The sequence below is a fragment of the Eretmochelys imbricata genome, chromosome 27 (assembly GCF_965152235.1).
Source record: "Eretmochelys imbricata isolate rEreImb1 chromosome 27, rEreImb1.hap1, whole genome shotgun sequence".
NCBI classification, from domain to species: domain Eukaryota; kingdom Metazoa; phylum Chordata; order Testudines; family Cheloniidae; genus Eretmochelys; species Eretmochelys imbricata.
Window position 1 is genome coordinate 14,218,489 of NC_135598.1, and position 70,050 is coordinate 14,288,538.

Below are 70,050 nucleotides of genomic sequence, written 5' to 3' on the forward strand. Positions count from 1 at the left end.
CCCAAAACAAAAAATTTCCTTTCATTTTTGAGCTTTTAAAAACATTTAATGTTTTTTAAAATAAAATTGAACCTATATTTCTGAATGAAAAGTAGCTGCAAATTGATAGATTGAAACATTTTGCTTTGGGGTCAATTATTTAGATTTGGGGTCAATTGTTTTTACTTTTTATTTTTAACCAAATCAGTTCAGTGAAATCAACATGAATTAACAAAATGTTTCCCTCTCTCAGAATCGACGTGTTTTGACAAAATGAAGATATGGCCAAAAAAGGTTACTCAGCTCTACTCAGGTTTGAGAGTGATAGCCGCATTAGTCTGTATCAGCAAAAAGAACGAGGAGTACTTGTGGCACCTAACAAATTTATTTGAGCATAAGCTTTCGTGGGCTAAAGCCCACTTCATCAGATGCATGCTGTGGAAAATACAGTGGGAAGATATATATATACAGAGAACATGAAAAAATGGGGGTTGCCATACCAACTCTAACGAGAGTAATCGATTAAGATGAGCTACTATCAGCAGAAGAAAAAAAAACTTTTGTAGTGATAATCAGGAGTCTGATTATTATTTCACACCTTCTTGTCAACTGTTTGAAATGGGCCATCCTGATTATTTACCAGCTAAAGGTGGCCGTTACCAAGGTCTCAGGATCTGAGTAGCTTCCCAGGACTCATACACACACGCACACGCAAACACACTTGCTTTTAGGTCTGTGTGTCTGCTGAGTTGGCATCTGTGTATGTAAAATTCACTTCCACATGGCATGGTCTCATACTTATTCATTCACTGTATTGTGTCTTTATTAGGGCTATCCATTAATCGCAGTTAACTAACGCGATTAACTCAAAAAAATTAATCACGATTAAAAAAATTAATCGCAGTTTTAATCGCACTGTTAAATAGAATACCAATTGAAATTTATTAAATATTTTGGATATTTTTCTACCTTTTCATATATATTGTATTCTGTGTTGTAATTGAAATCAAAGTGTATATTATTTTTATTACAAATATTTGCACTGTAAAAATGATAAACAAAAGAAATTGTATTTTTCAATTCACTTCATTCAAGTACTGCAGTGCAATCTCTTTACAAAGTGCAACTTACAATTTTAGATTTTTTTTGTTATATAACTGCACTCAAAAACAAAACAATGTAAAACTTCTGAGCCTACAAGTCCACTCAGTTCTATTCTTGTTCAGCCAATTGCTAAGACAAACAAGTTTGTTTACATTTACAGGAGATAATGCTGCCCTCTTCTTATTTACATTGCCACCAGAAAGGGAGAACAGGCATTTGCATGGCACTTTTGTAGCTGGCATTGCGTAGTATTTAGGTGCCAGATTCATATGCCCCTTCATGCTTCGGCCACCATTCCAGAGGACATGCTTCCATGTTGATGACGCTCGTTAAAAAATTAATGCGTTAATTAAATTTATGACTGAACTCCTTCGGGGAGAATTGTATGTCCACTGCTCTGTTTTACCCTCATTCTGCCATATATTTCATGTTACAGCAATCTTGGATGATGTTCATTTTAAGAACACTTTCACTGCAGATTTGAGAAAACGCAAAAAAGGTACCAATGTGAGATTTCTAAAAATAGCTACAGCACTCGACCCAAGGTTTAAGAATCTGAAGTGCCTTCCAAAATCTCAGAGGGACGAAGTGTGGAGCATGCTTTCAGAAGTCTTAAATGAGCAACACTCCGATGCGGAAACTACAGGACCCAAACTACCAAAAAAGAAAATCAACCTTCTGCTGGTGGCATCTGACTCAGATAATGAAAATAAACATGCATTGGTCTGCACTGCTTTGGATTGTTATTGAGCAGAACCCGTCATCAGCATAGATGCATGTCCTCTGGAATGGTGGTTGAAGCATCAAAGAACATCTGAATCTTTAGTGCATCTAGCGTGTAACTATCTTGTGATGCCGGCTACAACAGTGCCATGTGAACGCCTGTTCTCACTTTCAGGTGACACTGTAAACAAGAAGCGGGCAGCATTATCTCCTGAAACTGTAAGCAAACTTGTTTGTCTAAGTGATTGGCTGAACAAGAAGTAGGACTCAGTGGACTTACAGGCTCTAAAATTTTACATTATTTTATTTTTGACAGCTGTTTTTATTTTACATAATTTTACATTTGTGAGTTCGACTTTCATGATAAAGAGATTGCACTACAGTACTTGTATTAGGTGAACTGAAAAATACTATTTCTTTTGTTTATTTACAGTGCAAGTACTTGTAATCAAAAATAAATATAAAGTGAGCACTGTACACTTTGTATTCTGTGTTGTAATTGAAATCAATATATTTGAAAATGTAGAAAATATAATATTTAAATAAATATTTAAATAAATGGTATTCTCTTATTGTTTAACAACGCAATTAATCATGATTAATTTTTTAATCGCTTGACAGCCCTAGTCTTTACATATTACGCCATCTGTATGGTCACTGAAACATCTGTAGGGCCCTGCTCTAAAACAAAAGCCAGCAAAGTTCTTGCTCCTTTGGATGATATTTGTGACTGTTCCAGCAATATTTAAAATGGGAAGTATTTCTGGAACTAGGAATACTAAAATCAGAATTAATTTTAAGTGCATCCATTATTTGTAAAATATGTATTCAATGACAAAAATATTACATATAAAATGTTGCATTCTCTCTCTCTCAGCCTCTTTTCTCCCCATCTAATTTCTACTCAAAAAAAGAGCATTTTCAAGATGGCCACTGTCCCATTCTCACTTCTGGGCTGAAACTGTAGTTTCACAAAATCTTAGAATTTGAGAAAATGTGTCTGGTTTAAGTGAGTCCCCATGGGCACAAACACAGAAGATCAGGTTCTGACAGAAACTGTCACAAACCCATTGAGAACCAAACCCAGTGTCAGGTTTCAGAGTCGCAGGGTAATAGTAGCCGTGTTAGTTTGTATCCGCAAAACGAAGAGTATTTGTGGCACCTTAGAGACTAACAAATTTATCTGAGCATAAGTTTTCGTGGGCTACAGCTCACTTCATCAGACGCAGTGTGTGGCTCAGAGTGGGACTGGATTGTTTGGGGGTTGGTAACGGCTTACATAGCCTTTCACCTTTAGATTACTAAAATGAGTTCAGTTTAGGCTGGTAGTGACCAAAGGAATAGCCCAGTGACCTGTCTGAAGGGAATTGGTTACTTTAGTCCATTTCTTAAGGGGCAGCCTAGCAGTGACAAGGCCTGTCTTCCAGAATTATACTGAGGCATTCAGTCTCCACAACTGTCAGCCAGATTCTTTCAGCTGTGCTCAATTCACCTTTTTTTAAAAAAAAACCCTAAAATTTAGCATAGTGTTATGAAAGAAACCCACAAATTCACATAAACCTGCCCATACGGGCTGTACATATAGACTGTGAACAATCGCAGTTTATACAGTAACAGGCGGTGTCTGACATAGAAGTTAGGGCTGGAAAAGACGTGCTAAGTTAGCTACTGCATTCCCTCAGCCCCACTGGACAAAGCAGAATTGTTCTCCTTAATTTATTGTGAGGAGGCTTCCACCACTTCCCTTTGGGGATGATGGCACAGTCTAACAGACCTATCTGAGAGCATGGCTTCGTGGTAAACCTGGTACCAGAGACCACTGAAAAGTTGGATAGAGGAAACCATTTCCCAGACACAGGTTTCTTGATTGCATCAGGCAGAAGCAAAGGTTTATTGGAGACACTTTTTCAGCAGAAGGTAAATTACCAACCACGGTACAGATTAACTCAAGTAAGTAATTATTGTAATTAGACACAGAGAGCATCACAGATTGGAAGAAGCAAGTATCATGATAGGCAGGAAGGTGGACCAAAGCTCAGATGGGCCCCTTAGGACACTTGTGTTGGCATTAGCAGCGATGAGTAATTCTGAAGAGCTCTTCTCCATGCTCTTTGCAGAGGTGCACAGTGAATGTGCTGGCTGAGCTCTCGCTTTGTGTATGGGTGGGTCTTTGCTGGGTGGGTCTTGCACTGGAAGATGCCGGTTTCTCTTCTTAGTCACAGATCTTTCTGCCGTGCCCTGGAGAGGGATAAATAGAACCATTACTTTGCTTAGAAAGCAAGTAAAACCTTCCCTGCAGCATCAGGCTTTGAGATGTGCCTATTTAACATATACCCTGAGTGAGGGGGCTGCACACAGACACCCTGCTGACTATAAATTCAGATGAGCTCCAGAACTTCCCCAAAATTGTTTATGTGTTTAGAATACAAAAAAAGAATACAAACCCCGCAGGTCAGGCCAGCCGCTCTGCTGGGAATGCACAAGGGAAGCTCCTTGTGCCCTTCCCCTGGCCTAGTCCATCCCCTAGACACCCAGCTCACTCTGCCCCCAATGTGTTTTATTTTTCCTAGAAAGCAAATGTAAATCGTTGTGCTCTCCCCACGGCTGGATGCACCTCCTGGAGATACTGTTTGTGGCCTTGGATCCATTTTCCCATCCCCGACCAACACCTCGTTGGTTCTGTCTCTCTGTTTTAAGGACGTTTTACCACCTCCTTCATCCTAAAAAACACCCAGCCTCCATTTCCAGCCTCTTTCTCCAAGTTCTCTAGACTCTCTCCCTCCCTCTCACTGCTTCCACTTCAGGCTACCTTTCTTTTCCCTCTTTCCTCCTCCCTCTCTTTTAGCTCTCTTCTCCCTCACTTGCACCATTCATAATTCATAGAGAGTCACAACTGCATTTGATCCTGTTAACACTCCCCATACCATACCACTGTTGTGTCACCATGTCCTACCAGACTCTCCAGTTGCCTTACAACAGGGTCCTGAAAGGTGAGCTACAGCACCTCACAACCACCTAACAGAGAGTGGGTTTGACAGCTTCTCTCTTGCCCTATTGGTAAGAAGAGGACTAAAGAAACATTTTCCCTTATACGGTAAGTCAGTTCTTACCTTTTAGATCACCAGGGTGGCAAGACGTGACATGGGGCAGAGAGTGGGAAGATGAAGAGTAGGAGTGGGACGTTTTAGTGACTGTTCCTCCTCCTATTCCACCTCCTACGCAAATCCCTCCATCCGAGCCACTGTGACAAGGAAAGAATGTTTGGTGAATGAACGAGAAACCAACCTTACAATGGCATTGTAGGTTCAGTGAAGCCATGTGACTTTGCCTGTCCTCAATTGCTACCAGTCCAGCAAAGAGCCAGGACCTGTCCAGCACGCCTCCCCAGCACCCTCACTCCACTTTGTCCACGTAGAAAAGCAAAAGCACATCACTACAGGGCAAGTCATTCTCCCCACTAACTTTGCCCACAAAGGATGAATTAGTCATAGGCTGCCATTGCCAATGGGCTTTTTAAACAGGGTCTGCTGACCCCCTTGTTTCCAAATCAGGAAAATCTTTGCCTAATTATTTGTACCACTTGTTTCACAACAAAGTGGAGTTGGGGAGATGCCAGATGCTTGGGATAAAAGAAGGAATGAGCTGGACTTTTGGCAAAATCTCAGACTGGGTCTTTTATGCAGGTTTGAAATACTTAGGTTAATGTCTTGTTACAATTCTCTCTCATTTTCACAGCTGCCTCTGCACCCCCGGCTTCTGTCTGGAGCAGAAATGGCAAAATATTGCAGTTAATCCTCTCCTCATGGTAGTTGTTGCCCAGGACATACTAGGAAGTACACAACAATACGTAGATGATGCTATATCGTTAGACACAGTATTGGAAGGCACCTCGTCTCATTAGAAGTTCTCCATTCTGCAGACCCATGAGGCGGGAACGAGGTTTGGCTCAAGCTTTGGATACCTATCTAAACTGAATCCCCACACTCTCTGTGATTTTAGATCTCACACATTGCACAGATCACAGCATAGGTGTTTGCTTTATGCCCCGCTGTGTCTGCAGTCTACGTACACAATGTCACGCTGTCCTCCTTCCAGCAGGCAGCGGTAAGTGTGAATCTCCTGCTCCAGTCGACATTTGACATCCAGGAGGACCTTGTACTCGTGGTTCTGGGACTCAATTTCTGCTCGCAGGTCAGCCAGTTGCTGCTCCACACAGGTGATCTGTTGCTGTAACTGGCACAGGTGGCTGTTGTAGCGACTTTCAGTTTCAGCCAAAGAGGCTTCCAGGTTGTCTCTCTAAGAATTGAAGCAAAAGACCCACATGTACTTTAGCCATGCACTAAATTAAACCCATTTTCATGCAGGAAGTTGAGGATATCAACGCAAAAATAAAAGCAAATCGTTGCTAACAATGGGTGTGGCAGTGATATCATCACGGCTACATAGAGTGCCAGGCTAGGCTGGTCCCCGTCAGACCAGAAATCCAGACGTCAGTGTGTCACAGGTGAGATATCAATGGTGACAACATCACATACCTGGCTGAGATGGGCTTGCAGATCAATTTCCAGGCACTGCAACTGACGTCTAAGTTCAGAGACCTGGCTGTTGCAGGACTCAACCTCCTGACTGCTTGTGATGACCTCACGATTCACCTCCTCAATCTGAAAACCAGAAACCCAGAATAAAGAGCTTCAGAGGGATTTTTTTAATTGTCAGGTGGATCTAGTGAATGTATAAAGGAGTAACAAAAGATGTAAGATAGGCAGGAGCTGAGCAAGTTTTCTGCACACTGGAATCAATCTCATCTCTTGCTTGTAACTCCCCTTGCTATTCTAATGCTAAGACCCCTCACAATTTAACCAGTAATTCTCTTCTGTCCTAACTGCCAGGCTCGCCCACTGTTCCACCAACACACCTCAATAATGACATGTTGCAAACCCCATTCTTCCATGAGACACATTCACTGTGTATGCACAGGGCCTCCATCCCCTGTGCACCTGGTCACTATACATCTATGCTGATGACGTTTAGAACATATGATACAGGAATAAATTCTCCCCGTGGCGTGCATGTGTGATTCAGCTCCTGTATTTTTGCTTGAGAGAGTTACAGTTGTGATGAATTTACCTTGCATTCATACCAATCTTCAACCTCTTTGCGATTTTGTGCAATCATTGTTTCATACTGGCATCTCATCTCCTCTAGGATTTTCTTCAGATCTGGGCCAGGACAGGAATTAACCTCCACGCTGACATCACCAGTGGACTGGTTTCTCAGACAATTGATTTCCTGCAAAGATAACCCAGATCAGCTTGTTTGAAAAGAAAAAAAATCATGAGTTGAGTTCTCTGGCAAGTGAGAGCAGCATGCCACTGTCAGTGAGCCTCTACGTCCTGGGGCCCATTTCTGACAGTCACAAACTGTCTCTGATGCATCTTCTCCAGTATACACCCAGCTCTGATGGGGAAACCACAGCTGATTTCCAAGCAAAGCTCTACAGTGAGTACTCCTGAGGTAAAGAAACAGTGGGTGTTTATTGGTTTGTGTGATGGTTAATCACAGCAAATTAAGGAATTCCTGACTATTTTTGCAGCAAAAAAGGACATTTTTTATGCTTCATCTTCACCTGGGTCTTTTTGTCACTGGATCTTGCATAAGAGGTGATTTCCTGTGATAGTTTCTACATTATGCTTTTTAACAGTTTATGTTTTCACAAGAGCCATTTTTGTGTGTGGCTCTTCTACTCACCAAATCCAGTCAGCGCATTTCCACTGACATTTTTGTTGCATACATATTGTGACAGAATTAACTTTGATGAATGAAAGTCACTCATTTTCCTGAATGGGTTTGGACTAGTGTTACAGGTTCTCTTGGCCTCTTTTTGACAAAGAAGTCATTCTTTATCTTAGATTAGTCACAATAGGTTGGCTCTCTTCATATTTTTTCCTTTCATATTTACATTTCAAGAGAAGGGAGCTTGGTTCAGTGCTTAGAGTTCTTGACCTACTCTTCCTGGATCTGCTACTGAGTTTCCAAGTGATTTTGGGCAGGACACTTCTTTTAACCATTCCTTAAATATCCTGGCTTTGCAACAGAGAGAATACTAGCATCACAGGGATGTTGTTAATACTAATTAATTGTTTATGAAGTGTTTTGAGTTAAATTAAGTAATGGGCCCGTGACAAATCAGCTGGAAGATTTCTCCAGCTCACCTCTAGTCTCTAAGGTAGCTCTCTCCCCTTCCCCTTCTGCAGAGCCCAGGAGCTCCCAGAAGCTTGACATTCATTCCTAACACTCAGGTCCTACATTGTTCACAAACCTTAGATGGCTGGACCTGAGCTCTTGGGCTGCTTATGACAATTACTCCGGCTCAGGATCCGCCCTCTTTATATTTCAAATTAGAATGAATATGATAGGCAACGGGATTTGTGAAAGGAGTACTATCATAATAATGCAGATTATTATTAATATTCTCTTGGTCGTAGTTGCAGTCGTGCCCTGGTGTTTTAATCAGGGTCAGGTCCCCACTGCTGTAGTAAGTAATGTACAAAATTTAAAAAAAAATCCATTTAAGGGAATGAGCTCCTACCTCCTCATGGTTCTTCTTCAGACAACACAGCTCTTCCTTCAGGCACTCAAGCTGTGACTCCAGGTCAGACCTGCACAGGGTCAGTTCGTCCAGAACTTGGCGTAAGCCATTAATATCAGCCTCCACACTCTGGCGAAGGGCCAGCTCAGTCTCATACCTAAGCCATGGACAAAAGAGACAGAAAAGTCAGCCCCTGGCTGAGCCCACCATTAAGGAACTACTACAAAGATGTCACACACTAATTTTTCTGCATGTCCCCTGGGAAATAATCGAAACCCTTTTCTTTTTTAAAAATCCGTGGGCCAGACTCTCAGTTGGTAAAAATCTGCATAGCTCCATTGCCTTCAATGGACTCTTCCCAATGTACATCTGTTGTCCCTATATTTTAGCCCATTAAACCTGACAAGCAAACTCTTTGTTGCCTCAAACACTCTGTCCTGGAAATGCCCCTATTCTGGCACCTCTAGAGGCAAAGACCAAAGGCACATATCAATCGGAGATCGTCACTTATGTGTCATTGTTCTGTCTGTATCCATTGTTGTCTTTTGTCTTCTAGTGGGATTGTCAGCTCTTTGGGGGTGGTGAGCGTCATTTTGTTCTGTGTTTGTACAGTGCCTAGCACAATAGGGTCCTGGGCCATGACTGAGCTTCATAGCTGTACTCTAATACAGATAATTAATAATAATAATAATAACATCTCACAAAAATACAACCTGTCATGAATCAGGAATTCCAGTAATTCTTGGTTGGGGATTTCTTCATTTGTCAATTTGTAAATAGGATGTGAGGGAACAAGAGGAGAATGACAGGGTTTGTCTGGTACAGAGAGGTACTCACTTCAGTCTGAAGTCATCAGCTGCCATCTTGCTGTTATCAATGTTCAGAATGATCTTGTTGTTGTCTAGGGTAGTGCAAACAATCTGGAAAAGAATAGGGTCCAGGGGATTTTCAGCTCTGAAGTCTCTTCACTATGTCACGTTCAGTGCCACATTGCAAATTTCAGTCTTTTTACTCTCCCAGTATTCAAATTCAGACAGATAGGAAGCACAGAAAATTTCAGATCCAAGGAGAAATGTTTGAGAAATGTCCAAGTGTGTGAAGTGAAATAGGTGAAATGAATGAATGTGTAAAAACAAGCTGTTAAAATGCTAACAGTTTTGCAATTATAATTAGTGCTCCCTAGTGTCTGCTATAACAAACCTCACATTTTCAAACTTGGTCTATGGTTTGTAACTATGAGTTTATATTTTTTTCATCGCAAGACTTACTTTACAGCTCAGCATTTGGCAGGTATCTCTCTCCTGCACCCTGTGATTCTGTCTCCTTTGTTTTTCCTGTCTGGCTAACTCTTTTTCAGAATACACTTGGAAAATATTTTTAAAAAAAATTAAATTGCCCATTCAAAACCATTGGTGATCCTTTTTTTCTTATTGTTCTTTAGGAGAATATTCCCCTTCCCCACCCTCACTTCTGTATACGAGCTCAAAGTTGGTTGAAATAGAAATGAGATTTTAACTAGAATCCGGGAAAACTGATGACAGGATACAATTTAATAATGAAGATAACTCAGTGGATTAATGAATGAATTTCTCTTCTCACCTCCCTTTTGAATATAAATATTTTAAAACTCCTGTTACAAACTTCATTCATGAGGAGTACTGACCAGGGCCAGAATGTTCCCTGCATATGTAACCTTTTTCTCTATGTGCAAATCTGGTCAAGAAAAGGCAAATTGTAAATGGATTCATGAGTTTTCACACCCTCACTCGTAGTTCATAAAAGCAGTTGCCTTAATTTATGTCTGCAAAGAACATTTTACAAAAAGTGAAATATTGCCTCTCACAACTGCCCTAGGATCTGAACACAGACTCAGAGGGAAGCTCTTACAATGGAGAATGCAGCCAAAAAAAAGTCACCTGATTTTGAAGATCTTCTATTTCCTTATAGTAGCAGCTGTAGTCCTTTGGTACACCGGAGTGTCCATGCTGGGCATACCATTCCCTGATTTTGCACTCTAAGGCAGCATTTTCTTCCTCCAGGCATCGCACCTGGTTCAGGTAAGAAGCCAGGCGGTCATTCAGATTCTGCATGGTCAGCTTCTCATCACAGTTGAAAAATACGCCATCTCCACAAACACCACCACCACCAAAGCCACCACTGACTGCACCACCAAAGCCACCTGCATATCCACAGCGGGTGCTGCCACCACTGAACCCAGTGCTGGAACAACCTCCATAACTGTATCCTGGGAGACCTACTCCTAAGACCCCTCCATAGCTACCTCCAGAAAAGCTACCAGCACTCAGTCCCGCTCCACAACTCGCTCCACCACTGTAACTCCTGCCCGAAAAGCCTCTACCGCTGCCTATCCCATAGGAGCTATATCTTCCCGAAGAGATGGAAGAAGTCCTTCCTCCACCACCACTTCCAACCACACAGCTACCACCACTACTCCTCCCTTTGGAAGAGAGAGTAACAGTCTGCTTGGTGCTGCAGCTCATAGCGACAGCGATTGAGAGTCCAGCCCAAAGCCCAAAGCAAGAGGCACAGCTTGATATGAATTCAGACTGCAGATTTTCTATCCCCACAGATCTCTATTTATACCTTCCACAGTGGGTGTCACCAGTAGGGTGTTTCTCCTTCCCATGGGGCTGACTAGTCTTGCTGTTTATGCCAAGAATAATTTCCCAAAGGCAGTTTCCCTCCAGAAATCCCAGTACAACAAGGAAGTTAATTTACACTTTAGCAGCTAGTTCCAAGTGTACACTCGCAATGATGTTTCATGAATCATTGGCTTTTCTTTATGAAAAAATTTTACAAGAAGAAGCCAGGAAAAACACTGCCCTAAATTATATACAGGGAAGAAATAATGCAGTCTATTGCAACAGAAAGCTCTTTATATGTTGTTGTTTTATTTAAGTTTTTATTTTGTCTTCAATAAGCATGTTTTACATGTGAGATGCTGGGGCGTAGATATCGAAGATCAAAGTGAATGAATGAATAAACATGGAGTCATGCTTTAGTAAAGTGAAAATAGTGATGAACCTCTCAGTGGAAAGGTCTGAGACACCATGATATAAATATTCAGGTCTGCTCCTAATACTGTGACAGATGCTAGGTCCAATACACTCCTAACAAAGGGAATTGTTAGGCTGTGGAAGTAGAGCAGGGGTTCCCGAACTAGAGCCTGTAGATTGCTGCTGATCCACAAAGAGCTCTTGCTGGTAGTCTGTGGAGAGTTGGCTGGTTAACTGGTTCCCCTCCTCCTTGAGTTCAGCTGAAAACTGCATTGAAATAAGCCAAAAATACATTAAATACTTTCCTAATGTTACTTTTCCCATGTAAGTAATTGCTGTAGATGCCAGCTGGATGTTTTGTGACAATGAGTGAAAGGGGAAATGGTCCGTGCAGTGGTGAATGGGTGTGGGGTTGTCCATGGACAATTTATCTGTTAATATTTGTTGTGTATGTGAAAAACTCTGGGAACTCCTGAAACAGAGAATGTAAAACTGGACTGCTGATAGCACTGGAGGAACAACTGGCTGCAAAGGGGTCGACTAGGTGTGACCAAATAGACCTTTTCCATTGCTAATGTGTAAGAATCTATACTGAGCAGGGAAATTGAAGGGAGAAGAGCTGTTCTCATTTCTCAACTGCATAGTAATTCATTCGGATTTGCTCTGAGAGCTTGGACACCACTACTGCTATGATATACAGGTGGGAACAAGAAAAGGATTCACAGAACTGGCATACTACAGAAAAGGTCAGTAACGTTTTCCCAAGAGGACATCTTAATAATTGGACGCTTTTCTCTTCAAGTGCACAAAGGCACACGTTCCCTAATAGATCGCAATTAAAAGCAACCATTAGTAGTAACTGGGCTTTGTCTCACCTCCTCCCTCCTCCCAGGTAGCTCGTTAAGGGAGAAGTTGTGATGAACCCTCATTTATATAGACTGGTGCTGTCAGAGAAGACAGAGAGGGCATCAGCTGCCACTCCAGAAGAGAGGGGCTTCTTTGCAAAATGGTTAGAACTATTTACACCCAAACAGAACTTGTCAGCTGTGAACAGCTGAGATTTGCTGGCATGAGATATTGTGCTAGGGATCTGGAAGCCCTAAGACAGAGATTTAGGAGCAATCAGGAACTCTCTGTATAAGGAGAGGCTAAATTCCTATATCGTGTTGCCTGAATGAGACAGAGAAAGGGATTCCATATTAGAGGAAAAAGGGTTATTGAAAAACTACTTGCTGTTGTCAGCGCCTAATTCTCCAAGTCCTTCTCCTCTGGGATCTGAAAGACAATCCCTCCAAATCCATACCTCTCAAACCATCTCCTGTTTACTGGTAGGAATAGCTATCTATATTACGCACTTATATGGCTCCCATCCCATAATACCCAAGTGCCTCCCAAGTATGTATGGATTTATCATCATCCCATTCATGTAAGTTAGGGTACTATGATCCCCGTTTAAGTGATCATAATTAATTTATTTAGATTTCAAATGATAAAAAGCATGCCTATCACAAGGCTCTAGATGCCCTGCCACATTCATTAACTACTCGTTACATGGAAACCCCCAACAGCATTAAAATAATCCTTCCACAGAGAGAGAAAGTGACTTCCTCAAGGTCCCAGAATGAAACTGTGGCAGAGCCAAGAATTACATGCAGGGCTCCTGAATTAGGCTACAGTGCTTTAAACAGAAGCCAGTCCTCCCTTCAGAAATGTACCCCACTCGCTTCCCAAATGTAAGTCACCAAAGACACAATCATGAGGAAAGTTGTAAGGAAGAAAATCTGATTTTCATCATTTGTACTGTGGAGTATAATTGGAGTCAGGGTGAGGCTCTGAGGACAAACAGAAATTAATATAATGCTTTTATTGCTTGAAGCTTTCGTTATGCTGTGTCGGATCTCTGAAGAAATTAGCCAATAGCTGTCCTCACTAAGCAGCTTTTGTGGAGGGGGTAACTTCTGTTCTCTCTTTCAGAGGTATCGTTTTGGCACAGCAGAGTTCCGCTTTCTTGCCAGCACAGCAAAACTTGCCTGAATTACATGCAGCACAAACAGAAGTTCGTTGTCAATTCCACGGAAGATTTTTGTACATTTGTAGTTAGCTAAAGACTCCGCTGCTTGACGTACAGGCCCTGCCATGGATCAGAGAGGGAAATGCATTTATGTTTGCTACTCATCTCATTAACTCCGACTCTCTCCTGCTGTCTGTGACCTTTTGCTTCAAAACTTGCAGCATCATGTGTTACTGTTTTTCCCACCAAAATGGTTGATTTCCCACTGCACCTTCCCACCGATGGCTTTTTACAACAATGGGCAGAGTTAATTTTCAGGACATCTCTCTCTTTCTCTGTCTGGTTCTTTTGTTCATCAAAAGTCCACTATAGAATATTTTCTCTAAGAGCCCTGTGTGCTCCACGAGGAGGGTGTGTCCAAACCAGCAGAGCTTTCTTTCCTAAGCATTGCTTCGTGATGTTTCTGCTACCTTGTTATACATGATTTTATCTTGTCACTTGTCATAATTACCTTATGCAATTTGCATAATTAACTACCAGGCATCATCTATTAAATTTTTCCAGTTCTTTGATGTGCAAACAGAGAGTAAGTTGGAAATCAGTACTCTGCGGTAAATGTGGACTTTAATTTTTGCATGTGGGTGGGTGTGGGATACTGTGCTGATTGCAGTTTTAGTGTTGCAACCCTTCAAATTCAGACCATGCCTTTTTATCGGGCTAATGATTCGCTGGTCTGTAATGACGATGCCTGACAAAATTCCAAGCAGGTAAATTAAATCATTACCATGCTGAATTTGGCAACATTGATTGTGGTCCTAGGTCTTAAATATGCTTTCCAAGGTGCCAGTTTTGTACATTACTTCAGTTTCTCTCACACTGGTGGTTAGTTCGTAGCTTTGAGTTATCTCAGCACATTTGTCAGTGATGAATTGGAGGTGTGGTAGAGCGTGTACAACAAGAGCAGAATCATCTACTCTTAGAAGCTCATCCTTAACCTCCTCGATTTCTTTTCTGGAGGGTTTAATCTGCTTGCAGATTCTACCGATATTTCACGATGCAATAAAAATTCCTGGTGTTTACATCGCTGGGGGCGTCATCGTCGATCAATAATCATGGCAAAGAAGAATCCAAAGAGACATTAGGGAATACCAGGAAGAATGAAGTGAGAGTGAAGGCACAGCTGGTTCACCCTCCTTTTATATTTTCTTGCTGGGATCTGTGTGCAGTGATGGATTGGAACAGGAGACAATGCCCGAGCCTGCAGCAGAACACGGAAATGTATTGGCAGAGCACTGTGAGAAAGTGGGAAGTGAGCAACAGAGCTGGATTATTTAAAGTGCTTCAAACACCAGACATCAAGGTGGTCAGTCCAATGCAGGCAGATAGATAGATAGATAGATGTGTACCCAACTGGTATTTCTTCTGAAATGATTCTTCTATTTGTATTTAATTTTTTTTAAATATTGTACAATACATTTATGATTTGTCATTCATGTGACTACTTCCCAGCATACAGCTTTCACAGCCATTGATACTAACACCGTGTTAGACTAGGTGGAGACAATAGACAAGAAGAGGGGTGAAATATAACTATTATTTATTGTTATTTCTATTGCAGTAGCATGTACAGATCCCACACAAGTAGAACAGCCCTATTTTACTAGGCACTGGACAAACAAATAACACAAGGACAGTCTCAGGCCTTGAGAGCTCACAGCCTCAGGGGTGGTTATTGTCATGGGAATTTACACTTACATAAATCTTTTCAAATGTTACAAACGGTACAATAAATAAATACAGAAAAACAGATCTACATCACAAACCAGACTTATATGGAGAATTTAGAGTGTCTACATCATACCATAAAATACATGAGTATTCAAAAAAATCTAGACACCACATAGTCTTGTATAATTATTTTTAACACCCAGTATTTAATAGATGCTTATTGCACACAGTTTGCACTCCATGTGGCTAGTGGTCTCCTCTCGATCTCCTCATTCACACCTTGTAGCGTCTGTTCATTTGTCCCTACAAAGATTTCTTTTTGATGATGCTGTAATCTGTATTCATTTCTGCTCCCTCATGAATGGGCTGGCGATTCTGCCTCCCCGTAGGAGCACAATTCATTTTAACCACAGCTGTTGGCATCAATGCTGACAGCTTCCCAATTCCATTCTGCACTGAGCCTTGAGACTCCTTCCTTGTGCTCTGCTCACACTCCTTGCTTGTTCTTCTCTTTGTCTTCTCCTACTTGCATCGTAGTGCTTTGGGCTCATGCTGTCTCCTACTCTCGGAACAGCCTCCCCTTCCCAGCGCACCAAACATCTTCACTCCCCCTTTAAATTCGTCTTCAAAACTTACGGTTTTCAGCCTAAGCCTGTGCCTCAGTCACCTGGTCATCTCTTGCTCTAATTTTTTACAGTGAGAAAAGAAAAAAAATCAATGCTCACAAACAGCATTCTCCACATAACATGAATCACGCCTTCTCTATTTGTTATAACCCTCCTTCATCCCTTCCCTCCTTCATCTTAGCCTGTTGTCATCATTTCCTCTGACTGTCTAATTTAGATCGGAAACTTGTTGGCATCTGTGTATGTAAAATTCACTTCCACGTGGCATGGTCTCATACTTATTGGTTCACCATATTGTGTCTTTATTCACGCTGTTGATTAATCTCAGTTAACTCACACGGTTAACTCAAAAAAATTAATTGCGATTAAAAAAATTAATCGCATTTTTATCACACTGTTAAATAATAGAATACCAGTTGAAATTTAGTAAATATTTTGGATGGTTTTTCTACATTTTCATATATATTGTATTCTGTCTTGTAATTGAAATCAAAGTGTGTATTATTGTTATTACAAATATTTGTACTGTAAACAAAAATGATAAACAAAATAAATTGTATTTTTCAATTCACCTCATACAAGTACTGTAGTGCAATCTCTTTATCGTGAAAGTGCAACTTACAAATGTAGATTTTTTTTGTTACATAACTGCACTCAAAAACAAAACAACATAAATCGTTAGACCCTACAAGTCCACTCAGTCCTACTTCTTGTTCAACCAATTGCTAAGACAAAACAGTTTTTTACATTTACAGGAGATAATGCTGCCCTCTTCTTATTTACATTGCCACCAGAAAGGGAGAACAGGCATTTGCATTGCACTTTTGTAGCTGGCACTACATAGTATTTACGTGCCACATATGCTAAACATTCATATGCCCCTTCATGCTTCGGCCACCATTCCAGAGGACATGCTTCCATGCTGATGATGCTTGTTAAAAAAATAATGCATTAATTACATTTATGACTGAACTCCTTTGGGGAGAATTGTATGTCCCCTGCTCTGTTTTACCTTCATTCTGCCATATATTTCATGTTATAGCAGTCGTGGATGATGACCCAGCACATGTTGTTTATTTTAAGAACACTTGCACAGTAGATTTGACAAAATACAAAGAAGGTACCAATGTGAGATTTCTAAAAATAGCTACAATACTCGAGCCAACGTTTAAGAATCTGAAGTGCCTTCCAAAATCTCAGAGGGACAAAGTGTGGAACATGCTTTCAGAAGTCTTAAAAGAGCAACACTCCCATGTGGAAACTACAGAACCTAAACCATCAAAAAGAAAATCAACCTTCTGCTGGTGGCATTTGACTCAGATAATAAAAATGAACATGTGTCGGTCCGCTCTGTCTGGGATCGTTATCAAGTAGAACCCGTCATTAGCATGGACGCATGTCCTCTGGAATGGGGTTGAAGCATCAAGGGACATATGAATCTTTAGAGCATATAGCACGTAACTATCTTGTGACGCCGGATGCCACAGTGCCATGTGAATGCCTGTTCTCACTTTCAGGTGACATTGTAAACAAGAAGCGGGCAGCTTTATCTCCTGCAAATGTAACCAAACTTGTTTTTCTGAGTGATTAACTGAACAAGACGTAGGACTGAGTGGACTTGCAAGCTCTAAAATTTTACATTGTTTTATTTTTAAATGCAGTTGTTTTTTTACATAATTTTACATTTGCGAGTTCACTTTCATGATAAAGAGATTGCACTACAGTACTTGTATTAGGTGAATTGAAAAACACTGTTTCTTTAGTTTTTTACAGTGCAAATACTTGTAATCAAAAATAAATAGAAAGGGAGCACTGTACACTTTGTATTCTGTGAGAACATAAGAACATAAGAATGGCCAGACTGGGTCAGACCAAAGGTCCATATGGGCTGTACATATAGACTGTGAACAATCGCAGTTTACACAGTTAACAGGCAGTGTCTGACATAGAAGTTGGGGCTGGAAAAGACGTGCTAAGTTAGCTAGTGCATTCCCTCAGCCCCACTGGACAAAGCAGAATTGTTCTCCTTAATTTATTGTGAGGAGGCTTCCACCACTTCCCTTTGGGGATGATGGTACAGTCTAACAGACCTATCTGAGCGCATGGCTTTGTGGTTAACCCAGTACCAGAGACCACTGAAAAGTTGAATAGAGGAAACCATTTCCCAGACACAGGTTTCTTGATTGCATCAGGCAGAAGCAAAGGTTTATTGGAGACACTTTTTCAGCAGAAGGTAAATTACCAACCACGGTACAGATTAACTCAAGTAAGTAATTATTGTAATTAGACACACAGAGCATCACCGATTGGAAGAAGCAAATATCATGATAGGCAGGACGGTGGACCAAAGCTCAGATGGGCTCATTAGGACACTAGTGTTGGCATTAGCAGCGATGAGTAATTCTGAAGAGCTCTTCTCCATGCTCTTTGCAGAGGTGCACAGTGAATGTGCTGGCTGAGCTCTCGCTTTGTGTATGGGTGGGTCTTTGCTGGGTGAGTCTTGCACTGAAAGATGCTGGTTTCTGTTCTTAGTCACAGATCTTTCTGCCGTGCTCTGGAGAGGGATAAATAGAACCATTACTTTGCTTAGAAAGGACGTAAAACTCTTCGCCCTCACTTGCACCATTCATGATTCATAAGTGAGAGAGTCACAAATGCATTTGATCCTATTTCTTGACAACACTCCCCAAACCATACCACCGTTGTGTCACCATGTCCTACCACACTCTCCAGTTGCCTTACAACAGGGTCCCAAAAGGTGAGCTACAGCACCTCACAACCACCTAACAGAGAGTGGGTTTGACAGCTTCTCTCTTGCCCTATTGGTAAGAAGAGGACCAAAGAAACATTTTCCCTTATACGGTAAGTCAGTTCTTACCTTTTAGATCACCAGGGTGGCAAGACGTGACATGGGGCAGAGAGTGGGAAGATGAAGAGTAGGAGTAGGAGTGGGACGTTTTAGTGACTGTTCCTCCTCCTATTCCACCTCCTACGCCAATCCCTCCATCCGAGCCACTGTGACAAGGAAAGAATGTTTGGTGAATGAACGAGAAACCAACCTTACAATGGCATTGTAGGTTCAGTGAAGCCATGTGACTTTGCCTGACCTCAATTGCTACCAGTCCAGCAAAGAGCCAGGACCTGTCCAGCACGCCTCCCCAGCACCCTTACTCCACTTTGTCCACGCAGAAAAGCAAAAGTACATCACTACAAGGCGAGTCATTCTCCCCACTAACTTTGTCCACAAAGGATGAATTAGTCATAGGCTGCCATTGCCAATGGGCTTTTTAAACAGGGTCTGCTGACTCCCTTGTTTCCAAATCAGGAAAATCTTTGCCTAATTATTTGTACCACTTGTTTCACAACAAAGTGGAGTTGGGGAGATGCCAGATGCTTGGGATAAAAGAAGGAATGAGCTGGACTTTTGGCAAAATCTCAGACTGGGTCTTTTATGCAGGTTTGAAATACTTAGGTTAATGTCTTGTTACAATTCTCTCTCATTTTCACAGCTGCCTCTGCACCCTCGGCTTCTGTCTGGAGCAGAAATGGCAAAATATTGCAATTAATCCTCTCCTCATGGTAGTTGTTGCCCAGCACATACCAGGAAGTACACAACAATACGAGATGATGCTATATCGTTAGACACAGTATTGGAAGGCACCTCGTCTCATTAGAAGTTCTCCATTCTGCAGACCCGCAAGGCGGGAACAAGGTTTGGCTCAAGCTTTGGATACCTATCTAAACTGAATCCCCACACTCTCTGTGATTTTAGATCTCACACATTGCACAGATCACAGCATAGGTGTTTGCTTTATGCCCCGCTGTGTCTGCAGTCTACGTACACAATGTCTTGCTGTCCTCCTTCCAGCAGGCAGCGGTAAGTGTGAATCTCCTGCTCCAGTCGACATTTGACATCCAGGAGGATCTTGTACTCGTGGTTCTGGGACTCAATTTCTGCTCGCAGGTCAGCCAGTTGCTGCTCCACACAGGTGATCTGTTGCTGTAACTGGCACAGGTGGCTGTTGTAGCGACTTTCAGTTTCAGCCAAAGAGGCTTCCAGGTTGTCTCTCTAAGAATTGAAGCAAAAGACCCACATGTACTTTAGCCATGCACTAAATTAAACCCATTTTCATGCAGGAAGTTGAGGATTTCAGCGCAAAAATAAAAGCAAATCGTTGCTAACAATCCGTTTGTCAGTGATTTCCTCACTGCTACATAGAGTGCTAGGCCAGGCTGGTCCCCGTCAGTCCAGAAATCCAGACGTCAGTCTGTCACAGGTGAGATATCAATGGTGACAGCATCACATACCTGGCTGAGATGGGCTTGCAGATCAATTTCCAGGGACTGCAACTGACGTCTAAGTTCAGAGACCTGGCTGTTGCAGGACTCAACCTCCTGACTGCTTGTGATGACCTCACGATTCACCTCCTCAATCTGAAAACCAGAAACCCAGAATAAAGAGCTTCAGAGGGATTTTTTTAATTGTCAGGTGGATCTAGTGAATGTATAAAGGAGTGGGTAACAAAAGATGTAAGATAGGCAGGGGCTGAGCAAGTTTTCTGCACACTGGAATCAATCTCATCTCTTGCTTGTAACTCCCCTTGCTATTCTAATGCTAAGACCCCTCACAACTTCACCAGTAATTCTCTTCTGTCCTAACTGCCAGGCTCGCCCACTGTTCCACCAACACACCTCAATAATGACATGTAGCAAACCCCGTTCTTCCATGAGACACATTCACTGTGTATGCACAGGGCCTCCATCCCCTGTGCACCTGGTCACTATACATCTATGCTGATGACGTTTAGAACATATGATACAGGAATAAATTCTCCCCGTGGCGTGCATGTGTGATTCAGAAATAGCTCCTGTATTTTTGCTTGAGAGAGTTACAGTTGTGATGAATTTACCTTGCATTCATACCAATCTTCAACCTCTTTGCGATTTTGTGCAATCATTGTTTCATACTGGCATCTCATCTCCTCTAGGATTTTCTTCAGATCTGGGCCAGGACAGGAATTGACCTCCACGCTGACATCACCAGTGGACTGGTTTCTCAGACAATTGATTTCCTGCAAAGATAACCCAGATCAGCTTGTTTGAAAAGAAAAAAAAACATGAGTTGAGTTCTCTGGCAAGTGAGAGCAGCATGCCACTGTCAGTGAGCCTTTACGTCCTGGGGCCCATTTCTGACAGTCACAACACTGTCTCTGATGCATCTTCTCTCCCCATAGAATATCAGGGTTGGAAGGGACCTCAGGAGGTCATCTAGTCCAACCCCCTGCTCAAAGCAGGACCAATCCCCAATTTTTGCTCCAGATCCCTAAATGGCCCCCTCAGGGATTGAACTCGCAACCCTGGGTTTAGCAGGCCAATGCTCAAACCACTGAGCTATCCCTCGCCCCTGATAGCTGCTTTCAACTACCTGAAAGGGGGTTCCAAAGAGGATGGCTCTAGACTGTTCTCAATGGTAGCAGATGACAGAACGAGGAGTAATGGTCTCAAGTTGCAGTGGGGGAGGTTTAGATTGGATATTAGGAAAAACTTTTTCACTAAGAGGGTGGTGAAACACTGGAATGCGTTACCTAGGGAGGTGGTTGAATCTCCTTCCTTAGAGGTTTTTAAGGTCAGGCTTGACAAAGCCCTGGCTGGGATGATTTAACTGGGAATTGGTCCTGCTTCGAGCAGGGGGTTGGACTAGATGACCTTCAGGGGTCCCTTCCAACCCTGATATTCTATGATTCTATGATTCTCCAGTATACACCCAGCTCTGATGGGGAAACCACAGCTGATTTCCAAGCAAAGCTCTACAGTGAGTACTCCTGAGGTAAAGAAACAGTGGGTGTTTATTGGTTTGTGTGATGGTTAATCACAGCAAATTAAGGAATTCCTGACTATTTTTACAGCAAAAAAGGACATTTTTTATGCTTCATCTTCACCTGGGTCTTTTTGTCACTGGGTCTTTTTGTCACTGGATCTTGCATAAGAGGTGATTTCCTGTGATAGTTTCTACATTATGCTTTTTAACAGTTTATGTTTTCACAAGAGCCATTTTTGTGTGTGGCTCTTATACTCACCAAATCCAGTCAGCACATTTCCACTGACATTTTTGTTGCATACATATTGTGACAGAATTAACTTTGATGAATGAAAGTCACTCATTTTCCTGAATGGGTTTGGACTAGTGTTACAGGTTCTCTTGGCAAAGAAGTCATTCTTTATTTTAGATTAGTCACAATAGGTTGGCTCTCTTCATATTTTTTCCTTTCATATTTACATTTCAAGAGAAGGGAGCTTGGTTCAGTGCTTAGAGTTTCTGACCTACTCTTCCTGGATCTGCTACTGAGTTTCCAAGTGATTTTGGGCAGGACACTTCTTTTAACCATTCCTTAAATATCCTGGCTTTGCAACAGAGAGAATACTAGCATCACAGGGATGTTGTTAATACTAATTAATTGTTTATGAAGTGTTTTGAGTTAAATTAAGTAATGGGCCCGTGACAAATCAGCTGGAAGATTTCTCCAGCTCACCTCTAGTCTCTAAGGTAGCTCTCTCCTCTTCCCCTTCTGCAGAGCCCAGGAGCTCCCAGAAGCTTGACATTCATTCCTAACACTCAGGTCCTACATTGTTCACAAACCTTAGATGGCTGGACCTGAACTCTTGGGCTGCTTGTGACAATTACTCCGGCTCAGGATCCGCCCTCTTTATATTTCAAATTAGAATGAATATGATAGGCAACGGGATTTGTGAAAGGAGTACTATCATAATAATGCAGATTATTATTAATATTCTCTTGGTCGTAGTTGCAGTCGTGCCCTGGTGTTTTAATCAGGGTCAGGTCCCCACTGCTGTAGTAAGTAATGTACAAAATTAAAAAAAATCCATTTAAGGGAATGAGCTCCTACCTCCTCATGGTTCTTCTTCAGACAACACAGCTCTTCCTTCAGGCACTCAAGCTGCGCCTCCAGGTCAGACCTGCACAGGGTCAGTTCGTCCAGAACTTGGCGTAAGCCATTAATGTCAGCCTCCACACTCTGGCGAAGGGCCAGCTCAGTCTCATACCTATGCCATGGACAAAAGAGACAGAAAAGTCAGCCCCTGGCTGAGCCCACCGTTAAGGATTCCTGCACTTTGGTTCTGAATGGGTCTCGGTTTCCCTTCTTTCAGCTTTACCTTTATATCTGTGCTTGAAGTATAACACACTACGTCTGCTGCCTAGTCTATCTGTGTGTTCAAAGGCAGGATGTGATGTTTGGTTCATAAAAGACCTTCTTCTTCAGCTGTTTTTTTGCCCCTCTCCTCTCGACTGGAACTACTACAAAGATGTCACACACTAATTTTTCTTCACTTCCCCTGGGAAATAATCTAAATCCTTTTCTTTATTAAAAAATCCGTGGGCCAAACTCTCAGTTGGTATAAATCTGCATAGCTCCATTGCCTGCAATGGACTCATGCCAACTTACATCAGTTGTCCCTATATTTTAGCCCCCTAAATCCCACAAGCAAACTCTTTATTGCCTCAAACTCTCTGTCCTGGAAATGCCCCTATTCTGGCACCTCTAGAGTCAAAGACCAAAGGCACAACTCAAAATCTGAGACCACCGATTATGTGTCATTGTTCCCGAGTACTCCCCCATTAGTCTGTCTGTATCCACTGTTTTTTGTCTTTGAGGGTGGTGAGTGTCATTTTGTTCTGTGTTTGTACAGTGCCTAGCACAATGGGGTCCTGGTCCATGACGTGGCTCGTAGGTGCCATGATATTATAAATAATTAACAATAATAAAATCTCACAAAAATATCACCTGTCCCGATTTGGGAATTCCACTAACTCCCCCTTAGGAGATATCTTAATTTGGGAATAGGATACGTAATTCTTGGTTGGAGGATTTCTTCTTTTGTCCATTTGTAAATAGGATGTGAGGGAACAAGAGGAGAATGACAGGGTTTGTCTGGTACAGAGAGGTACTCACTTCAGTCTGAAGTCATCTGCTGTCATCCTGTTGTTATCAATGTTCAGAATGATCTTGTTGTTGTCTAGGGTAGTGCACACAATCTGGAAAAGAATAGGGTCCAGGGGATTTTCAGCTCTGAAGTCTCTTCACTATGTCACGTTCAGTGCCACATTGCAAATTTCAGTCTTTTTACTCTCCCAGTATTCAAATTCAGTCAGATAGGAAGCACAGAAGATTTCAGCTCCAAGGAGAAATGTTTGAGAAATATCCGAGTGTGTGAAATGAAAGAGGTGAAATGCATAAATGTGTAAAAACACACAGTTAAGATGCTAACACTTTTGTAATGATAATTAGTGCTCCCTGATGCCTACTGTAACAAACCTCACATTTTCAAACTTGGTCTAGAGTTCGTAACTATGAGTTTATGTTTTTCATCGCAAGACTTACATTACAGCTCAGCATTTGGCAGGTATCTCTCTCCTGCACCCTGTGATCCTGTCCGCTTTCTTTTTCCTATCTGACTAACCCTTCTTCAGAATACACTTGGAAAATATTTTTTACAAAAATTAAATTGCCCATTCAAAACTATTGGTGACAAAGTATTCTTTTCTTCTTATTGTTCTTTATGAGAATATTCCCCTTCCCCACCCTCGCTTCTGTATACGAGCTCAAAGTTGGTTGAAATAGAAATGAGATTTTAACTAGAATCCGGGAAAACTGATGACAGGATACAATGTAATAATGAAGATAAATCAGTGGATTAATGACTAAATTTCTCTTCTCACCTCCCTTTTGAATATAAATATTTTAAAACATCCTGTTACAAACTTCATTCATGAGGAATACTGACCATGCCCAGATTGTTCCCTGCATATGTAACCTTTTTCTCTCTGTACAAATCTGGTCGAGAAAAATCAAATTGTAAATGGATTCATGAGTTTTCACACCCTCACTCATAGTTCATAAAAGCAGTTGCCTTAATTTATGTCTGCAAAGAACATTTTAGAAAATGTGAAATATTGCCTCTCACAACTGCACTGGGATCTTTATGTTGAAAAAATGGCTTCATTGTGTGGACGGGTGCAGGGTTAATTCGGATTTAACACTGCTAAATCTGACATAAACTCATAGTGTAGACCAGGCCACAGACTCAGAGGGAAGCTCTTAAATATGGGGAATGGAGCCAAAAAAAAGTCACCTGATTTTGAAGATCTTCTATTTCCTTATAGTAGCAGCTGTAGTCCTTTGGTACACCGGAGTGTCCATGCTGGGCATACCATTCCCTGATTTTGCACTCTAAGGCAGCGTTTTCTTCCTCCAGGCATCGCACCTGGTTCAGGTAAGAAGCCAGGCGGTCATTCAGATTCTGCATGGTCAGCTTCTCATCACAGTTGAAAAATACGCCATCTCCACAAACACCACCACCACCAAAGCCACCACTGACTGCACCACCAAAGCCACCTGCATATCCACAGCGGGTGCTGCCACCACTGAACCCAGTGCTGGAACAACCTCCATAACTGTATCCTGGGAGACCTACACCTAAGACCCCTCCATAGCTACCTCCAGAAAAGCTACCAGCACTCAGTCCCGCTCCACAACTCGCTCCACCACTGTAACTCCTGCCCGAAAAGCCTCTACCGCTGCCTATCCCATAGGAGCTATATCTTCCCGAAGAGATGGAAGAAGTCCTTCCTCCACCACCACTTCCAACCACACAGCTACCACCACTACTCCTCCCTTTGGAAGAGAGAGTAACAGTCTGCTTGGTGCTGCAGCTCATAGCGACAGCGATTGAGAGTCCAACCCAAAGCCCAAAGCAAGAGGCACAGCTTGATATGAATTCAGACTGCAGATTTTCTATCCCCACAGATCTCTATTTATACCTTCCACAGTGGGTGTCACCAGTAGGGTGTTTCTCCTTCCCTTGGGGCTAGCTAATCTTGCTGTTTATGCCAAGAATAATTTCCCAAAGGCAGTTTCCCTCCAGAAACCCAGTACACAAGGAATTTAAGTTACATGTCAGCAGTTTGTTTCAAAAATACACTCGCAATGATGTTTTATGAATCATCAGCTCTTCCTTATGATGAAAATTTTACAAGAAGAAGCCAAGAGAAACACTGCCCTAAATTATATACAGGGAAGAAATAATGCAGCTTATTGCAACAGAAAGCTCTTTATATATTGTTATTTTATTTTAATTTTTATTTTGTCTTTAATAAGCATGTTTTTCATGTGAGATGCTGTGGTGTAGATATAGATGATCAAAATGAATAAAGGAATGAATAAATATGGAGTCATGCTCTGATAAAGTGAAAACCTAACTGTAGAAAGATCTGAGACACCATGATATAAATATTCAGGTCTGCTCCTTGGCACAGTGACAGATACTAGGTCCAGTACACTCGTAACAAAGCTCTGAGAGCTTGGACACAACGACCGCTATAATATACAGGGACAAACTAAGAGGATTCAGAGAACTGGCATACTACCCAAAAGGACATTTGCTCAAGAGGAAATCTTAATGTTGGGATGCTTTTCTCTTCAAGTGCACAAACGCACACATTCTCTAATAGATGGAAATTTACAAGCAACTATTAGTAGTAATTGTCCTTTGTCTCACAAACAACCAATTAGCCCTTTAAGGGAGATGTTATTATCAACCCTCATTTATATAGACTGTGATACTTTAAGAGAAGACAGAGAGGGTATCAGCTGCCACTCCAGAGGAGAAGGGCTTCTTTGCGAAAGAGTTAGAACTATTTACATCCAGCCAGAACCAGTCAACTCTGGACATGCAATACTCGTGAGGATGAGATATTGTGCTAGGGATCTGGAAGCCCTAACATGGAGAATTAGGAGCAATCTGGAACTCTCTGTACAAGGAGAGCCTAAATAGTATTGCCTGAATGACAGAGAAAGAGATTCCACGTTAGAGAAGACAGGGTTACGGAAAAACTGCTTGCTGTTGTGAGCACCTAATTCTCCAAGCCCTTCTCCCCTGGAAAATAGTGTAAGATTAAACTCCTATTCACACTTCTCAAACCATCTCATATTTATTGGTGGGATTAGCTGTCTCTTCTAGGCATTTATATAGCTCCCACCACCACAGCATTCCAAGTGCATCTCAAGTGTTTATGGATTTATCCTCATCCCATCCATGTGAGGTACGGTACTATGATCTCCACTAACTGATTGATTGATTTAGATTTTAAATGATTAAAGGGATGCCTATCCAAGGCTGTAGGCACCCTGACACATTCATTAATTATATAGTACATGGAAATCCCAGAAGCATTAAAATAATCCTTCCAACAGGGTAGAAGGATGAATACAGAAATGACTTGCTCCAGCTCCCAGAGTGAAATTTTGGCTGAGCCAAGAATTGAACCTAGAGCTGCTGAATTAGGCTACAGTGCCTTAAACACAAGCCTGTCCCTCCTTCAGATACGTGACTCAGTCCTTCCCCACATACAACTCAGCAAAGACTCACTCATGAGTAAGGAGGAAAGGGGTAAGGAGGAAAATCTGATGTTCATCACTTGCATTGTGGAGTACAGTTGGAGTCAGGGTGAGGGTCTGTGGAGAAAAGACAACATAATGATTCAAGCTTTGGTTGGGCTGTGTAAGACATGTGAAAAATGATCCAGCCACAGTCTACAGCAATCAGTATTTCTGATGAAGTTTCATTCCGTTTCCTCTTTCAGAGGTATCGTTTTAGCACTGCAGAGTTCCACTTTCTTGCCGGCACATCCAGTTGCCTGAATTACATGCAGCACAAACAGAGGTTCATTGTCAATTTCACGTTCAGTATTTTAGGAAGATCTTTGTACATTTGTAGTTAGCCAAAGACTCCGTTGCTTGACGTACGGGCCCTGCCATGGATCAGAGAGGGAAATGCATTTATGTTTGCTCCTCATCTCATTAACTCCGACTCTCTCCTGCTTCTGTGACAGCAAACTTGCATCATCATGTGTTACCGTTTTTCCCACCAAAATGATTACTTTCCTGCTGCACCTTCCCACCGATGGCTTTTTACAACAATGGGCAGAGTTAATTTTCAGGACATCTCTCTCTTTCTCTGTCTGGTTCTTTTGTTCATCGAAAGTCCACTATAGAATATTTTCTCTAAGAGCCCTGTGTGCTCCACGAGGAGGGTGTGTCCAAACCAGCAGAGCTTTCTTTCCTAAGCATTGCTTCGTGATGTTTCTGCAACCTTGTTATACATGATTTTATCTTGTCACTTGTCATAATTACCTTATACAATTTGCATAATTAACTACCAGGCATCATCTATTAAATTTTTCCAGTTCTTTGATGTGCAAACAGAGAGTAAGTTGGAAATCAGTACTCTGCGGTAAATGTGGACTTTAATTTTTGCATGTGGGTGGGTGTGGGATACTGTGCTGATTGCAGTTTTAGTGTTGCAACCCTTCAAATTCAGACCATGCCTTTTTATCGGGCTAATGATTCGCTGGTCTGTAATGACGATGCCTGACAAAATTCCAAGCAGGTAAATTAAATCATTACCATGCTGAATTTGGCAACATTGATTGTGGTCCTAGGTCTTAAATATTCTTTCCAAGGTGCCAGTTTTGTACATTACTTCAGTTTCTCTCACACTGGTGGTTAGTTCGTAGCTTTGAGTTATCTCAGCACATTTGTTAGTGATGAATTGGAGGTGTGGTAGAGCGTGTACAACAAGAGCAGAATCATCTACTCTTAGAAGCTCATCCTTAACCTCCTCGATTTCTTTTCTGGAGGGTTTAATCTGCTTGCAGAGTCTACCGATATTTCACGATGCAATAAAAATTCCTGGCGTTTACATCGCTGGGGGCGTCATTGTCGATCAATAATCATGGCAAAGAAGAATCCAAAGAGACATTAGGGAATACCAGGAAGAATGAAGTGAGAGTGAAGGCACGTCTGGTTCACCCTCCTTTTATATTTTCTTGCTGGGATCTGTGTGCAGTGATGGATTGGAACAGGAGACAATGCCCGAGCCTCCAGGAGAACATGGAAATGTACTGGCAGAGCACTGTGAGAAAGTGGGAAGTGAGCAACAGAGCTGGACTATTTAAAGTGCTTCAAACACCAGACATCAAGGTGGTCAGTCCAATGCAGGCAGATAGATGTGTACCCAACTTGGTGTTTCTTCTTAAATGATTCTTCTATTTATATTTTCAAAAAATTTAAATACTGTATAATACATTTATGATGTTTCATTCGTACAGCATTTACAGCCATTGATACTAACCCTGTGTTAGACTAGGTGTGAAGTATTATTTCTATTCCAGTAGCATGTGCAGATCCCACACCAGTATAAAAGCCCTATTATACTAGGTACTGGACAAACAAACAACACAAGGACAGTCCCAGACCTTGAGAGCTCACAGCCTCAGGGTTGGTAATCGTCATGGGAGTTTACACTTACCTAAAACTTTACAAATGTTACAAACTGTACAATAAATAAATATAGAAAATTAGATCTACATCATAAAATAGACTTATATGGAGAATTTGGAGTATTTACATCATACCATAAAATACACGAGTATTCAAAAGATCTAGAATACACATAGTCTTGTATAACTTTCTGCAACATGCAGTGTTTAATGATTATTTCAAACACGTGACCCAGTGGTCTCCTCTCAGTGTATGTCTACACTAGCACTTACGTCGGTATAACGTATGTAGCTCTGAGATGAGAAAAAGCCACCCCGCTGAGCAACGTAAGTTACACCAACCTAAGTGCCGGTGTTGACATGCAGCTCAATCGATAGATTTGACAGCTCTCGGGGGAGCTTGTCCCACTGACATAGCGAGCGGCGGGGCTGAAGTCGCAATGCTGACAGGAGGATTCTCTCCCGTCACCTTAGAGCTGATACATTACAGAGCTTACAGCAGCGCAGCTCCATTCTTGTAAACGCTCTAGTGCAGCCGTAACCTCAGTTTCCTCTTTCACACCTTGTAGCAGCTGTTCCTTTGTCCCTGCAGAGATTTGTTTTTGATGATGCTGTAATCCGTGTTCATTTCTGCTCCCTCATGAATGGGCTGGTGATTCTGCCTCCCCGTAGGAGCACAATTCATTTTACCCACAACTGTTGGCATCAATGCTGACTGCTTCCCAATTCCATTCTGCACTGAGCCTTGAGACTCCTTCCTTGTGCTCTGCCCACACTTCTTGTTTGTTCTTCTCTTTGTCTTCCCCTACTTGCATCGTAGTGCCTTTGCTCATGCTGCCTCCTACTCTTAGAACAGCCTCCCCTTCCCAGTACACCAAACATCTTCACTCCCCCTTTAAATTCCTCTTCAAAATTCATGACTAAGGCTACGTTTAGGTCATGGAAGTCATGGAAGTCACAGAATCCATGACTTCCAGAGACCTCGGTGACATTCTCTTCTTCAGCCCTGGGGGGCTGCAGGACTCTGGAGCTGGCAGCCAGCAGGCCCCTGGCAGGGTTCCTCCGGCAGCAGCGACAAGCAATGGGGGGGCCCCTGCAAAATTCCAGCGACAGGTGACAGACCTCTGAGGGGACGCTCCTCAGGGTTCCAGTGATGGGTGACAGTCTCGCGTGGGGGAAGGGGGACACCTCGGGCAAGCAGCTGGAGGTGTCCCATTTTCTCTTTGGGAAATATGGTCACCCTGCAGCTCCCAGCTGCTATGGGTGGCGAGGGAACCCCACAGCTCCCAGCCACCACAGTGGCTTATAATCACTTAAAATCTATCTTTTGTAGTCAATAAACTTGTTTTACTGTTTATTTTTACCAGTGAGTTTGCCTGAAGTGTTTGGTAAATCTGCTCAGGTTACAAAGGCTAGTGTATGTCCACTTTCCATTGATGAAGTAGTGAACCAATTAATAAACTTGCATTGATCAAGAAAGGGTCTTGAGCAGTTGTCATATATTTTCCTTTTGGCTTTTATAGAAACTAAATCCAATCTGCCCATATCTAGTGCCAGTTTTTCCCACATAAATGAACGAAAGGACCTTGATGAATCAAACCTGCTCATTCCACTGAATTGACTTGGACTAATGTTACGGGTCTGTAGATCTAGACACCATGCCAGCGAAGCCATCTATATGTGTCTTTTCTATCTCCAATATGTAAGAGTCTACACTCTGCAGGGATGTTGAAAGTTGTGGAATGTTGTCCTGTCTCACAACGCTCAATGTAGCCGTCTGTCATAAGACACACCAATGAATCCAATCATTCCAGCTTGCTCATGAATCTCTTACACCAGAACCACGATGCTGCTCTGAGGAAGAAGAGAACTTATAAAAATATTTATTGTGTGAATCTTTTTGCCTTATTATTCAGCATCTCTCAATAATTCAGTTGGACCCACCTGTCTCCCTGAAGATTTTTGTAAATACCTCTCTACCCTACTCTTCTTTGCCCGGTAGCCTCCAAAGAAAGTACCCTGACACCAGTCCACTCCTTCCTTTCCTGAATAGATATTTCTGGGAGCTGTAGGTTGGCCAGTCTGTCAGCTACTGCCTGGAATAACTAGTTTTGCACATGGTTATCTTCCATTCTACAACTTTTGAGCAGGTTTTCCTTTAGGGCAGGGGTTCTCCACCTTTTTCTTTCTGAGCCTCTCCCCCCCCCCCCCCGCAACATGCTGTAAAAATTCCATGGCCCGTCTGTACCGCAACAACTGTTTTTCTACATGTAAAAGCATTAGTGGGTAGCAAGCAGGGCTATTGCCCAGGGCTCCATGCCACAGGGGGCCTTCTGAAGCTAAGTTGTTCAGGCTTCGGCTTCAGGCCCGGGTGGCAGGGCTTGGAGCCCTGGGCTTCAGCCCCAGGTGGTGAGGCTTCGACTTTGTGCCCTGGGCCCCAGCAAGTCTAATGCCGACTCTGCTTGGAGGACCCCTTGAAACCTGCTTGCGGCCCCCCAGTGCGCCCCAGACTCCTGGTTGAGAACCACTGCTTTAGGGAAGAGACAGCTAGAGGAGTCCAATTACCAGGGGGGAATGCAGTAGTGTTTGTTATTTGGGCTCCAACTCCTTCTTTCTTGATTAGAGAAATACCATCTATCTTACATAATACAGCTTACTTGGAAATTTGATCTATCACATGATTTCTTAGTTCACCATATTCATTTGTTTTCCCTTGTATCTCTCCCCATGTTGCAGTCCATTTTTCCTGTGTTTGCTCTATTTTACCCATTAAAAGTTCACACTTCAGCATTTTCTCTGGCAACCTCTTGTCATCCACGAGGAGAATGTGTCCAGTCCTGCAGAGCCTGGCTTTCCAAAGTATTGTTTGTCCTATTTGGCTAAGCTCATCTTGTCACCACAAATATATAATAGCTCGAAGGTGCTCTTGATTATTTATTTTCAGCCCTTTGTGGTGCCAACAATACCTTGGCTATAATTAATAAATGTAATATATGCTGCAGCTACACTGGCAAATTTAGGACACATAACTCACCATTATTGCACCTCCATTAGTGATGTCAATAGTGAGACTGTAGTGTAGACAAGACTTGTGCGCTTTTACCATCAGGTTATCTAACCCATCTCTGAGCAGAATTAGATGACACTCTGATAAAAATGCCTGTGTTTACACTACAGTCTTTGCTATTGCTGTCACTGGTGGAGATGTAGAAATGGTAAATGGCAAGAATTGCTGGTCAAAATCTTGTTTTTTCACCATTTGTAAAGATAATGATCAGTTTACATTTCATTCAAAACAATTCACTCTTATTTTTCTACAAAAACACTTCAATATATTTTGTTTCATTTTGAAAGTGTGTAGCATTTCAAAATTTTTTAATTGAATTTTTGAGGGGTTCCCCCTTTCTGTCACTGTTTTACTTTTTCCCCAAAACTAAACATACCTGGATTTTTAACCTTTCCTCATAGGTCAGGTCTTCTAAAACTTTTGTTGGTTTTTTTGCTCTCTGTTAAATGTGATCACAAGGTAATGTGAAGGGTAATGTTTCTGTGAACATTTTATATATAATATGCCTAGTTATGTGGTTACCATGTAAGTTAAGTAAGAAAATAGGAACTGAAATGACATTTGTGCTTTGTATCTTTATATTTAATTTACTCTAATTTTATAACGTGACTTAGAAATACAGTGGAATTCTGTACAGAGAGGGATTTGGAGCGATTCCCTCCTCTTCTGATAAATATATCCAAATAACGTCTCTATGCAAGTCATGAAACTGGAAGCTCCTCAAATTGAACATTTCATAAAAGTAAAACCTCCATCTCTCATGAACAGAGTCCTTTGTGCAGATATTTTAATGCCTAGATTGGTCAGTTAAATTGCAGTAGGCTCAATGCTGCAGTCCTAACTCGCTCTGAGTAATACTTATGAAAGTACTAGTCCTATTGAAGTCAATGATACAACTTTGTATGTGCTTCTCAGTGTGACTGAGGGTTACAGAATTGAGCCCAGTATTGTTAGCTTTAATAAGCACTCCTGCAAACTGTTACATTTTGTTCAATCTCAAACACAATCCCCCAAATGTCACCTCCACCATCAATAAATCCTATAAAATTTTTCACTCAGCCATTCCCAGGTATTTCCTAGCAATTCGCTGAGTGACAAAACATTCCCCAAGGTTCTTTATGCTGCATTTGGGAAACCTATCCCTCTTGCTGTCTTCCTTCCTTCAACCTCAGAACAACTCCATCTTCTGGCTGCCCATGGGTGACTCTTGGCTATCATGGTACATCCCACCAAGGGTTTGAGAGAGCCCCTGCCTCAGGCCTTTAGAATGACAGAGACAAGATTCCATTTTGCATGAATGAGAAGAAAAGGTTTATTAGACATTTGCAGAGTTAAGTGCGGCACTCAAAGACAGGTGAAGGAGAATGCAAGACACAGAGAAGGGAAAGAATGCACAAATTGAGCTGAATATTCCCCACGGCCCAGTCACATACAGCAACTGGATCATTCAGTGAATCTCTTTCTTTATTGTTTCTGAGCAGCTCCAGCCTTGGGACCAGGATCCATAGAGTGCTCTGTACTATTAGCGGGTGGAAAGCTGAACCTGCTCACGGGAAGAGACCACCTTTCCATCTTGGACCTCCTCAACAATCGTGCGGACTTGACGACTGGATGAGATTACTTCAAAGAAGAAGAGAGAAAAACAGTTATTTGGAGCATAGAGAAGATATTATGTATGTTCCGTAGGCATCTTGAATATACTGTTTCAAACAATTCTTCATTGGCTGAGAGGAGAAAGGAAAAAATGTGATTCCAGCAGTTAACTTGTATCAATCACCTAAACAAGTAAAGAGAAAGCAAAATCTCAACCTGGATTCATAGAAAAGTTCACCATGATTTGCAGACCTTTCAAGTGAAGATTGAGTTATTCTCAACGGTTTGAGCATTGGCCTGCTAAACCCAGGGTTGTGAGTTCAATCCTTGAGGGGGCCATTTGGGGATCTGGGGCAGAAATTGGGGCTTGGTCCTGCTTTGAGCAGAGGGTTGGACTAGATGACCTCCTGAGGTCCCTTCCAACCCTGATATTCTATGATATGATATAATTTTGATCTCATATTTGAGTCAGTACCTCCATCTCCAGATTCCAGTGATGGATTTTCACACTTGATCCCCAACTAATCAAAATTAGGTGACCATTTGAAGGTTTAGGTATTTGATTTTTCAGATTTCTCCAAACACGGAATTCAAAATAATTCAGGACAAGATTGAATTCATGTAAACATTATCTGCTGCTCCCGAGCCAACCTCCCTTTTCTTCATGAGCCCAAAGCAATGGGTTTCATACAGCTCTACCTGACAACTCAGTTAGACGGTCCCTTTACCCCATGTCTTTTCTGCTTGTAAGGGCAATGGTCATTTGGGGATTTTCTATTCCTGTCGCCTTCACCCATTCTCCACAGACTAAATACTTTGTTAGTAATCAGATTGTACAATTTGTTAACCGATTAGCTTGTACTCTGCAAAGCCGCCTGTTACAGATGTGAATGAGTTACACTTCAGATAAGGTACATCCTTACCATCTCTCCCAGACTGCGAGGACAGAGCTGCCGAGTACTGGGAAGCAATGCTACAAGGGGAAAAATAATAAGGGCAAATTAGAAACATGAACACGTCTTCGGGATCCCATGGTCTGTATTCAGTGGTGGAGGAGAGGCAGCAAGGTCACTGATGATAAAAAATTGTAGACCCCAAAAATGTGAATTAATTATTTAGACTGACACCTGACAATATTCGTTCTGACTTGACCTTGCTTTTCACTTTCTGCAACAGCCTGAGTCTCCCTGAAATTGTCCAGTATTATAACCCTAGGAGAAAACCCTTTCAAAAAGATCAAAGCATCTCACATCACTTTATAGATCTGTCAAATAACTCTCTCAGCCCTCCTATGAGGCACAACAAAATGTTATTTACACCCTTTTACAGATGGGAAAGCTAAGGGCTAGAGAAGTCAATTAACTATTAAGCTTGCTCAATGAGTTAGCACCAGAGCCCAGAAAAGAAACCAGTTCTTCTAATTCCCAGTCCCATGCTCTAACCACAGTACTGCAAAGGGAGCACTCCATAGTTCAGAGAATGAATACCTCCCAGAACAGGGTTCTCACTGAGGATGGTAACATGGGATAAGCCATTGAGCCATCACTTATTGGCCTTCATATTGATGGATCTTGACTATTTATTTCAAAATGAGCCTCTAGGAATACAGGTTATTCAGCTGTTTAGCTGTGTCATTATTAGCCAGCTCTGCCCCATGGCACTCTATCTCAGCGACTCCCTTTACGTACTGTGTATCCTCGCCCTCCAGCAGGCGGCGGTACGTGGCAATCTCTTGCTCCAGGCGCGTCTTGACGTCCACGAGAATCTTGTACTCATGATTCTGGCGCTCCATGTCGCATCGGAGCTCGGCCAGCTGCTCCTCCACGCTAGTGATCAGGACCTGGAGCTGTGCCAACTGGGCGCCATAGCGGCCTTCTGTCTCTGCCAAGGTGCCTTCCAGAGCGGCTTTCTGGGAATGGAGAGTAGAGGGAAAAGAATTCAGTGAGGGGCTCACTCATCTCTGTGCCTGCCCTTGTGTGTGTCTCCCTGGGAAGCCAGTGGCACGTACCATGCTGAGCTGGGACTGCAGCTCTATCTCCAGACCCTGGACAGTGCGTCTTAGTTCTGTGATCTCCGACTTGCCGCTCTGCAACTGTTCCGTGTTCATGGCTACTTCTCGGTTCAGCTCTTCCGTCTGCAACAAGGGGAAACAATCTAGTCACTGCACGAATGATGTGTGTAAAGCTCTGCCCCCACCCATGAGTGTCAGGAAAGTGCTTCTCTTCATTCAGGCATTGCGCACCTTGGTGAAGAACCACTGCTCGGCCTCTTTACGGTTCTTCTCTGCCAAGCTCTCATACTGCTCTCTCATGTCAGCCAGGATCTTGGTCAGGTCAACCCCAGGAGCGGCGTCCATCTCCACAGTGATCTCTCCACCCAGCTGGCTCCGTAGTACATTCATTTCCTGTGACAAGAGAGACACGCTATGTTCATCTGCATCTTAACTATACAGACCCACTGCAGTGCATCTGAGGAGGTTTTCCCACTTGCACCCTGCATAGGGACCTAACAAAAATCCTGTGGGGGTTTCAATTGTTTCTGTTTGGCTAATAAAATCCCAAGCATCAGGTGGCTTCGCAACCTAGCAACCAACTTAAGGTTCTGTTCCTATAGCCAATGACTTGGCTCCAGTAGAAACTACCTGAATCGTAAGCGGTGGATATAATTTACCTGGTACCTACAGAACATATGTTCAGAGTCTATTATTCTTTACCTGCCCATATACCTGCCCATATCCCTTCCCAACAACTGCAAATCTCAGAACTGTTCCTACTGATTGGCCTGTGTGGATTCCATTGTGCATTAGCTACAATGTATAGGTCCCTCTTTTGTGCCTTGTTTCGTCCTCACCTCCTCATGGTTTTTCTTGAGGTAAGCCAGCTCCTCCTTCAGGTTTTCAATCTGCATCTCCAGGTCAGCTCTGGCCAGGGTCAGCTCATCCAGGACTCTACGCAGGCCGTTGATGTCAGCCTCAACACTCATGCGCAGGGCCAGCTCTGTCTCAAACCTTCAAGTGTTAAAAAAGGGCAAAAACTCAGGCACATCCAGCTGATACCAATTTTTCACTCCCTTTTCCTCCCCAAGTTTCATATATTTTTGAATGGCATTTTTGCTAACAGAGTTTTCTTCAGTGTTTCCAAGGTTTCTTTCAAATTCATGGAAGCTAAAATGAAGGTCACCCTTGACAAAGGCTCCCCCGTTCCCTTTTCCAGTCACCACATAACATAGGAACATGGGAAGCATCTTCAAATGCAATAAACAACAGAGATCCTCAAGCAGAATGGCTTTTTTACACATTTCCCTTCTCATCAGAGCTCCAAGGAGCCCTGGACTTACTTGGTTCTGAAGTCATCGGCTGCCAGCCTGGCATTGTCAATCTGTAAGACAATGTTGGCATTGTCGATAGTGGCAGCAAGGATCTGGGGAAAAGAAAAGAGGGGATAAGAGGGAGTGGAAAAGAAGTTTAAAAAATTGCATATTGCTGATTAATTGAGGGATGCAAAGAGAAATTTATGTTTAGGAGAAGGGCCAGGAGCAGCACTGACTTTCCACTCCTATATGGTAGAATCTGCATAACTGTGGAGATATGAGTCAAGCTGGTATGGACCAAATTCTTATTTGTTCTAAGGGCCTTTTGCACTGCTCTAGTCATGTAAACAGGCCCCAAAGTGTGTGCAAATATAATTTACACCCATTTTAAGGCCTCTTTACATGGCCAGCATGGTATAAAATGAGCTTAGTGTAAATGAGAATCAGGCTTCCTATATCTGTCTCTCTAGATACTTATTTTGTACATATCTCTGTATCATCTGCATGCCTATAAGACTGAGTATTCATTTGGGGAACTGAGAAGTGCTCACTTGAAAGAAAGGTAGTGAGCAAGCATTATCTCATCCCATATAAAGAAAAGGAGGATTTGTGGCACCTTAGAGACTAACAAATTTATTTGAGCATAAGCTTTCGTGAGCTACAGCTCACTTCATCGGATGCATCCGATGAAGTGAGCTGTAGCTCACGAAAGCTTATGCTCAAATAAATTTGTTAGTCTCTAAGGTGCCACAAGTCCTCCTTTTCTTTTTGCGGATACAGACTAACACGGATGCTACTCTGAAACCTGTGATCCCATATAGTTTCTCGAACTTCAAATATTTTAGCTGGATTTTAAAAAGAGCTGGATAATTTAAAGATTAATGTTTGCAGCTACATGCTAATGTAAGGTTGCTCAGATCTCATGCTTCATGAGATATGACAGTAACTTACAGAGGTCAGGAAAGATTTTCACCCCACCTACAGCGTTGTGTGTATTATGGAGGGGGCAGGTTTGCCTTCCTCTGAATCATCAGGTATTGGTCATACAGGAAGCAGCATATGAGACTCGATTGACCACTGGTCAGATCTAATATGATAAAGCCTGTAGCAAATGGTTAGGCTGTTGGTGTGCCGAGACCACTGCATGTCATGCCAACCTATATTCTCACTGTTTCCTTGTAATCCCCCATTGGTCTGTCTGTATCCACCTGTTATCGCTTGTCTTATACTTAGATTGTATGCTCTCTGGGGCAGGAACTCTCTTTACGTTCTGTTTGTACAGCGCCTATGTACAATGGGGTCACGGTCAATGGCTGAGCAGGGAGTCGAACCATTAAAAATTTGGGTTCGGTTTCCATTCAGGTTCATCAATACTTCGTAACTGTTCGGTTCAGACACTAACTTCGAATGATGGATCAGTAACTAATTCAACCACTTGAACATGTATGAACCAGTTCAAATATATTTCCTGCAGATTAATGTCACACACTCTTATGCTTGCTCTGTAACTCCTAGCAAAAGAGAACAATGATAAAAATATTTTACAGTGAAAGAAATATTTAACAAATTATTTGCATGCACTAGTACAACATCCTCCAGAACTCTGTCCATCATATTTGATCACTGAGGTGACAAAATGAAATTCAGTCCAGAAAATGCTCTTTCTACGCTGACTTCTGTAGCAGGAAGGAACATGTACTCAGCAATAAGCAGGAGGAGACGGAGAGGGGAGGGAGGTGTTCTGGGAGTTGTAGTTTCCTTCCACTTACTCCTCTCGTGTCATCTCCTCCAATGGCTTCCTGGGAAGTGTGGTCCCTGCCTCTCTCTCTCTAGGGCGGGAACAGAGAGAGACCCTTCCTCAGCACCCCCAAAAGACCATCTCTCAGCACCTGATTACTGAACCTGTTATTCTGAAGCAGTTACTCGTTTGGGGGGTTTGGGGTTCCATTCGGGTTCAATGCAACGGAGAGGTTTTCAGTTCTGGTTCACTTAAAAAACCTCTCTGAAACAGTTTTCAGGTTTGGCATGGGTTTGACTCTCTGTGGCTAAGGCTCCTAGGCACAACAAGAATACAAATAATAACTAATAATAATAATTGATTCTCTTGCTCCATGACTTTCATTGCTGTCAGTCACACTCTCGTGCATGAGGAAGGGGCAGAAGCAGAGGGGAATTCTCTGAGCAGAAAATCTCACTGTGCCTGAGTGCCCTTTAATAACTTCTCCCGAAGCTCCAGGGAGAGGAAAACCAAACCTGGGATTCTAAGTAAGGCTAGCAAAGTGGAGCCAAAATGAAGAAAAGAAAATAGCATGGGAGTATTATTAGCTCGCAGTCTGATTCACCTGCCTCATTGAGAGTCTCAGTTTCTGCACCCCGATACTTTGCTGACATTCACTGCTGATGCTTTGTAAGGAGAAGATAGTGACAGCGAGACAAATGTTGCATTTACTGCATCCTTACTCAGGAGACACTCCCAATGACTCCCAGTGACTCTATGTTCAATGAGCTTTGACTGAGTAAGGATGTCACAATCTAGCCTACTGAAAGGAATGTAAAATAAAATGAAAGCAAACAACACATGTGACCAGTGAGTGGCGTGAATTTTGGTGCTGCAGTGAGGGCATCCCTCGGGCCTTTTCATGAAGCCTTACTGTGCAAATACTGAGACACAAAAATGAATTAGAATGAAGATGCCAGGACTGGTTCTGCTCTCACTGACTTGAGTCAAGTTACTCCTGACCCACACTGGTGTAGAGATCTAAATCAGGCCGAAATTATTCTGAATCCTCCTAGTTTTGAGCATATGGAAAATGTTAGATCTTGTGTCAGCCATTCCGGAATTGCAAAGGTCCCACATCCTTGGTATCATTTGATTTGGTCTCTTTTTTAACCGCTAAATTCAGCCTCGTAACAGGCTAGAAGTGATTATTATAATCATTATGCCCATCTTAGCATCTGTATGTTCACAAAGTGTCCTGCAATAGGTGAACGGTGCCAAACAGATAACACGTCCCTGCCCTGAGCTCACAGCCTTCTGATGAGCTAAACATCTGGCAGAAGAAGCACATACCTGCAGCATAAGTAATATCCGGTACTTAGCCATTTGTGTATAATCCTACCAGCCTTATTGCTGCTGCAGCCCGCTGCCTTCTCATGTTGCTGCCGCACCCAAGACATAACAGCTAATGAACATGAACCAGTAGGCTTCTGCTGCTACTTTCCTGCCCCGAAGTCCGTTTCCCTATTAGAAACCATTTGCTACGAAATGCAGTTTTGCTCCTTCTGAAGGAATATCATTAAATCACGGGGGAGTGCAAGGGCATGTCTTCGTCAAAGTGCTGCTGCGGCACCAGCCCTGGGAGAGAGCTCTCCCAGTGCTCTAAAAACCACCCCCACGTGGGGCGCAGCTCCCGGCGCTGTGCTCTGTCTACACTGGCACTTCACAGCACTGAACCTTGCAGCGCTCAGGGAGGTGTTTTTTTCACACCCCTGAGTGAGAAAGTTGCAGCGCTGTAAAGTGCCAGTGTAGACGGGGCCTAAATTGCTAAATCTCCTTCATTTGAGTCTGGGCACAGGATTTCTGTGAAGCCCTTATTATACCTGTTGCCTGTAATCAGTTAATCCCTCTGTATTCAGATTTTAGATACAAGGCAATCTGTAATAAAGAAAATCAGACGAGACATCAGACTTTTTTTAACAATAGTGTCATACCTTGCTCCTCAAGTCTTCAATTGTCCTGTAATATGGGCTGTAGTCACGGTCAGGACCAGGTCCCTGCTTCTTATACCACTCCTTGATCTTAATCTCCAGATCGGTATTGGCCTCCTCCAGAGCACGCACCTTGTCCAGGTAGGTAGCCAGGCGGTCGTTCAGGTTCTGCATTGTTTCCTTCTCACCCGCAGGGAGAATGCCATCACCACCTCCAAAGCCACCTCCCAGGCCACCCCCAAGGCCGCCTGCAAGGCCACCCCCAAAGCCACCCCCAAGGCCACCTGCAAGGCCACTACCAAAGCCACCACCAAGGCCACCTGCAAGGCCACTACCAAAGCCACCACCAAGGCCACCTCCAAGGCCACCTCCAAGGCTACCCCCATAGCCACCTCCAAAGCTACTACTGTAGCCCCCCCCATAGCCACCACCCAGGCTACTTCCTGCTCCAGAGACATACCTAGAAGAGGAGACAGAAAAGCCACCCGATCCCCCATGGATACTTGGGGCTCTGTAGGGACCTCCAAGATGCACTGAGGAAACCCGTGAGGAGCCACCTCCTAATCCACCTAACCCACCTATCCCCTTTAGGGATGTAGATGAGGAATATTGCCTGACGCTGGTGGTCATGGTGAAAGGTGGTTGAGGATCTAACGCCCAAGAGAGTCACCCAGCTCAGTTGTGAAAGAAGAAGAGTGCTGCTAGCTTCCCTGACTCCAAGCAACTTTTATACCCACAACAGGGGCGTTGCCACTGCTAGGTCCTTTTCTCTCTCACATTCCCCAGGGTTTTCATCACCCTTGAAGTCTGAGCCAACTTCCAGAATCACCATTTTTCTCCTTGATCTGTTCATGCTTTTGTCACATTCCACTAGAAACACTTTACCTCATGAGGAGTGTTTTTATGTTTCCTCTTGTTTCCAAATGTATAGTCAGGAGTGATTCAAAGTGGGAGGCTCATTGCTCCAGGCTACATTTTTACATTGTTTTACACTGTTGAATGTGAGACAGAGCTATTCAGACTCCTCCAGTGCATTTCTGTGAAGTAAATCTTTCTTTCTTTCTTTCTTTCTTTCTTTCTTTCTTGGGTGTTACAGGGTACTACCATTCCCAGTAATTACTGTGTGCTTAGTAAATCTGTTGTGATAGTTGTTGTTTTAAGGAAGAACCTTAAATAAAGCCTTTAACACAGCATTTCTCAAAAGCGGCCACCATGGCCACCAGAGGCTTTTCTGGCAGCCACAGCCTCCTGGGTTGTGATTTGGGGGTTGGGGGGGCAAAGAAGTGGCCCCTCCTCTGGGGCTGCCAGAAGGGGTTGGGCCTTGCCCCCTTTTGGAGCCACAAACACCAGGGGAGCAGACAGCCAGTGTGAGTTCCCCACCTTCCCAAGGTAGTGGGGCTCAGGCTTCTGGATTCATCTCTCGTGTGACAAGTGGCAGGCTCCGGCCATGTGGCAGCAGGCTTTTGCCACGGGCTCTGACCACGAGGCTTTGGGCTCCGAGCTTTGGCTTCTCAGCAGTGGGCTCCAGCCCTCGGCTGCACCACTCCATCCCCAGTCTTACCACACCACTCATCACCCCTGCTGCTTCCCTATCCACCTCCCCATCCAACTCTTAATTTGTTCCCTGACTTGCCAAGGCTGAGTAGGTCTGCTGTGAAAAGTAATATTTGTATATTTGTTAATATCACTTTTCACTGCCTCTATGCTAGCTAACAAGTCTGCTGCTATGAAAAGTGATATTAACAAACATATAAATATCACTTTTCATAGAAGCAGACTTACTAGCTAGCAAGTCTAAAAAATGCAGCCAAAAAAGCAAAAGAAACAACAACAAAAGATAGGAACATGCAAAGCACCTGATTTGTGTTTCTATTCTATTTAGGTCCAGTAAAGAATAGAGACAACTGTACGTTATTTTTATTATTGAGTCTGCCTACCTAAATAAATTACTATGATTTGGACATATACATGTGCATATTTATTTGTTTTTCCTAAAGTTCATTAAGTATTTTAGGAAAAATTGTCTGAGTGGCCACCAGCAAGAGTTGGTGGTTGCACTCTGAGGCCACCAAATTGTTGTTAGAACACCTGATCTAACGTGTGTCTTTAATTTTGTGAGTATGGTGTTGGTGAAAGATGCATGGCAGACAGCACTGAACCCAAGTCTTCTCTGTATCCACAGAACAGACACAATTGGCAGCAAACGTGCAGGCTTTCTCCACAACGCTCCCTGCCAATGTACCTTCACCTCATCTCGAAAGATCTCCTGTAGAGGTGAGAGGGGACTTAAGCCCCCTGGCCAATTCAATACTTGGCCTCTCTGCTGAGGCAGCCATTAAGGGGCCCACTTAGTGTTGGATGCAGTCATTGATTTTGTGATGTCAACATCTGCCACTAAGAACTAGACTGCGATCCCCCAAGTCATTTTTAAAAAGCCAGGGCATGGCTATTAGATGGAAGAACTTTAGAAATTATAGGTTTCAGAGTAGCAGCCGTGTTAGTCTGTATTCGCAAAAAGAAAAGGAGTACTTGTGGCACCTTAGAGACTAACCAATTTATTTGAGCATAAGCTTTCATGAGCTACAGCTCACTTCATCGGATGCATTTAGAAATTATGGAGCTCTCCAAGAAAGAGGACAGTTCAGTGTAAAGAACGACCTGAATGGCCTGGGGACCGATTATTGGGTTTAAGAATTGGGGATTAAGAATAATGCTCAGAACAACACAGTTCTGTATCATTAATCTAATGAACAAGTTAATCAGATGTTATAAGAAATTTTCCTTGTGGCTCCCTGTCCTGAGCACACCCTCTGGGTGATGTACACACCCAATGTAAACCCAACTGCTGAAGAGATGCTAACTGCCTGTGAAGAGCCAAGGGGCTCATAAAATTGCAGGGCTGAATAAGGTCAAGTTCTGTTGTCTCCATTCTCAATACTAAACTCCCTACCAGACTGAAAACCCTCAGGCACAGATCTAAGTGGCACTATTTAATAATGTTCCAGGGTGTGGAGAAAAGCATATTTCTTCACGTGTTGTACCATGTCAACCACTTTACTGTCTTCCTAGACAGGCCCTAACAATCCCCTTCCCCAAAGCTAGAAATTATTTTCTTTAGATCAACTGCCACGAAAGGGAAAAGAGCCTATGTCCCACAAGCAACAGATGTATATTTCTGAGCAGGCTTGGATTGCTCAGCTCCGTCCAGGGTGGATTTGATTTAAATCACTAGTCAGGAAGACTCGATTTAATCATGGGTTTTCTACATAAAAGTCCATTCTTGTTGGTTGTTATAACCTTAGTACATATTCTTCACAACTCAAAGATAGATATAGGTTTCATTTTTAGAAGGTACACACTATACATTTTTAAAGAGTGATTTATTTTGAAAACTTTTCAGCTTAGTTTTACAGCTATATCAGAAAATGAATGATTGTTTGGTTATTTCATTTACCAAAGGTAATTGAAGCAGATATTTATGAAGTCATTGGGAGGTGAACTATCTCCAATTCAACAGGTTAATCATTAATAGTTGGAGGATTTTCTTGCTATGCTGTATTAGGAGGAGAACATCACCAGACAGATATTTAAATTGTTTTATTTAACTAAAACAACAACATTAAGTATTCTGGATTTTTCTCTTCAACAGCAAACATATAATATTTTAACAAAACAAGCATATGTCCCTCGCTTCTCACATTTATCTCCAGACTTCTCCTTGTCCAGATCTATTCCACCCCCAAGAATCTTCTATTCATTGAACTTTTTGAAACTTTGCACTTTTTGAGAGAGGTAAGGGATTGACTCTGTGTGCACAAATTTGCAGAAGGACAATAGAGTTGCGGTCTGTTATTTCTCATCTCTATATATTATTTATTTATTTTAAAACATTTTTGCTGTTAACAAACATGTTACCTCTGGAGACACAAATCCACAGTTTGAGAACTGCAAAACTAAGCACCTCTGATGGTATCTTCTAGACTGAGCACTGAGTCCCATTGGGTAGATAGAAAGATTAACCTAAATAATCTATACAGAAGCCTGTGGAACCCCATAAAATTGGGTCCCTAATCCATGAACTATTGGAACTCATTTACAAAACTTTTCTTAAACATTACATGAATAATATTGTCTCATACTATAGAATTAGAATGTATAATCCCTATTCCATGATGAGATATCTTTGAGCTATAATGTATCTTAATTAAAACTATCTTTAGATAGGATTTTCCCTCAAAAATCATTTTATCAAAAATATCCAATTTAAATAAAAAAATCCAATTTTTAATTATTTTTTTAAAATCATTTATTTTTATCCACTCTGGCTCCATCCCACCCGGGCTGGAGCACTTTACAGGAAAGAGGATGGAACTTATGAGTGAGAATAGGGGTGGGATGTGTGTTTGGGATATTTCCTACTATTACATTACAACTAATTCTAGATATATCAGAGAAAATAATGGCACAAAAGCTTTCATATGATTATAATTTACTGAAGCAGCTTTGTACAAGCATCAGCTGAGATAGGAGGAGGTGAACCTGATGTTTCAAGAGATCCCTACTGGCCGTAAAATCTATGACATCTATGGATACTCACATCCACAGGTACAACATGGGTACAAAGTGAGTGTCAAATCCTACCATTGCAACGTGGTGGCAGTTTACATTCACTTTGCCCAGGTGTGAATGACAACACAAGATGTGAGGCAAGGCCTGTAATTTTGAGGTCCAGATTCTCTCCCCCACTTAATGCCAGAAACATGAAAAGAGAAAAAAAAACAGAAACTTCCTGCATCATCCCAGCTGAATGTAGTGACAACATAGAAAGGTAAACCATCCAGAATGGTATAAGATCTAAATGACCATAAGGCCTGATTTGCTTGGCAGTTGCAGAGAGCAAGGATCACATATGAAGCGATCCTACTAACCTTGTCACTGAAGTTTATATAATTCGCCCATCTGTATTTTAGCTAAGGAACACAAATCCAAAGAACATCAGAAACCTAGTAGAGGTATGGGGTTAATTGTGTTATTAAACCAATGTATGGTTCATAACCTCTCTCTTTCATGCACGGATGCTCCTGCAGTAGGCGAGTCTGCTGTTAGAACAGAGCCAGTGTGGCTGGATGCTTTGATAATCCCCCTGCAGCACAGGTGTAGGGGCTGTGTAAGGGCAGGCAGGGACTATGGTTCCCACATCTGGATATCCCCAGCTCACACATGTTACTTTTGGAATATTATTACCTGGGCTGCATCTGTGACCAGTGTACAAGCAGCCTGAGAAAGAGGAACCCATAACCATCTCACTGATGGCCCAGTAGACACACCAGAGAATCTGAACCTGAACTTCTCAAGTTATGTTTGAAATAATTTTAATTCTTTCTTCTAGTTCTTTAATTGTTTGATCTGTTCTTTCAACAAAAGTCTTATAGCATTGTGGGTGTACCTGGCATTTACGAGAGAAAAAAATACAAAGGCAAGTTTCCTGCTTTCCATTGAAGAACTAAGCAGACAGCACTCCAAAGACACATGCTTTAGTGAGCTGTAGCTCACGAAAGCTCATGCTCAAATAAATTTGTTAGTCTCTAAGGTGCCACAAGTCCTCCTTTTCTTTATGCTTTAGAAGAGGAATCTTGTCCATTTGTTTTCCTCCTGTAAAATGCGAGGCACATCAATGATGCTATATAAATGCACAAATGCATTCAGTAACAGGATGCTAATCTTACAGAGTAATTTTGCTGATCATAACCCTACATTCATGGCTCATGTTTATAATGCACCTGAATAGAGTCTGAGTGGAATGATGATGGGTCATGTAAGTTCTGGGATTCTGAACCAGAGAGAGAACAGAAAGGCTCCTTTCCCCCTTTTCAGGGAGAACCAGAGCTCTCTCTAGCTATACCAGAACTTAGCCAGGTTAAATCAGGGCAAGGTCCCTAAAAACAGGGGCTTAAAATAGGAGGACCAGATTCTGCCAGCTTCACACATGTTCAGTAATAGCTTACTCAGAATCATCCTGTTGATGTCCAACAGCACTGCATATGGAGCCAGGTGCCACTCAAAGGGAGGAAGGGTGGCAGAACCTAGCCACGACTGAGGGTAGATGTACACTGCAATCAGGTTGTGTAATTGCAGCACATGCAGACACACCTGAGCTAGCTTGAACCTCGCTAGCTCAGGCAGTGACGTACCAATGGCTGTGATGGACAAGCCTGCCTGAGGCCCTGGGTAATTACTTGGGTGGCAGCCCACGCAGCAGTCTGTGCCATTGTGGCTTCACGGCTATGAAAGCTGGAGGTAGCTAAGTTAAAGCATCTCAGGTATGTCTACATGTGCTGCAGTTACACCCCTGATTGCGGTGCAGACGTACCCTGCTAGCTGAAATTGTCTTCCAGGAACTATCGGTCCTGCCAGTCAAGATGGAGTGTATCAGTGTACCGCTGCATCAGGAATGGCCGTTAATGACAAATGGACACAGGATCAAACCCCAAACACAGCATGTAATAACCTTATCCTGAGCAGGTCACGCACCCCCTGACAGCTATCTGAGGGGTCTGCCTTTTTCTTACCCTTTGGAAACACCTGGACAGTTGCCAGGAAAGTCGCACTGAATGAAACTGAAATTGTATTACCGAGAACGAGGTCAGCCAATGGTACCATTAACACGTGTGCAGCACAAGTTAATTTTACCGCCGAGCGTTGTGAGCTGTGTAACAGCCAGTGCCGGTAGAGAGGTGTGTGGCTGACAGGTGGAAGGGAGCTATTATGATGGTATTGGTGAGTCATTTTCTTTCACTGTGCACCATGCACCTTGGCTCAGACTCAGGGAGCTGATGAAGCCCCATCTCTTACCTTCCTCTGTGGAACAGCCACTTGTGTCCCTGAGCAGGACTCTGAAACAACCAAATTGGGACCGTTCCTGAGAAGTCTGTCTCAGGTTTCAAATTTTGAGACCATTGCAACTTAGGGCAGAATATCTGACACTGTTTATACAGTTTAGTTGCAGAATTTCAGCCAGGTTGGATGTGATCAATAAAGCCACTAGTTCTTTGCCTTAATATTTAGTCCTGGTGTATTAATTCAAGTCACTCAGTGATCTAGCATACAGTGCCTTGTAATGACCATCTGAACAATTCCTTCTTCTAGCTGCCCACGAATGCTGATGGAAGCTCTAGCAAACAGCACCAATCTCCCCCTAGAGAGCCTGTGTCGTCAGTCCCCTAGAACAACCAAGACAAGACTCTAGTTTGCATGAATGAGAAGATAAGTTTTATTTGACATTTATGGGAAGAGCACAGGATAGCACTCAGACAAGGGTGAGGGAAACAGAGGCAGAATGAAAAGGGAAGGAACACACTAATGGAGCCCAGTCCTCCACAGCCTCAGTGACAGTGTGACATCTACAGCACATGGACTGGAGTCTTCTTTCCTTTTCTGTGACAATCTGTATATTGATGCATCCAAGGTGCTCAGGACTGGGGCCTGTGGAGTGGTGTGTAGTCTTAGCGGGGGGAATGATGGACCTGCTCACGGGAAGAAATCACCTTTCCATCTTGGACTTCCTCAACAATTGTACGGACTTGTCGGGTGGTCGTGGACACTACAAGGGAGAAGGAGATAGAAGAAACTATCAGCTGTCCTAAGGATCTGATCAGGCTTTGGAATTTTTATCCTAGCTAGTGTATCTGCAGAATTGAGTGTCATAAATGCATATCCTGTTTTCCATTTTACACAAATACTTTTCTTAATAATATCTTCAATATTTCAGAGGAATCATTCCAGGTCATTCCAGTTTTGCACACACTAATGAATGAGATCCTATGGAAAGAAGCTTGCTAAGGATGTGATGCAGAAATGTGTGATCATTACTTCAGATAAGACAAATTCCTACCTTCTTTTGCTGCAGCGTACTGGGAGGCAATACTACAATAGGAGAAAAAAGAAAGAAAATTAGAAATATAGACCCCAGAGGACAGGGCTCAGTGAGATAACAAAGATCCAGGCCTCTTATGGGGAGAAATAATTATTTTGACACAAGTCTGATTAATTTCATTATTATGTCGACTTGCAGGTCCCCAATGTCCTCTCCTTGAAATTGTCTAGAGTAAAGGTTTGAGCAGAACATTTGATCTTGGAAGGATTTTCAGGGTGTGAAGGGATTTAGACACATTATATTAGCCTCTCAACCCTCCTGTGAGGTTGATTAGTGTTATTAGCTACTTTCCCAGGGTCATGCAGTCGCTGAAGAAGCCAGGAATAGACCCCAAAAGCCCTGAAAACTAGAGTTTTCACATAGCTACTAGACAATGCTGCCTCTCCAAATGTTACGTTACACTCCATAATTCAGACAATAAATACCTCCCAGGACAGGGTTCTCACTGAGGATGGTAACATGGGATAAACCATTATGGGATAAACCATTGAACCATCACTTATGGGTCTTCTTCACAACTACCTAGGAATCTGGATTATTTATTTAAATGAGTATCTAGGGACACAGATTATTCAGCTGTTTAGCTATGTCATTATTAGCCAGCTCTGCCCCATGGCACTCTATCTCATTGACTCCCTTTACGTACTGGGTATCCTCGCCCTCCAGCAGGCGGCGGTACGTGGCAATCTCTTGCTCCAGGCGCGTCTTGACGTCCACGAGAATCTTGTACTCATGATTCTGGCGCTCCATGTCGCATCGGAGCTCGGCCAGCTGCTCCTCCACGCTAGTGATCAGGACCTGGAGCTGTGCCAACTGGGCGCCATAGCGGCCTTCTGTCTCTGCCAAGGTGCCTTCCAGAGCGGCTTTCTGGGAATGGAGAGTAGAGGGAAAAGAATTCAGTAAGGGGCTCACTCATCTCTGTGCCTGCCCTTGTGTGTGTCTCCCTGGGAAGCCAGTGGCACGTACCATGCTGAGCTGGGACTGCAGCTCTATCTCCAGACCCTGGACAGTGCGTCTTAGTTCCGTGATCTCCGACTTGCCACTCTGCAACTGTTCCGTGTTCATGGCTACTTCTCGGTTCAGCTCTTCCGTCTGCAACAAGGGGAAACAATCTAGTTACTGCACGAATGATGTGTGTAAAGCTCTGCCCCCACCCATGAGTGTCAGGAAAGTGCTTCTCTTCATTCAGGCATTGCGCACCTTGGTGAAGAACCACTGCTCGGCCTCTTTACGGTTCTTCTCTGCCAAGCTCTCATACTGCTCTCTCATGTCAGCCAGGATCTTGGTCAGGTCAACCCCAGGAGCGGCGTCCATCTCCACAGTGATCTCTCCACCCAGCTGGCTCCGTAGTACATTCATTTCCTGTGACAAGAGAGTCACGCTATGTTCATCTGCATCTTAACTATACAGACCCACTGCAGTGCATCTGAGGAGGTTTTCCCAATTTGTGGCTTTTTAGACAAGAGACCATCTCTTACTGTGTGTTTGTTCAGCACCTTGGAACTCAGACCCTAACTGTCAACAACAAGTAAAATAATAAAAATAATTTTCTAAGAAATCTCCATTTGGGGATTCAGTTGCCTGTGTCCAGAGACTAAATCCCAAACAACAGGTGGATCCGCAGCCTGGGAAGCAGGTTGCTGTAGATCCTGGCTTGGCCCCAATGGAAGCTACTGAAAGGATAAGTGGTGCATGAGTCTGACCTGGGGCCTACAGAGGACATGTTGCTGTCCAGAATGAATTATTCCCCACTTCTTTATCCCCAAATGCCCTCCCAACAACCCTAATGCTTGGAAATAGCCCTGCTGATTGGCCTGATTTTCATTGTACCTTAGCTACAACTTATAAATCCCCTCCTTTGTGCTTGGTTTCGTCCTCACCTCTTCATGATTCTTCTTGAGATAAGCCAGCTCCTCCTTCAGGTTTTCGATCTGCATCTCCAGGTCAGCTCTGGCCAGGGTCAGCTCATCCAGGACTCTACGCAGGCCGTTGATGTCAGCCTCAACACTCATGCGCAGGGCCTGCTCCGTCTCAAACCTTCAAGCACAAAAAGGATGCTCACTACGGAGTTATACGTTCCATTCTATGCATCGGATGAAGTGGGCTGTAGCCCACAAAAGCTTATGCTCAAATAAATTTTTTAGTCTCTAAGGTGCCACAAGTTCTCCTGTTCTTTTTGTGGATACAGACTAACGCGGCTGCTACTACGGAGTTGTCACCCCTTTTTTGTCCACTGTCATCCTTTCAATTTTTTATAACTTTCTGTGCTGCGTGGGTGTTTGGGTGCATGAGGGACACAGTGAGTGAGGTGCAGTGTCCAATGAGTGGAACAGCGCTGGTTGCTCAAGTCTCTGCTAAGACTAGTAACTTTACTTGGCAGCTTTGGGGTATATTCTATATCCAGCCCTGAGATGGGTGCTTCTGTTTAGATGTGTAACTCACCTCCATTAAATTACTGGTAGCACCATTGCCCCAGGCCTATGTGTTCTGAGTGATATATAAATTAGATCAAGTCCTACATGCAAACTAAATAAAATAAGATAGGTTCTACTGGAAGAAAGACATTTCCCAAGATTTTAGTCCCTATTTGCTTTGCAAAATACATATTTATTTTAAATGCCTTGTTTGCCAGTGATTTTTCCTCATTGTGTCAGTTGTCTCATTGGAAATGAATAGGAAGTTCCCTCTTAGAGATGAACTCTCCCTCTTTTCCAGTCATGACACATGTGAGGAAGCTTGACATGCACAAAAGGATCCCCATACGGATCTGACCCCCAGAGAGAGCATCACTTACTTGGTTCGGAAGTCATCAGCCGTCAGCCTAGCATTGTCGATCTGCAAGAGGAGGCTGGCATTGTCAACAGTGGCAGCAAGGATCTGGGGGAAAGACAGCAAAAGAGCAAGTGGGAAAGAAGCCTCCAAAGCTCTTCATGTTGTTGGCTGATTGTGGGATCCAAGCAGGGGTAAATGTTAGGGATGGGCCAGGAGCAGCACTGAATTTCCTGTAGAGGGATTTACCGAGCTGTACCATGGAGAAATGCAAGAGTGCTGAGTTAGACTGAGCAGTGTCTGCCTGTACTTTCCTGCTTATCCCTCGGGACGAATTGCAAAAGGCAGCATGATAATATCTGAGTATGTGCAAGGCCTGATAAGGGCACTCAGTCTCATGCTTCAGGGCATTTGCTGATCCCACATGGGTCAAGAAAGAACCAACCTTCTTTCCCTCCTCCGCGCCCCATGTATTGCTGTGTGTAATTGTCATAGCAGGAATATTGGAGGGGGAGGGGAGACTAGCCATCCTTGGAAACATCAGGTATTGGTGACTGCCACAGGCAGTATGGTTGGACCCATAGTGTGCTCTTGTATGGCAAAGCCTGTGTCCATTTATTCTGTAATGGAGCTCATTCACACTAACTCACTCCTACGATGAGGATTGTTGCAGAAGCTGAACAAAGAGTAGTGAGCAGATGCTCATTATATCTGATTTTTGTGATACATACTCAGATACAGATAATCCATCCCCAGGGAATAATGTTTCTAGTTTGCTCCTGCCCCTGCATGGCTGAGGCTTTCTGCTTCTGCTTGCCTCCGATTCCGTTATGTTTACTAATGACAGTTTGTAAGTGATCAATAATGACAGTAGGAGGGCAAAAAATCAATTCTGGGGCTTTCCTCTTAAGATGTGAAGCCAGGAAACCAAATCAGAATGGAGAAAAATTGCTCCAAATGCTCCAGATTTTGAGATTATGGAAGAAGTCAGGCCTTGCATTGATCATTCCTGGAAGAAGGCTGTGGAATTTATCAATCCATCCACCTTTTCCTTTTTAACCCTCTGCACTCAGCTTAGTACTAACGAGCTACAGCAATTGAGAGGAGATTGCAAATTCTTTGATTCTGTGCATATGCAATAATACTAAGCCTATCCTGCTTTGCATTACCTATAGATTAGTTTGTTTATAGACTATTCAAGCTGTACCATATTATCAGCACAGGCCAGTGTAGATAAGACTCTGCTGTTGCTTTACTGCCTCTTATGTCTGTTTCATAGAGTCAAATCCCAAGAAATACACCGTTTGGTCTTTCTGGAGGAATGTAATTAAAAAATTGAAGTTGCTAAATTACTAAATCCCCTTCCTTGATATCTGGCACAGGTGACAACTGGGTTGCCTTTTATTGCCAGCTTTTAGTTACAGAATTATTATTCAGTGCCCCTGTGCCAGTTTAAAGAAGAGTTTCAGACAAGACACATCAGACCTTTTTAACAATAGTGTCATACCTTGCTCCTCAGGTCTTCAATTGTCCTGTAATATGGGCTGTAGTCACGGTCAGGACCAGGTCCCTGCTTCTTATACCACTCCTTGATCTTAATCTCCAGATCGGTATTGGCCTCCTCCAGAGCACGCACCTTGTCCAGGTAGGTAGCCAGGCGGTCGTTCAGGTTCTGCATTGTTTCCTTCTCACCCGCAGGGAGAATGCCATCACCACCTCCAAAGCCACCACCAAGGCCACCACCAAGGCCAACACCAAGGCCGATCCCACAGCCACCTCCAAGGCCACCCCCATAGCCACCTCCAAAGCTACTACTGTAGCCCCCCCCATAGCCACCACCCAGGCTACTTCCTACTCCAGAGACATACCTAGAAGAGGAGACAGAAAAGCCACCTGATCCCCCATGGATACTTGGGGCTCTGTAGGGACCTCCAAGATGCACTGAGGAAACCCGTGAGGAGCCACCTCCTAATCCACCTAACCCACCTATCCCCTTTAGGGATGTAGATGAGGAATATTGCCTGACGCTGGTGGTCATGGTGAAAGGTGGTTGAGGATCTAACGCCCAAGAGAGTCACCCAGCTCAGTTGTGAAAGAAGGAGAGTGCTGCTAGCTTCCCTGACTCCAAGCAACTTTTATACCCACAACAGGGGGCGTTGCCACTGCTAGGTCCTTTTTTCTCTCACATTCCCAAGGGTTTTCATCACCCTTAAAGTCTGAGCCAACTTACAGAGTCATCATTTTTCTCCTTGATGTGTTCATGCTTTTGTCACATTTCACTAGAAACTGTTTAGTTCACCCAGGGTGTCTTTATGTTTCCTTTTTGTTCCCAAAGAAAGGGTGAGGTGCGATGCAGGGAAACAGGCTTATTGCTCAAGGCCACGTTTTAACATACCTTTACACTGTTACGCAGGCGACCCAGAGACATTCAGACTCCACCCAGCAGTTTGTGAATCCACCTTAAATTAAATGAAAATATTTACAAATCTGTTTGCAAAAGGTGCAGATGTGAGAGGTATGTGGGAACAAATCCTTTGGACTGGATCCCAAGCCCACTGAAGTCAATTGGAGGGCTTCCAATCAGGCCCTTTATCCATGGGACAGGTACAGACCAAGCAGCTTCTCTGAGCCCTGCAGGGCAAAAATACTGTAGCTCCACAGACTGTTCCCACTGGTAATTTCTTTCTGTGTATTGATGTTGGCTAGGGTCATAGAATGGATTTGAAAAACGTCTAAGAATGCCAGTACATTGCCCTGCTAAGGCAGAATCTAGTCCCCTGTTAGAGAATGTACTGCAGGGGTTCTCAAACAGGGGGTCGGGACCCCTCAGGGGGTCGTGAGGTTATTACAGTGGGGGTCGCGAGCTGTCAGCCTCCACCCCAAACCCCTCTTTGCCTCCAGCATTTATAATGGCGTTAAATATATAAAAAAGTGGTTTTAATGTATAGGGGGGGTTGCACTCAGAGGCTTGCTGTGTGAAAGGGGTCACCAGTACAAAAGTCTGAGAACCACTGATGTACTGCATATTAAATTGATACATTAGGTTTTAGTTCCCAGGCCACATTGCATGCTGTTCCTTTGGGCGGTGTGTGACCAGATTTTCTTTGTATTTCTGTATGAATTTGTATTTCAGCTCATTTGCAATCACAAGAGAATATTGTCCAGGCAAATTTAGCAGGGGAACTGACGGGTATTTCAGAGTGTGTGATGGGTTACGGGCAGTGTTTGCATTTGTACTGAGCACTGGACACTAACCAGTAAGCAGACAGTCTTGACAGAGCAGGGCAGGGCTGAAACCCCATGTGCTGATGAAGCAACAAAGCCATCTGAAAAGAGAGGAGCCACTCCTGTAATATGTTATTAAGGGATTGAGAATAGTGAGTATAATACCGGTGCTGGACAGCTATTGGTGTGAGGAAGCAGCAGGAAAACCAGGCCAGGATTAGCGGCACTGTTTCATTCTCTGCTTTGGTTTTACATTGCCAGGAGCCAGCTATCACTTGCAGTGTGCAGAAGCAAATTGCAAACCCAGCCCACTGGCCTGACGGTTCCAGACGTAGCACTGATAGATAATGTGAAATGACGCCTTTTCCTCTGGGATATGCTTATTGGCAGAGGCCATGCATGGGGAGGGCATACAGGGTCACGTTCAAACTCCCCCCCCCCCCCCCCCCCGATTTGCTGCTTGGCTTTTACTGAGCATGCTCACACGGACTGAGCGTGCTCAGTAACATTGCTGAAGCCGGCCGCCCTCACTCTGCTCCCCCACTCTCGGCAGGTTGTCTCTACTTGTGGGGTAGCAAAAGAGGGTGACTTATGGGGATCGTCTTGGGATTCAGGAAGCAGTTTGTGGTGTATCTCTTCCATTCTGACATTTTTCATTAAAGAGGGGTCTTGGTTGTCCTTGTCTGAGTCCCAGTCATGTGCTCTATCTGCTAGGCTGCACTGCCTCAGCACTGATGTGCAATAGATTTTCGTTTCTGTGTGGGCAGACGACGTTTTCTCTAATTTCCAGATTCACTTGTTTCATTCTCCCTTTGTCTGGTGAGTTCTAACAAACATTTGTTCCTCCTCCTGGTCTTGTCCCCTTTGGCGTGGGTGTCCACTCCCTGCTGTTGTGTGCTGGAGGTGTTGCCGTGGTGGCATGCTCCCCCTTCCAAAAGCCAGTGATTCCTCATGGGTCTGAAATTGCCAGTGGAGGCTGCCTATGAGATAGTCAATGTGCTCGTCGTTTTTGCTGATACAGACTAACACGGCTACCACTCTGAAACCTGTTCAATGTGCTGAAAGTGCCAACCTCACCCGTCCATAGCCCTGCGTGGAAGCACTCTCGGGGTCTGGCTGAAATTGCCATAAAACCAGCCAAATGTTGCTATGTCCCTTCACTAACAAAATCTCTGTTTTGGGTCTCTTCCTTGTACATGAGCTGCCGTGACATTTATCTTCATTTAACCTGTTACTGTATCTCAGCCAAGGAGGAGACCAACCAGTGGTCTGGAATGGGTGACTGAACGTTTCCTCTTTCTGTCACCGGGCTGAATCCAGCCTGTGCTAATAGTGACCCAAATTCATTATCATTCAACTGCTGCTTACTGACTTTCAGTGGAATCCCTAAGGAACAGGTCTCCACATCAAACAAAGCACCCCCAAAGCTGGACACCTCGCTGGCACAGCGGGACAGGAAAGGACTGACTGAGGAGGCCTTAAGCCTGAGATTTCCCCTCCGCTGCTAGCAGGTCCCCCAGGCCAGTGATGATTCCCAGTAGTAGGACAGTGCCAGGGAAGCCTTCTCTGCTGTAACTATTTTGCAGAGGAACAAAGGGCTTCACTCTCCGAGGCTGTCAGTCCTGCACCTCTGTCCAGCCAGCAGGAGATGGTATCTGAGTCTGTTCCAGCAAGAAGCACATTGCAGATGTTATTTCCTCCCTCCCGTTAAGTACAGATGAACAGCAAGAAAGTACATGACCGAGAACAACAATCATCTCTCCTGGGAAGGAAAATGAAGTAATTGCTTAGAAGTTCTGGAACTCTGCAACTAATACCATAATTCAGTGTGAGGAACGGGTTTGAATGGACCTCAGTAATTGCGTTGTAGAAATTATGATCAAACAGTGAACTCTGCTTTTAATCTAATGAAAAAGCTAATTAGAAACAATTGGAGATTCCCCTTCAGGCCAGTTTCCTGGTGAGTGCTGCTCACAGTGATACGTACAGCCAGTAGAAACCAACGCCAATTGGTGTCTAGAGCTAAAGAGGCAGAATCCTGAGCAGAGACAGTAACATGGAGAAAGGGCTCAGGTATTGGCAGGAGTGGAAACACAAGAGCTTTGCTCTGGGGGCATCCTTGCAGAAATGCAGGTATTGCTAGGCAATAACATACCGAGGTGTGAGTACAGCATATTGTTTTTGTTTCTGTCCAGTTTCTTAACTATTTCCTGTCTGCCAAGGCTGCTCCTACCAGCCCCCTACTCAACAGCTGGAAAGAATGTTCCCTAAGTATGTTTGCAGGAAAGGAACCCTAAAATGACCTGTATACAACAGAGGCACATTTCTGAGTGGCCTGAATACAGTCCCATGCCAGCTGGGCTGTGAGCGCTGGCTGGAAGGAAGCCCCCCCCCACCCCCCCTTCTGAGAGCCCCATTTAAAATAGACAGAAGGAAAACTCCTTCCAAGGCTGGCCTTAAGCAGAAGCATGACACACGACTGCTTGGGGCCTGCGCATTTTCATTCCCCCAGGCCCTCATAGTCCAACCCATCCCCTGCCAATAGGGTTGGAGTGGAGGAGAGGGCAAGTCATGGCCTGATCCCCTTTAGCAGTAGAGGTGGAAAAGGAGGTCCAGTTCTGCCTCTGGGACCAGGAAAGAAAGCAATTTTAGGCTGATTCTTTTTCCTGCCCCAAACAGGTTGGGGTCTTGCAAATTGTAAGGCAGTCCTGACTCTGTTGTTATCCTTAGGACCCAGAATACGCATGCTGGCCTCAGTCTGAAGTTTAAGAGGTTCTCTATCTTATGCCACTTCAACCCTTAGGCTGGTCAGCATGCTTCCTTTTTTCTTTCTTTTTTCCTTTTTTCTCATTTAATTAAATGTTATGGGGCAGGTCGACACCCCGTCCTCCAGCTTCCAGCACCCGTCTTCCAACTCTTTTGTTTGCAGAACATCATGTGGGCTCTCTCCCTGTCAGATTCCTTGAGCCATATCTCCACAAGGATCAACCTGCCATAAAGCACCAACCTGTACGCTGGTTTCCTGTACCCTTGCTCTCTGGCAGGGCGGGTGACTGACTGACTCTTGCTTGTCCATTTCCAGTTGCAACATGCACTGAATAATTCCTCTCACTGTAATGGGTGGGTGTGAAAGATTCCCAGTGATTCACAGTGGTGAGTTCAGTCCGTTCACACAATGAGTTATTCACCTCGTTCAGTGGCCTCCTCCAAAGGGAAGGGAATGCACTGAACAGCAATTAATTTGGCTTTGCTTGGGAGACTGGAGACCTATCTGACGCCAAACAACCTCCAAATGATAACTCAAGCCATTCCCATTCATGTGCTGCAATTCATTTACCCTCTTAGTCATGCAACTGCTGCCACTGTCCAGTTACAGTGTAAGCTCTTCAAGGCAGGGAGTGTGTCTTGTTCTCTGCTTGTAAAGAGCCGATGCTCATTTACAGCACTAATTTTAATACAAATAATACGTCCACTTTTAAGCCATGACCAACCTTGAGTACAGGAAGCTGCTGCAAACTCACCTATACCTGCTTTTGTGATATGGAGCTGAACCACTGTGGGTCTAAGGCTCCATAAGCAACTCTAATTCCATATTTATGAAATAAAAGGTCATCACTTGCCCCTGGCAGCTCTTGTCCTTAAGGGCTCTTCTATTTCCATCACAGGCCGTCGCGGGGACAGTTCTGCTTCTGGATTGGTGGCTTAATAAGCAAAAGCTCTGGAGTTCTACTCTGGTTGATGTGAGAATGGGATCTCTAGGTTAGGCTGAGGACACCATCTGACGTTATTATACAGCACTAGTAATTGACACATCAAAGAGATCTGAGTGGTAGAACAAAGCACCTTTTATTTTATCAAGACAAAGAATCAGTTCTTTGCCTCAAAGGGGCCAAATCCTGTGAAAGTTGTAGTGTGTTTATTAAAGGCATCTGTTTAACAGACTAAGTCTTGGAGTTTACCCACGTCATTTTTCAGAGTCAATCTTCCACATTTGGCAGAGAGCCCTCACCACTGAACTTCACCCCCACTGGAAAATACAGCTGAGCCTGACCTGGCCACCGGCTTATAGAGCGAGCTGACTCTCCACTCTTATAGGGTTTGGAATCCCCAGGATCTCATCAGATGCCTGGGTTTGCCCATGTAATCTGACCCTTCCAATGCTGTTTGGTGGTGCAGGGCATTGTAGTGCATAAGCTCCTGATCGGGGGAGAATCTTATTTGCTTCTGGTCTAAACTGTGGGAAGTTTGCCCAGTTTCTCCAGTGACAGCATCCTTAGAAAAGTAGGAACTGCCAGACTGTATCCCCCAGGAGTCCAGCTAGCACAGTCTCCTGTCTCTGACTGGAGCCAGCACCAGCTGCTCATGAGGCAATAGGTCATTAAGGAATAACTGGCCCACAGGGGAAGTTTCTCCCCAACGCCCATCAGATAGAGGCTGGCTCATGCCCTGAAACAGGTGGGTTCAGATCTCTTTCAAAATTCAATGTTTTCTAATCCTTGTTACTGTAGCTCTGGATTTTTTTGTTAGCCATATAAATGTCCAGTCCTTTTGGAATCCTGCTGAGTTCTTGGGCTCAGTTATATCTAGTGGCACTGACTTCCACAGGTTAATTGTGCATGGTAAAATGCTTATAATAAATGTCTATAAATACACTACGTGGCACCTTGAGCTACTGTCCAAATGCTGGAAACGGGACAGGAAAGAGCATTTACCCACTGTACCCCAAACTCCTCCCTCCAACCTGCCACAAGCCTCTATCAGCTTCTCGCCTTCTGCACGTCTGAGCCACACCAGCTCTGTGTCACGGAGCTGCACCCATGTTCCACCATCCAAAGGAATTCCTCTAACTAGACTTTATTAGAGCCTCCCACACTGCGACAATAAGCACCAGAGGTTCCCACCAGTTTTTTAAGCAATTCCCATTGCAGTTTCTCTCTGCATTTTGGGAGATCTCATCCTCTAGGTCCACTGGCTGGCTGCTCCCTCTGCACTCCCAAGCATGTGTTGTGTCATAGCCACAAACAGGGAGTTCCGTGTTTCACTGCTCCCAATGGCAGCTCCTCCCCATGGGCACTGGGCTCTCAGATCCCTGCTCTTACATTTGGCAGTGCCCTGCAGGGCTCCTCGCTGCAGTTCCCAGCCCCGCCTTGGAGCTTAATGATTATTTACAAGATTTCACAAAGGGAAAACAAAGCCGCTCTGCCAGATAGGTATGTGAAGGTGCAATTCGTGTCTCTGGGCCTTGCTCTCTCTCGGTTAGCTCAGCTCCCTGCCTGTCTTCTGCCTGCAGCACAGCTGATAATTTTGACATGACAGAGGTAACTGTGATTTGTATTTTGTCAGCAGCGTCTCTGCAGTCAGCTCTATTTTTTCTCAATAAGCGTGCCTGGGCTCATCGCTGCAGGAGACAGCAAGTGCCTGAGTTGGTTAGTACTGTTATACTGGGCCAGCAGGGAGCAGACAAGTGGTCTGGCTGGCCCAGTAGCCCGATCCTTAAATCAGAAAAGCCCAGTGGTCCATCTAGTCCAGTGTCCTGCTGTCTGCCAAGCCAGAGGAGACTGATGCTCTGCCTAGCCCGGTGTACTGTCTCCATCAGTAGCCAATGCCACATACTTCAGAGGAAGCCGTAGCCGCACCACTCGTGCATCTGTGTTTCCTCTACACCAGGGGCAGAAAAGACACTTCCTGACCCACAGGTGGTGGCCAGCGTACGTCCAAGGCATGAACATTAACAATCTTTTGGTTTTATCCTACTTCCTGTCAGTGCTCCAGGTCCTCTTACTCCAGTACGACCTGGGCCAGACCCACAGAGGGCCCTTGGGCGCAAACCCCCATCTTGAGGCCCCTGCCACCCAGTGGAATCTTCAGCCCCAGGTTTGGGCACCCTGGGCAGCGCATGGGGGGCACTAGGTGCTTATGAGTGGGATCCGCTGAGCTGGGAACCACCTCCACTAGCCCATGGGAAATGCCAGGGCGAGGGGCATGGCCTAAGCACAACCCATCCAAAGGAGTTAGGCTTGTAACTCCAGTTCCAGAGGGAGACAAGCCATAGCTGTGAACCTGCTCTCGGAGCCAGGCACCTCACTGAATGCCCTAACCTCTGGGCTCTAGGGTAATCTGGGGAGCAATCCTCTCCTGGGAAAGCTGCTCCATTTTGTATGAAATGCTTAAATAGCCATTGGAGCAGGGACTGGAGCTAGCTGGGCCTTACCCACTAGTCCATAGAGTCATTCACCTGCTCCCTCTGGCCCAAGGGATAACTGGGTATTTTAGACAAAGTGGAAGAGTTTCACCAGGAGACTGAGCCGGCCATCCTGGGGTTTAGAGTTAGAGCACTCACCCGGGAGGTGGGAGACCTCCTGTCAAGTCCGTGCTCTGAACCAGGCAGAGGGGGGATTTGAACCTGGTTTCCCACAGCGTGGCTGAGTGCACTAACCACTGGGCTAGTGGGAATAAGGGAGACAACACAACCATCCCCTCCTCAGCTGTGTTCAATGAGGAGCCCAATCTGGTAAGCACTCCTACCAGATGAGGCCCCGCGGGCGAGGTAGGTGTGGGAATGCCTTGCTGGAGGATCCTGCCAGGGCATAAACACTCAGGAGCAGCAGGACAGGGGCAGCTGTGCACACATACCCACGATGGACACTGAGGTGCCTAGAGGGTTGGGTGGCCAACTGGGCAGGGGGCTGAGGATCTAAATTTTGGACTTAGGCACCTAAATCCCTTTGAAGATCTACTCTTACGTGTCTGTCCCGGGTTGGCCGACCCTTTCAAGGGAGCTGGGCCCAGCCTCCGCTGGGACTGGTTAGCTGTCTCCCAGCTGAGACCCTCCAGTTAAGGCTCAGGGATTATAAAAGCAGCCCGGGCAAGGAGGCGAGGGTGGGAGAAGAGCACTGCAGGGAGCAGGTTGGCCCCTGTGGCAGGCCCTGGAGTAGGGGAGATCCCAGGTGGATGCCCTATAGGAGTAGAAAAGAGCTGTTCAGAGCAGGGCGTCTCTGGGTGGGGAGGAAAGAAGCACAACCTATGCATGCCTCACAGACAGCCTGCAAAGCAGAAGCTGTAGGAAATGGGTGGCCCCAGTAGAAGACCCCGGGTCAGGGAGATGTGGAACTTACGTTACCAGTTCTCATGGGGAAGGAGTAAAACTGAAGCCCCTAGGAAAAGGACCTAAGCCAGCCTCAATCCATCCTCCCTGGGCTGCGGGAACAGGCCAGCAGTCTGTGGTGCCTGATCCTGCAAGGTGCTTCACTCCCGGTGAAGTTGGTGCTGCACGGGTGCAGGCTGGGAGCTCAGTTCTCTGTGACTAGCCCAGGGCAGGGGATGCACAAAGCTGGGGGCCACAGTGCCACAAGGGCCACATTGTGCCGACTTGTGGGAGCTGTGGGTGCTCAGCCCCTCTGAAACCAGGCCACTTTCCTGCCTGTGTCTGAATGTAGATGTGGCAGCTAGCAGGCAGCAAGCGTAGCTTCTGGGGGGCAGGGAGGAGCCTCTCCAGGGCCTTGGGCGCATGAGCATTGCACCAGGGCCCCCGGCACAGCTCAGGAAATGAGGTGGGAGAGAGGCCCTCCCTGGGTGTTTGCAGCTTGTTCAGTACCTGGCAGCAGAGGTTGGAGACAGGCTGAGAAGGATCAGCTGATGAAGTGAATGTGGAATAGTCTGGTATCTCGAGAGGTTTCCCGCAGGCCCTCCCCAGCCCCCCCAGGGCCCCCCTCAGAGCCAGCCAGGGAAGGGAACAGGAAGTTGGCTGTGTTCAATGTTGAACCCTATATGGCAGCACATAGGAATACACCCCCCCAGGCAGCGCACGCCCTCCTCCCCCACCTCACACTGTGGTGTGTAGCATGCTGGTCTGGTGTGAGATTCCCCAAGGGATGAGGAGCACTAGTTTCTTCAATTCTCATCTTCCCCTCCTCCCATCAGCAATCCCCAGGAGTCCACCACCATGACCCCATGGACACCTTATGTTACTGTTAGCACCTGAAAGCCCCTAGCCTCCCTGGACAGGGGCTTGCCCCAGGGCTGGCCCCAGGTCTTGCAGAGCCCTCTGTGAAGTGAGACTTGTGAGGGCCCATCTTGGCCCTGCCTGTGACCAAGCCTGCCATCCTCCATGATCCACCAGGGAAAACTGGGAGTAGCACTTTGGGTGGCCAGTCGTGTGTGTTTCATGGGACTCTGCATATGCATGGCAACTACCTTGGTAGCAAACACCCCTGCTGTCTAGTCAGCCCAAACAGTCTCTTCTATCAGTACTTTCTGGTCATCTCAGAGAAACTCTGGTCTCCCTGTGCATCCAGTTCTCTGAGGCCTCTGGGAGAGACACTTCTTCCCGCCTCCCCAGTATAACATGGAAGGGATCTGAGAGCCCAGGGAGAACTGGCAAACTTGAGCCATCTCCCCAGCTCCAAGAATGCCGTTTCTGGGAAACCAGGTGTGGGAGGGAATATCTTTTACTGGACCAGCTTCTGACAGTGGAGAGACAAGGTTTGGAGCCTGAAGAAGAGCTCTGTGACGCTCAAAAGCTTATTTCTTCCTCTACAAGAAGTTGGTCCAGTAAAAGATAGTCCCTGCCCCCACCTTGTCTCTTTCTTAGCCTCACAGCTACCACACTGCACTCAGGGAAGGCAATCTGACTTCTGTAGTGATTCTTGTTGGGACCTGCTGCTGGAGACCATGTCTGGGGAGTCAGGGCTGTACCTGAATTCTGTGGGAATAAACATGGTATAATTTGGCATCTGCTGCTCGGCTGCCAGTGCTCTCCAGGCTCAGAGACGTGAAGTCTGGCCTGGCAGGGCAGAGAGAAGATGCACCCCACAAGGAATGCTGCACCTTGGCAATTGACTGCTTGGTGCTGGTGACTCAGTAGGGGTGCTCTGCCCTCTGGGTCAGTATTGATCTAGTGTCCCAGGCAGCAGGGGGTGCTGTGCTGCGCTGCAGGAGAAGGCATTGGCGATGGATGGGTCACGATCCCCTCTGAGACAGTACTGAACCACTGTCCCATTGTACTTCAAGGAGCACGTTTTCTCCTGAGATGCACTGGCCAACCTTTAAATTGTGGGACAGGAATTCAGAGTTGGGGGCAGGAGGAAACACTAGTGCAGGAGGAGGAGGTGCAGTGGGAAATACCATGGTGCTGGCTTCTGTAACAGAACTTCAGGAGCTGAGAATCAGTGTTTCTTCGGTGGGATATTTGTTCCAGTGAATGCTATGCTCGTGAGAGCCACTGAGCTGACAGCCCTGCAGAATGAAGCCACCACCTGTGTGTCCATGGAATGGGTACAGTAAGAAGCATAGCCACCTGGGATGGTCCCATAGGTGGGATGGTCCCATAGGTGGCCGCCAGGATCTGTGGGCTGTATAAGTCAGCCGGCCACGTGGGTCTAATAGCCATAAAGGTCTATTGGCCATACGGGTGGATGGCCACTTGGGTGGGATGGCCACATTTGGCCACGTAGTAGCAATTGCCATATGGTTATAATGGCCAGGTTGGTGTGATGCTCTCCACAGCTGCAATTATTGCAGCTAATTTCTCCCAACTGCCTTTTTCCTTCTTAAAACAGAAAAGGAGGACTTGTGGCACTTCCAATGAAGTGAGCTGTAGCTCATGAAAGCTTATGCTCAGATAAATTGGTTAGTCTCTAAGGTGCCACAAGTCCTCCTTTTCTTTTTGCGGATACAGACTAATATGGCTGCTACTCTGAAACCTACCCCTAACCTGGTTATTCCTTATCTTCTGTCTGCCTTTCCCGCCCCCCATCCAGCCTGGGCTCAGACATTAAGTCGTGTCCCTTTGCAGGGGCTTCCAGTTTGCATTTTGCTTCAAGTTTCAAGTTCAAATCAATCAAAAAACTCAAAGAGAAACTGCTGATTTGTCTGGTTTCCAGTCAGTCCCAGGCAAAGCTCCAGGCTCTCTGCTATTTCCAGGGTAAACCGTAAGCCAGCTCCCGCTGTGCTCAGCACTCAACTGCTGTTTGTCAAAGTTTAGCAGCTGAGAGGAGGGGGCAGCAGATCAGGTGACATGTCAGTGATGGGGCTGGGGGGGAGGGAAGTTCTGAGTCAGTTCACAGAGCTGAGCAGCTTCATCTGTAGAGCTGTAAGGGTCAAGCCAACCCAGTGACTTTGCTGCAGGAGTTCCAGGGTCAGAGGGACACTCGAGAGTCTTAAGGAAGGGCTGAAAGCCTGGTGGCAGATACTGACTGGCTCCTGAGGGAGAGGCTAGCGCTGAGAGCCAGCAAGGCTGGGACGGAGTGAGGCCTGGCCTACACTTGAACGTTTTGCCAGCATGTTGGTGAGGAATGTGACAAAAATCCCACCCCTAACCAACACGGCCTGAAGGTAGACGCAAAAAAAGTGCGTTTGCTGGTGTAGCTTTATTTCAGCTGGGGGGCTGGTATAAGTACTCCTTTGCTATGCCTCTGCTGGAAGGTTTGCAGGTACAGCCAGCCAGCCAGCCAGCCCTGTCTAGCGCACACAGAATTCCTGGGAAGGTGTTTTTTCCCCTTCAGTGAGAGCCATTGTGGAGCCATTGCCAGGGACATGTTCCAGAGCCACCCAGAGATATCCGCCCTCTAGGCTCCTGCACACCAACCAGGCGCTTTCGCAGTGTTGTTAATTATTATCAAGTATTTATTGTTACTTCGTGTGTTTACACTGCTTTCCAGCCAGGGCTTACCGGGCAGTGTGACAGATCCCCTTGCACCCTTCGACAGCACTTTGCGGTGTCAGAGAAAGGCATTCTGGCAGCCTCACTTGGTTCTCCGATGCCTGGTGAATGCGCTGGGACAAGTCGCCCACTCCATTTCAAGTGTTTAGCAGGAGGGCCCTCCCCTGGTGACTCTTGGTACTGCTGGTCGGCGTTGGGGATTTCCAAGATACATCCCTTTCGTATACTGTGTGACAGCAACAGACTCTGAGCAGAGTTCAGGGGCAGTTCCTGACACTGCACGGTGCCCTGTGCAGGGAAATAATTGCATCTCTTCCAGTGTGCAGTGCAGGTCAGTGCCCCCGGTGGCTGCAGGCATCAATTTATCCTCTTCCCCACCAGTGCATCATATTTTCCAAGGGGGACATGCAGCGGGGGACATACTCCAGAGGGGACGTCATTGAGAGACTGGCAGTAGCAGCTCATTCATCACCCTGTGACACTACAGCAACCAGTCTTCCTAGCTGTGACACCGGGGGGCTTAGCCCCCCTCGCGACCAGCTGCCCTGCTAGTGCATGTTGGGTACGTTCGCTTCTCTGTGCAGTAGTGTATAAAATAGATTTTAAATGATTACGTAATATTGGTATTGCACCGTGCCTAGGAGCCCTCTGTTGTGCTAGGCCTGTGATTCTCAAAGTTTTGTGCTGGTGACCCCTTTCACACAGCAAGCCTCTGAGTGCGACCCCCCCTTATAAATTAAAAACACTTTTTAATATATTTAACACCATTATAAATGCTGGAGGCAAAGCAGGGTTTGGGGTGGAGGCTGACAGCTTGTGACCCCCCAGGTAATAACCGTACGACCCCCTGAGGGGTTCCGACCCCCAGTTTGAGAACCCCTGTGCTAGGTGCTGTACAAACATAACACAGAGATGGCCCCTGAACTGTCTAAGTAGAAGGCAAGAGACAATAAACTGGCGGGGGTAGTGCAAGGGAGCAATGAGATGAGACTGGTTACCGGGGTAAGGAATGGTCACAGATGACTTATTATAAGCTGCTTTTGTAAAGCAGCAGGATTTTATACACCTGCTGCATGTGGCTATGCTTGTACAGAGAGTTCTTTCCACCGGTGGTTTGCAATATAGGCGCACAGACAATATACAGGCATACATGTGGGTATGTACATGCATGCTGGCCCGCGTAAAAATGGGAATCTTGACTGGATATGTAACTCAATGCAGTCTGAATGTTACAGGCTCAGATCCTCCTCTCGCTGGGCATGGCTTCCCCAGCGTCCGTGGCACTTCTGTGCGGCATGGACTGAAGGGAGACTGTGGCTTTCCTGAAGCCAAATAAAGTGTTGGGAGGGAGGCAGGCAGGAGTCCCTCAAATTCTTTCCTATTCAGCAGATGGAAGGGCTTCTGCTGCCCAGGCCAGCCAGCCTTACCGCCCCCAGGATGTGCCCTTTGGCCCAGGGCAGGGGCAGGCAACATGTCTCCCCGCATCGCCTGGTACAAGTGATGTAACGGCGCGGAGTTGATGGCCGCACAGGTAGCGTGGCGGGGCAGGGCTGCTTCTCAGATTAAAGCTTCTGAGAAGTGACCGGATGGCCGGCCCTGGGCCAGCAGCTGCTCAGTCCCTGCTTCCTTCTTTGCCAACTTGTGGGTTCCTCTCCTTTCTATGGGGCATGGGAGGGTGTAGTACTGACTCCTGCCTATAGATGGAACCAAACTGCTAACCATCCAGCTCGGAGGTGCTGGGAATCCGGTGGGTGAAGGCTGGTAGCAGCGTGAGCATGGAGCTGCCCCCCTAAATACCCATGTGACTCGCGCCTGGTGCCCGTGCACGGAGAGGGAAACCCACTCCCAAGCCGCCCCTGGCCAGTGGGGCAGGAGCTGTGTACAGCTCACAAGCTTTCCACCTCCCTTCCTGGGAGCGGCCTTGCAGGCAGCAGGCTCAAAACTGGGCAACTGGATGTGGGGGCGGGCTCTGAGGACGGTGGGAGCTGGTATCAGTCGCCCACAATGGGGGCTCCAGGCGCGGGGCGTGTCAGAGCATGCAGGGGGGTTAATGTCTACAAGGGAGTGGAGAGGCTGCCACGGGGGATCTTGAGGATGTTCTGTCCCCGCAGCTGTTTCTCGGGTTCCCTGGTGTCATCAGAGGAACTTCCGCTTCTCATTAATCCTGTGTCATGCCCTCGGCACGGCCTCTCCTGGAGAGAATCCTCTTCTGGGCTGGCCTCGCCTTTGAGCAGGCAGGGTGGGTTTAACTCTGAGGGGCCCTGCCCACTGGTACCCTCTTTACACTCGAAGTTATCAGGACCATTAGTGACTGCATTGTGGTTGCACCTAGAGGCCAGGGTTCTGTTGTGTGCGGAGCTATACACGCACCTAACAAAGAGACGGTCCCCACCCCGCAGAGCTCGCAGTCTGTGCACCTGACAAGCTGCTTGGTGGATACGGTGCAGTACCAGCTTCAGGGACCCTGTGCGTCTGGCTCACCCCAGCAGGGTGAAGCAGCGATGGCCTGAAAGTGGCTTACATCTGTGTTCCTCCTGCTCACTGCTTCTGTGCTTTCCATAACTCCCACCCCAACCCCCCAAGCCTGAGCTGGACAGCCACCCGCCCCACATGGGTCCCCCACCACCCAGCCCCAGTCAGCGTCTGCAGCACTGGGAACGCCTCACTATCTCGATTGCTCCAAGAGTGGAATCATGCCCTCACCAGCCCTTGCCCCCTATTGGGGTGGGTGCATGAGCAACCAGGGCTCTTTGGCCTCTGCAGGCCTGTAAAAGGCATGGCTACTGGCTATGGTGGCAAAACCCTTGCTTGCAATGGTTCCCTGCCTGTGTATGCAGAAGCAAAAGGAAGGCAAGTCTGACCCCGGCCAGTCCTTGCAGACATGGTTTCAGATGAGATTGGAGAAGAGGTGGAGAGTCAGTGAAGCTGATCGGGAGGCAAGGGCTGAGGGATTGGTGAGGGGCGGGGGGGCACAGCAGGTGGTTCTGGTTCTGGTTCGGGAGCCATTCAGCCTCCAGCGCTCTCAAGTCGGCACCTTTCACCCATGCTAACTTCCCTCTGAAAGGTCAGGCAGGCAGATCAGGACTGAGCAGAGTGTTAGAGGCTCCAACTGGTTTGTCCTGGACAGTTTCCATCTGCCATGACACAAGCAGCTCCCACCCAGCATTTACCAGGCTCCCCCGGCTTGTATTATGCAGGCCTCAGAGCTTGCCTGGCAGAGGAAATGTTGTAAACCCCTGACCTGGACAAAACTAGGCCTGGTTCTCTGTGACTCAGGTGCATTCCTGAGGCAGGCCAGGACGTGTGAGTTTCAGGAGCTGTTTATCTCAGTGCTCTCGCCGCAGGCTGGGGCGGCCTCCGCTCCGCGCTGAGACATGCGAGAAGGTAATTACAGGCTAGTGAAGTCCTCAAAGGTTTTACATTCCTTCCCATTGGGCCACGCCTGGGACAGAACATTCTCCAAAGTGCCACTTCCCATGGATCAGGCCCCTCAAAGACACAGTGGCCAGTTTGGGCCCTGCCTGAGCCGCAGTCACGTCACCCCGTATTTCAGGGTGACATGCATGGGCTCTCTTCCACCTCTCCTCTGAGACCTGGCTCGGTGACACCCCATTCACACTCTCTTGGGGATCTGACAACTCTGGAGCCTACTTCAGTGACAAACAGACCTCCAGCAGGTTCCTTCAGATCAGCAAGTCTGGGTATATCCCAGGCAGGGCACCCCTTCTCCTGTGCCTCAGCCAAGAGCCTGTCTGGTGAAGAGGGGATGCTCAGTCTGCTTGGCCCAGTCGCTTCTGCTGACAACAAGCCTGCAGCTAGCCCCAGCTGTGGTGGTGGTTTTTGTGACGTGGACACTCACCCCCTGGGGACTGGGCTGAGATCACCCTAAGCCCATTCACACAAGCCTCTGGGCAGCTGCCAGGGAGCTCAGATGTTTCTGCCAAGCTTATCTGCACCGTGTAGCTTTGGCCATCTCAAGAGCATTCTCCATACGTTCCGGTTTGGCCTGGGCTAGCAATACCTTGAGAACGGCCTTCCTCGCTCCAGTTCTCTTGTGCTGGTTAGGGCTCCCCAGTGCTGCGGGGAATCATGGCGTCCTTACACCTGCTCCTAAGAAGGAAAAACCAACTGATTTCCACTGAAATGTGATTTAATCCTGCCTCCATCTCCTCTTTGGGGCTGCACAGCAATTAAAGCCAGGTACATCCAGTCATGTTGTTGTCTTCAGTGGCGTAACCCTGGACAGGTGCGGGTGTAACAATTAGTGTCTGATTAGGAGAATTGCTCCTGCTCCCCTTCCTGTTTGACCCCACAGTGATGTCATAGTGTTGCACGTGACAGCCCCATGTGATGTCACCGCCGTGGAAACAATTGTGTTGTCCCTATTTCAGCACTACACCCCAGAAGCTCAAAGCGGGGAATAAGGCACCAAAATAAATAGCCTGATTCCCAAGGGGCACAGCAGCCAGCAGCTTATTTCAGGGCCTAAAGAAGCATTTAAAGGGTGGGATTTTTCAAAAGTGCCCGAGTGACTTAGCAAAAAGAAAAGGAGGACTTGTGGCACCTTAGAGCATATTTATTTGAGCATAAGCTTTCGTGAGCTACAGCTCACGGTGCCACAAGTGACTTAGGAGCATCATTGACTTTCAGTG

The 70,050-nt window shown here is 45.1% G+C and overlaps 4 protein-coding genes across 18 annotated transcripts; all 4 read right to left on the bottom strand.

Annotated features, from left to right (window-relative positions):
* Window positions 1–4,018: 4,018 nt before the first annotated feature.
* Window positions 4,019–10,896, bottom strand: LOC144257902 (keratin, type I cytoskeletal 19-like). Its single transcript, XM_077806134.1, has 8 exons — window positions 10,312–10,896; window positions 9,233–9,315; window positions 8,396–8,552; window positions 6,934–7,095; window positions 6,342–6,467; window positions 5,876–6,102; window positions 4,917–5,047; window positions 4,019–4,044 (listed from the first exon to the last, which is right to left on the bottom strand). The coding sequence occupies exons 1-8, from the start codon at window positions 10,894–10,896 to the stop codon at window positions 4,019–4,021; spliced, it is 1,497 nt and encodes a 498-aa protein (XP_077662260.1).
* A 7,409-nt stretch (window positions 10,897–18,305) lies between these two features.
* LOC144257903 (keratin, type I cytoskeletal 19-like) lies at window positions 18,306–25,512 on the bottom strand. Its single transcript, XM_077806135.1, has 8 exons — window positions 24,928–25,512; window positions 23,748–23,830; window positions 22,683–22,839; window positions 20,688–20,849; window positions 20,086–20,211; window positions 19,620–19,846; window positions 18,656–18,792; window positions 18,306–18,331 (listed from the first exon to the last, which is right to left on the bottom strand). Exons 1-8 carry the CDS (start codon window positions 25,510–25,512, stop codon window positions 18,306–18,308), a joined length of 1,503 nt encoding a protein of 500 aa, XP_077662261.1.
* Window positions 25,513–33,317: 7,805 nt separating this feature from the next.
* LOC144257885 (keratin, type I cytoskeletal 14-like) lies at window positions 33,318–41,441 on the bottom strand. Of its 7 annotated transcripts, none has more exons than XM_077806098.1 (9): window positions 41,204–41,441; window positions 40,815–41,131; window positions 37,131–37,213; window positions 36,645–36,801; window positions 36,037–36,198; window positions 35,803–35,928; window positions 35,483–35,703; window positions 34,718–34,767; window positions 33,724–33,821 (listed from the first exon to the last, which is right to left on the bottom strand). In XM_077806098.1, the coding sequence occupies exons 1-9, from the start codon at window positions 41,439–41,441 to the stop codon at window positions 33,724–33,726; spliced, it is 1,452 nt and encodes a 483-aa protein (XP_077662224.1). The 7 variants fall into 7 exon arrangements, with proteins under 7 accessions (XP_077662226.1, XP_077662224.1, XP_077662225.1 ...); XM_077806099.1 differs by having other exon boundaries at window positions 40,815–41,059; window positions 41,156–41,441; XM_077806095.1 differs by having other exon boundaries at window positions 40,815–41,441.
* Window positions 41,442–48,313: 6,872 nt separating this feature from the next.
* LOC144257888 (keratin, type I cytoskeletal 14-like) lies at window positions 48,314–53,551 on the bottom strand. 9 transcript variants are annotated; one of them, XM_077806115.1, is made up of 9 exons: window positions 53,290–53,551; window positions 53,021–53,229; window positions 51,539–51,621; window positions 50,625–50,781; window positions 49,945–50,106; window positions 49,711–49,836; window positions 49,391–49,611; window positions 48,703–48,734; window positions 48,314–48,411 (listed from the first exon to the last, which is right to left on the bottom strand). In XM_077806115.1, exons 1-9 carry the CDS (start codon window positions 53,549–53,551, stop codon window positions 48,314–48,316), a joined length of 1,350 nt encoding a protein of 449 aa, XP_077662241.1. The 9 variants fall into 9 exon arrangements, with proteins under 9 accessions (XP_077662241.1, XP_077662240.1, XP_077662238.1 ...); XM_077806114.1 differs by lacking the exon at window positions 48,703–48,734 and having other exon boundaries at window positions 48,314–48,467; XM_077806112.1 differs by having other exon boundaries at window positions 53,021–53,551.
* Window positions 53,552–70,050: the final 16,499 nt, after the last annotated feature.

Excerpts from the sequence above, each read along its gene's own strand:
- LOC144257888 (XM_077806106.1), bottom strand. The coding sequence starts at position 53,551 with ATGACCACCAGCGTCAGGCAATATTCCTCATCTACATCCCTAAAGGGG. Across the intron at positions 50,782-51,538 it reads GCTGATGACTTCCGAACCAA|GTTTGAGACGGAGCAGGCCC; the intron begins GTAAGTGATGCT and ends TTGTGCTTGAAG. Across the intron at positions 49,837-49,944 it reads AGCAGTGGTTCTTCACCAAG|ACGGAAGAGCTGAACCGAGA; the intron begins GTGCGCAATGCC and ends CCCTTGTTGCAG.
- LOC144257885 (XM_077806094.1), bottom strand. The coding sequence starts at position 41,441 with ATGACCACCAGCGTCAGGCAATATTCCTCATCTACATCCCTAAAGGGG. Across the intron at positions 36,802-37,130 it reads GCCGATGACTTCAGAACCAA|GTTTGAGACAGAGCTGGCCC; the intron begins GTAAGTCCAGGG and ends TAACACTTGAAG. Across the intron at positions 33,809-35,413 it reads AATAATGACACAGCTAAACA|TCGTCAAGTCCGCACGATTG; the intron begins GCTGAATAACCT and ends AATCTCATCCAG.
- LOC144257903 (XM_077806135.1), bottom strand. The coding sequence starts at position 25,512 with ATGAGCTGCAGCACCAAGCAGACTGTTACTCTCTCTTCCAAAGGGAGG. Across the intron at positions 23,831-24,927 it reads TAGAAGATCTTCAAAATCAG|ATTGTGTGCACTACCCTAGA; the intron begins GTGACTTTTTTT and ends ATTCTTTTCCAG. Across the intron at positions 18,793-19,619 it reads GGAGGACAGCAAGACATTGT|TGGCTCGGATGGAGGGATTG; the intron begins GTACGTAGACTG and ends TCCTTGTCACAG.
- LOC144257902 (XM_077806134.1), bottom strand. The coding sequence starts at position 10,896 with ATGAGCTGCAGCACCAAGCAGACTGTTACTCTCTCTTCCAAAGGGAGG. Across the intron at positions 5,048-5,875 it reads GGAGGACAGCGTGACATTGT|TGGCTCGGATGGAGGGATTT; the intron begins GTACGTAGACTG and ends TCCTTGTCACAG. Across the intron at positions 4,045-4,916 it reads CCACCCTGGTGATCTAAAAG|GGCACGGCAGAAAGATCTGT; the intron begins GTAAGAACTGAC and ends ATCCCTCTCCAG.